The sequence below is a fragment of the Centroberyx gerrardi genome, chromosome 4 (assembly GCF_048128805.1).
Source record: "Centroberyx gerrardi isolate f3 chromosome 4, fCenGer3.hap1.cur.20231027, whole genome shotgun sequence".
Lineage (NCBI taxonomy): Eukaryota > Metazoa > Chordata > Actinopteri > Beryciformes > Berycidae > Centroberyx > Centroberyx gerrardi.
In genome coordinates this window covers 11,286,260-11,352,275 of record NC_136000.1, presented here as the reverse complement: position 1 = coordinate 11,352,275, position 66,016 = coordinate 11,286,260, and the positions used below count along the sequence as shown (strand labels likewise).

Below are 66,016 nucleotides of genomic sequence, written 5' to 3'. Positions count from 1 at the left end.
CCGGAGGCTTATTTTAGGAAATTAAACGGAGATCTGATATCTGAATTTGAGTGAGATCAGATGTGTTGTTTGAAATTGAAAAGACAATTGTTTTGAGAATCAGTTCAAATCAACCCCCTCAGCATGTTTAGGCCCTGGGATAAACCTATCCTTATCCACTTATAGGCCCTCAAAATCGACGGCAGGAAGAAAAAAAACATTATCATTATTTTTTTTTATAAAACGTATAACAACCTAGGTGTGTTCAAGTATTTGTCGTTGGAATTTAAACCATTGTGATTTGCTATGAGGCGAGTCAATCACTCGCGCTGTCCGTGGTGCTGAAACCAATCGTCGGTCCTCTGCAGGGTCGAGCTGAGGGCGTCAGTCCGCTAAAACCTGAGCTCTGACAAAGTCCCGCATCTCTCTTATATCTGCTACATTTCTGTGGACAAACGGAGCAATGACTGGAGATTGAGACGGTATTATTATTTAGTCAATGTGATAAACTACTAGATCTTGGTCATCAAACGCGCACAGCCTAGAGGGAACAATGATCCTGAATCCACCCATGATGTGATTTTTTCCTCTCCATTATAACGATAAAAACGACAAGATCAAATTTGGTCTCACTTAGGCTAAGATATGGCGAGTGTCACACCTTGCCATATCCAATTGACGCCCATGTAATCCTTTATATAAATCCCGAGTCCTCAGAGAGACAGAATTATAAGATTCAGCATTTAATTTCTCACCAATTGATGATATATCTCTATGGTTAATTAGCAGCTAGTATTACTCAGTGTTGATTTTATGGAACTAGGTTTTGTAACCAACTGTCCCTCTTTGCAAGTCAGATATTGCGCCAGTGTTGGCACACAAGTGCTCTTGTTTTTGTGGTGTATGGAGAACTTCTGGCGGCGTGCTTTAGTAGAGCCGGTCTGCATTGCGTCGAAACCCTCCTCCTCCTCCTCCACCTCCTCCTCCTCCTCGTGCCCTCCCCTCCCCTCTCCTCTCCTCTCTCCTCCTTCACCTCCTCTGTACTTGCATGTAAAATACATAACATCATGCTTGACATTGTTGAGAAATCATGCGGTCCTCCATGCTATAATTGGTTCTCTCTTACTTATCCACCTCCATTCTCTGTTCTCTTGTCCGCAGCCGAGCCGAGCTGAAGCACATTCTGCCCGTCATCTTGTCTACTCGCAAAAAGCAGCAAATTTCTGCTGATGCAGTAATGTCTGGAAATGTCAAGGGCTCGCTTATTGCCCCTTAATGTATCTCCCCCCTGAATTGCAGCACAAGAATTTCTCCTGCGGTATACTGTAAGCCATTCACACCGCCGTGCCGCCGCGCAAGCAACTACCGACGCTGCAGCTTTGCTATTCCCTTTTTTCCGCTCCTTTTCATCAAGCTCTCCTCATCATTATCAGCATCTGATTTTCATCTTGTCTCATTCCAGACTGCTTCACGGTGTAGAGAAGTTACAGCCTATTTGGGGGGATAATTTCATTCTGACGGACACTGTCAGGATGTTAGGATGGTGATCAGCACAGAAAAGCTCTAGTCTCTTTTTTTTGTGGGTGCAATGTAAAGTGTTAATGCCACATGACAACCAAGGGTGCCCCATCGTTGGATGACTTTACTCGGGGATAAGACGCATTCAAGACCTTTCAAGATCAACCCACGGTAAGCCTCGAAACTGCTGACTTAACAGCAGATATCGCCTATAGGCTATTGTTATCGACAGCTATTGTTAATATAAGGATATTCTGCTGTATTCTTTTGATATTTCGCACCTTTTGTCGGGCAATTAGGCCTATAGGCTACATGCATGTAGAGACATCAGTTGGTATAATATCTGTATCAAATCTTATGCGTCACACCACAGTTTACTCTGGTGAAATTGGCAAAATTATTGTCAAGCCCCTTTATGACAAAGAATTATAGTTATTCTATGACAAATCTTAAGGATATTATACAGATATCACAGCAAAACTACAAATCCCTATAGGAATATCATAGGAATGTAACGGGGGTATTACGGTGACACATAGGAGATAAAAAAAAAAAATAAGTTCGTGATAAGATCATCTCATCACTGAGCGCCACATACACATAAGTCTCTATAGGAATATTATAGGAATATTATAGGCTACCATAAATGATACCATTGGGTACGATAAGGTCGCTATAAACGCACTACTGAGTACCACAGTTCTTGTATTATAGAAATATCAAGTGATTTTTCCTAAGCTGCTAGAGGTAGTCTTGTTTTTTTCCCTTTGGAATTGGATAATTGCACTGATAGTAAGCTGAGGACAGTGAGTAAATAAATAAATAAACTGCAGAAATCGCTGAGCCAGCATATATCTGGGCTGTTCGATCCCATTATTTCTTTTTTTTTTTCCCTCTCTCTCTCTCTCTCTCTCTCTCTCTCTCTCTCTCTCTCTGACTGGGTGACAGAGGCAGCAGCAGCAGCAGATGCATTGGAGAGCAGCAATGGTCGAGTCAGCGAGAACCGCAGTGGAGCCGCACTGAGGCAAAGCAACCAACCAGCCCCTCGCATCTGGGGACTTCTTCAACATTTTAGGGGGTGTGGGAAGCTGAGGAGTGGAAATTTTACCCCAAAACGCTGAATGCCTGCTCAGTCAGACTAGCCGGAATCCCAACACAACTCCTCCTCCTCCTCCTCCTCCTCTTCCTCACCTCCTCCTCCTCTTCCCAAAATGACTGTTGTAGCAGGAGATAACATGGACGAGACCTCGGCCGTCCCGGGCCACCCACAGGACACCTACCCCCCGGATCACGACGACCATGAATGCTGCGAGAGGGTGGTCATCAACATAGCCGGCCTCCGGTTCGAGACGCAGCTAAAAACCCTCTCCCAGTTTCCAGAGACTTTGCTGGGCAACCCCAAAAAGAGGATGCGCTACTTTGACCCTCTGAGAAACGAGTACTTCTTCGACAGAAACCGCCCCAGCTTCGACGCCATCCTGTACTACTACCAGTCTGGGGGCAGGCTGAGAAGGCCGGTGAACGTCCCTTTGGATATGTTCTCGGAAGAAATTAAGTTTTACGAGCTGGGAGTGGAGGCGATGGAGAAGTTCCGCGAGGATGAGGGCTTCATCAGGGAGGAAGAGCGCCCTTTGCCCGAGAGGGAGTTCCAGCGTCAGATCTGGCTCCTCTTTGAGCATCCAGAAAGCTCAGGCCCGGCGAGAGGGATTGCCATAGTGTCTGTGATGGTGATTCTGATTTCAATAGTCATATTTTGTTTAGAGACTTTGCCGGAGCTGAAGGAGGACCCGGGGGGCCGGATAGAGACCGTGGGGAATATTACTTTTTATTACAAGCCAAATATCCTCACAGACCCCTTCTTCATCATCGAGACCCTCTGTATAATCTGGTTCTCCTTTGAGTTGATAGTGCGCTTTCTGGCGTGCCCAAGCAAACCGGCCTTCTTCAAGAACATGATGAACACTATCGACATAGTGGCCATCATCCCTTACTTCATTACATTAGGCACCGAGCTGGCTGAAGACCCAGACAATGAGGGGGTGGGGGAGCAGGCAACATCTCTGGCCATACTCAGGGTGATCCGTCTGGTCAGGGTGTTCAGGATCTTCAAGCTGTCACGACACTCCAAAGGACTGCAGATTTTGGGGCAGACCCTCAAGGCCAGTATGCGAGAGCTTGGATTGCTGATCTTCTTTCTGTTCATCGGAGTCATCTTGTTCTCCAGCGCCGTGTACTTTGCCGAAGCCGAGGAGCAAGGATCCTACTTTGGCAGCATCCCGGACGCCTTTTGGTGGGCTGTTGTGTCTATGACAACTGTGGGCTATGGGGACATGGTCCCGGTCACTATAGGAGGCAAGATTGTGGGTTCTCTGTGCGCCATCGCCGGAGTGTTGACAATTGCGCTCCCAGTGCCTGTCATTGTGTCCAACTTCAACTACTTCTACCACAGGGAGACCGAGGGAGAAGAGCAGGCCCAGCTGCTCAATGTCAGCAATCCCAACATCCCCTCTGAAACCAACTCCAGCCGCCGTAGCTCATCGACCGTCAGCAAGTCAGAGTACATGGAGATTGATGGAGACATAAACAATAGCATCGACAACTTTAGGGAGGCAAACCTCAGAACTGGCAATTGCACTATAGCCAACCAAAACTGTGTAAATAAAAGCAAGCTGCTCACAGATGTGTAAAGTCCAGTTAGGAACCATGGGATCTCTATGAGACTGTCATATGAGGAGTAGACCATCAGTTAGGAATGCTTCATTTACCTCCCCAAAGCGCTCTATGGCATTAGGCCTACAACCATGCTCAGCTATATAGAAAGGAAACAGAAAAAACAAAGCTGATAGAGTATATGACAGGTAGATAGAATAATTAATTCTTGTGATCCTACAAATATATAGATATATCGAAAACGAAAACATCAATTATTACGCATATATGCGGCGCCCTGGAAGACACAGAGCACCACGATGACTGTCTTGTCAGACGACGGCGTGATAATTAAAATGTTATGCATGGAGTACAGATAACATTTCAGCAAGTTGCACAATGCATCAGAAAAGTCTGCGGAGACACGCAAGCATCTGCAGACCAGTGGTCGGCGCCGAGAGGTTAGGCGACCCCCCCTCCTTCCCCCCTTCTCTCCTCCCCCCCCCCCCTACAAAGGATCTACTATTCAGCAAAGCACCTTATAGGAAAAAGACTGATCTCTCTCGTTTGGATGTAAAGAGATGGTGATCTACTCGCTTCACGGACATCCGCAATGCTGCTATTTTCCAGCAGATGCTGTAATTATGATATCACCAAGTGATTCAATGCCATGCCCTTTAGATGCAACACAGCACAATGATAAAACGAGCTTCACATGAGCATGTTTAGAGACTTTCCATTTTGATATTGGCATGCATGAGACATATCTCATATAATGGAAAAGATGTTCTTTTGGATACCCGCCTCCATCCCCCCTTCTCATCTGTTTTCACACTGAGTGCACTGGATAGTTTTTAATTTGAAATGCTAATCATTTAGAAGTATAGGAATTGAATGTTAAATCTTAAGGGAACAGTACATAAATGAGATCATAGCATGAAAAAGTAATCTGCATTATGGTCTATTGACTAAGGTACTTTTGTATCCTGGTATATTTAATGCATGACATCAGTATACAGCTTGTTGCAATTCAGGCACTTTGCAGTGCCCTATTGTCAGGGAAACTAAGGAACTCAAATTCTGGATGTTTCTGAAATGTGACAAAATATATCCAAACCCACCTCGGGGATGCAGAGTTTCTAATTTAAAAAGTAGTCAAAGAAGCTGAAGAAATATTATCAAAAATGCATATAATCATAATAAGCACCAATTACAGTATTACGTCAATAGCGCAGTGCATGGACCTTCTTTGAACAAGAAAAGTTAACATATTATTAGTCATGCTTCCATTTCAACTCAAAATTTTAGTACGTGTTGGTTCTGAAACCACCGAAAATAATCTATACCAAAATTCTCTTCATATTGCAAAGAATTGTTTTGACATTAGTTGCTAGTGCCTTTACCCCTCTCACCAACAGGACCAGTGAAAGTGCCTCTGTGTACAATGGATTTCATGGAGTTGAGCAGAGCTGGTATAGTTCCTGTTTTCTTACTGTTATGCTGTCGATGATGATGTTAATGATGATGATGGCGAGCCTGATGATCAAGGTTGAAACAGCGAGAGAATGTGATAGAAAAAGTGGTGATCCATGGCTGTCACGCATAACCCAACTTTCATGCTGTCACGCACTTACTTATGCCCTTAAGCAACAACGTATTGTACTTTGCATTTCCACCAGTCCAAATCAGAAGGGAATATGCATTGTTTTAAGTCTATTTCGCTTCTGTTTTAGTTTTGTTTTGTTGTGCACCATGCATCCTTTCAGGGTCTCTACCTCAGTGAGGTCATTGCAAACTTGCTGCAGAGCTGCAAGCTTCAATGCAGGGCTTCCTTTACCATAATGCAAAATGGAACCTTAGGTGTAAACTGCAGTCGTGCAATACTGAACATGAGAGTAGTCCCAAAGCATAGCCTTTACACAAGCACTTAGGACAAATAGTGTACCGCAACCCCACTCCTAAACCTTTCCCCCTCGAAGCTACGCACAATCAAAACATGCATTTGTAGAGCATAGTTTGTAGAGATTGCCTGACTCTCCTAACAGGATGGGATTGACTGTTTCGTGTGTTAGTTTCTTTGAAGCAATGGCCTCTAAAAGTTACCGCTGTGTCATAGAAACAGGCCTGAATGTGTTGTTAATATACATCTTTCTAGAAAAGAAGGTGGAAAAGTTTGATATAGTTTATAAATCTGTCATATTGCAATCCTTGGGCATTATGATGCACACCAAGTGCAGTCACTCTTTTTGCACAGTTATTTTGTTCAGTTGCTTAAACCATTTTGCTAGTTAGATATTTCGTTTATCACTATGCTTGCTTATACATTCTGAGTAGTGGATGGTTACTCAGCATGTTGGTCCAGATAGACCAACTGCAGATAGGAGAGAAAGCATAATGACACTACTTGAAAATCTCCAGCTACTGTACATCACTTTACACTCAGTATTGAGATGAATTCATCCAAATGATAGTAAGATGTTAGATAGAAAAGTACTGTACGCTCTTTTTTTTCTTATTTAGAGCTCTGCTTACAAAGCCCTGTAAAAAAGCTCCAATGCAGCGCTACTTGAATGTCATATTTGTTTCTGTTGGTGCAGTGGCTATACCCTTTGTGGTGCTAGTACAGGACCACCATTGTTGTCCTGTTACCATCACACATTATCTAGTGAAGCAAGCCTGCGTAAATAGTTTGGACAAGATCTTTTTGATTCTATGAATCTAGTTCCTAATTGTTTTGTTATTGCTAGCTGGTTGGTTGGTGTAGGGTACCATGTGTCCTTTTTATTTGGTACTGATCTTTGTACTGTATTGCTGAAGACTTAGAGTGTCTGCCTCAGGCTAGGTGAATATTCAAGAGCCTTCCTAGATGTCAGTGACTTATTATGAGTGCAAAAAAGATACACTTCTGTGTCAGGGATCCTCAACTTCTATAGGGTTTCTCATAAAGAGGGGCATCAAATCTACAGACACCAAGAACACCCCAATACCACATATTATAATAGTATATGTATAAAGATCAAAGGAAAGTATAGCAAACGGTCGCATACATGCAGCTAACTATCAGGTAATTGATATGTTTGCAATCACGAGTTTCTCTTTTGACCGATGCTTATAAGACGAGTGGTGATGTGTGTCCTGCATGAAACAGTTCAAAGTGAGGCTTAGAGAATACATACGATACCCCTCACATTACCAGTGCTGTTGCTACTCTTGCTGTGAGGGCATCTATGTACGGTGCTATGCATTCAAATACCCAACAGAACATGCATTCTTACAGCAATAGAATAACAGATACCTGTTTCTTAGACGCTTTTTGTAAAATAGGAAAAACAAATCTATTTTGAATGACACAGAAACTGCGATCACTTGACAGATATTCACAACAGAGGGCTGTTTATGTACCAACCTCTTACCTTCTATTCTGTGATTTTGTAAGGTCAGTGGGGTCAAAGGTAGAGAGGTCAACATCTGCCCTCACAGTGTGCTGAGAGAAACCCATGAAAAAGCCAAATATAGGCACAGTAATAGTGGCAGCCCCCATTAACTTCCCGGGTCTAACTAGAGTTGTTTTCCAGTCAGGAACCAAGGTTGATGAAGGGGCTAGGCGAACCTATAGCACAGTCCCAAAGGAATAGCCCATAATGCACTTAGAGGATGCTATCATCAACCCACTGGACTGAACGGTTGTGTGCTGCTAGAATAGCGAGGGAGAGTCAGAGAAGGTGCCTATATTGTTTTTACATATTTTTGCATTTGTTTAGCCTAATGTTTCAGACGTTGCGCTTCTCTAAACGAAAACATGAGTGAGAAGGTCTAAAAAATGAAGACATTAACCTAATTAAACTATAAGAAAAACTATTCTATAAATGTATTAAGAACACAATGCCATTTTAGCTACAGTAAAATAGAAAAAAAGCAACTACTATATATTGCAATTATGAAAACCAATGAATCAATTTTAATGTGCTCCTTGTGTGTCCTATTTTTTTTTCTGTGGCACTGTAATATGACTGATTGTTTTAGGAAGAACATGCCATATACTGAAGTATCAAAGACTCAATGTGTTCCTTTGGCAAGCCATGATAATGAAACTATTATGATCAATTACTATACACTAAATGATATGGACAACAAGTGTATTATCATAAAGATGTATGGTTTGTCTTTTTTGTTTCAAGAAAAAAGATGATTCATTCAAACACCATGTTAACATTTTCCAAAACTCCACTGCTGAACCTACTGCTAATGTATAGATACATATCTCTACAGCAACCTACTGATCGCAAAAACTGCATGGTCAATGGAAGACTGCATGAGCTTTGCCTTTCAAACTGTGGATCAACTATAATATGGTTGCATCATTTAAAAACCCTTGCTTTCATCTGCACCAAGGCTTTTACAAGGCCCTGTTCAGAACTTGTTGTAAAATGTGTCCTCTGCTGGATTCCCAAAAGCACCGTAGCGCCGATCTCAGCGCTAGGATGGCGTTGGGAATCCGAGCCATATTCAACGTCTGTATGTGATGTACAGGTTCTGCTTGCTAGGCTCTGAATGTGAACAAGGACATTAAGGGCTAGTTTCTCATAAGTTATCCCTATCCTAGGACTGAAATGCTCTTTCGGAGGAGATTGTCCATTCGTAGGAGTCTCTTGTCTCAGTCTAGACTGTGGTGATACTGTATTGTGGGAAACATGCTTATGATGTCTAAACAGGGCCTGTGCCACACACCCTCCTCTATACTATATTGGTTTTAAGGCATTCTTGTTTGCTAAAGGTCTTGACAAGAGTTTGCAACTCAGACGGACTGATTTCTGCCTGCTGTGGCGGCACTGAACAGAATCAGATATTGGGATATTGTGTACCTCACTCACCACAAGCCTCCCTACAGTCAGCCTAATGATGAAAGGCGACCATTGATGAGAAGATCTTGTTTGAGCTAGTAATATAATGACAAAAGTGTGATTGATATGAGTTTGTCTTTCTGTCAAGAATGCACATTTGACCAAGTGCACTAGTAGGGAAGCTGGCCCATTTCGGAGCAGCTCAGAAACACAAAAGGACTGTTGAACTCCTGCTCTTCTTTTCATCCACAAGCATACCAAACTCTCTGATGTGTTATCCAGTCATCATCCTCATGTTGTGTTTACCAAGGATTATGCTACAATGTGTTCAGTTTGTCAGATGATGACAAAGGCATGGTCTGTGATCTATGCAAGGGTATTTATTTTTTCTTATATCACTTATGATTTCATCTTACATTAACTTCAATAAATTTTTAAGGATCTGCTGGTGTATGTTCATTTGGGTTTGGGTTGGGGGTGTCAGAACATGGTGTCTGCATGCCCAACGGTATTATGGGGTTCAAGTTTCAGACTGGGCTGCCATCCAACCGTGACCTTTCAATGTCGCAGTCATTTGGTAATCTGAAGACCCCTATTCCAGACTTGTCGGTGTTATTGCTTTAGTTTCTCAGGCTGTTGCAAACATTTTGTTACACCCCCTAACAATTTGCACATCCCTAACACCTTGCACTGTTCTGCTCCTATGTCGACATAACATGCAGCATTGCAGAATTCCCTCTTAAAAGCCATTTACGAACGAAAAGTGGATGTACATAAAAAACTGAAAGCTACATAAATCAAAGCATTTTGCACAGTAACAGGTCAGGTAAAGTCAAACTGTCTGCTTATCAGGTGGCTCTGTCGCAGCCCGCTGTACTGTACTAACACTAGTAATGTGCTGCAATGCACGGCGTTACAGAACTCAAGGTCTCAATCTAAATGTGTCTTATACTCTCTCTGAAGCCATTAGCAGTGATTCACAGAGCTAAGGTAATGGTTCCACACTAATCCCCTGTCCCAGGAGAGTCGCTCTTATCTCTGTCATTCCCTGGGAGTTGTTACACACCTCTGAGGCCTGAATAGCTACTCATCACTCCCCGCTTCCTCCAGCAGTCACACGTGCAAATGCATAAAACCGGACTACCTCTCATTCTGCGGTGTAATGCGATCGCCGAGCTTCGAATTATAAAAGTTGTGTTCGGAGTGGTTTCGAGATACCGAGCAAGTTTTCACATTCCAAATAACAAAACTATCATGTCCTTTTTACATTTTACCCACTTAAAATGACATGTTCAAAAACCAATCTATTTAGCTTCATACTTTAATTAACGCATTTTGACCGACATGTCAGATGGAACCTCGCTATCCCAAGGTCAAGTAATGCTAACTCCAGTTCTCGCCACCCCTAACATGTAACATAACCCGTGAAACTCCCCGGTCATCAACAAAGACACCTAATCTTAGAAATGTCCAAGGGAAATCCAGTGATGATGGAATCCAAATAAGTGGCGGGCAAGTTTTTTGGGGGGATCTGAAAACGTCTCGTCCCTGCTCCCGTCCTCTGATGCTGTGGAGCTGTAATAGCCGAGGGCTGTGGAGGACATTGGGCAGCAGAGGCTTCACGGTGAATGCTGCAGCTGATCTGTCTCTCTCTCTCTCTGCCTGTCTGTCTGTCTGTCTGTCTGCCTGTCTCTCTCTCTCCCTCCCACTCTCTCTCTCTCTGTCCGCCCTGGGCTCTCTGGGTCTGTATCCCTGCCCTGTGTTTGGGATATGGCGACCTTAACAGAAGTGAGCCTCCTCTTCCTTGTCCTCTGCATTGCCCTCAGGAAATGCAGCACTCCTCACTCTGCAGGCAGCGGCAAGGGTGGGGTGAGCTGGCGCCGGTCCCACTGCTCTTGCTCTCTCTCTCCTCTCTCTCTCTCTCTCTCTCCTCTCGCCTTCCCTCTTTCCTACCCACCTCTTTTTCTCCCTCTTTCTCTCTCCCTGTCTCTTTCCTGGACTCTCACTTTCTCCCCTTCTCTCTCTCTCTCTCTCCCTCTTTCTCGCCTCCTCTCTCCATCTCTCTCGCCTCTCTCCCTCTCTCTCTGACTGACTACAAAGCTCCACTGTACTGTAATAGCACACAGCACCATACAGAATAGCACCTCGCTCATATCACTGCCTTAGTAGAGGCTGTCACGCCTGCTTTCGTCAGCTCTCTCTCTCTCTTTGTCATCTCTCTGTCTCTCTCTCTCACTCATCTAAGTGCAGACCCACCCACACACACACACAGAGTAGATCAACAATGACTTGAGGAAGATCTGTCTCTCTCTCTCTCGGATACTTGCTTGTGTTTGCTTTTTCCACGTACTCCAACACCATTTGTGAAGGTTAAGCTAGGGGGCAGTCTAAATACTGGCCTTTGGATTTTTACATCTTGTTACACTCAGTGGTTGATGTGTACTGGAAGGCCCCTGTCAACACATGCCAACACCCAGCTGTCTGCCTTCCCATGCACAAGGGGGAACATTTAATTGAAACTGTGGTTGAAGCCACTGCCTTGGTAATCCCCGATCCGTCTGTTGGACTAATTGAGGGACTGTCGGTCAGTGGTGCAGCGGGCCTCCTGTGAGTTCATCACCTCTCCCTCCTCTTCCCTCTCTCCTCTCTATCCCTCCACTGCCTGAACACGTCTCCTTGGATGAGGAGGCGTCCGACAGCTGTTAGGCAAAGGTGTTTTTATCAAGGAGTGACTGCTGACAGCCATGCTCGACTGCAAGCGTGCTGTGGCTGCATGTGCTCGCTCCCTCTCTCTTTCTCTCCGTCTTTCTCTCTCTTTCTCATACACAAACACTCTTTCTCATACACGCACGCGCCCGCACACGCACGCACGCACGCACACACACACACAGGATGGCTGTTTTGCCTGAGTCAGGCCTCTGGCTCACTTGATATTCCAGATCGATTTCTTTGAAGACAGACACTCACCCCATATCCCTTTTGTACAAAAATGCCATGCCATTCCTGTTGACGTCATCCAAAAACTTTCTCAAGGGCCTTTTCATTGTGGCCCAATCAGCTGCGCATGCACAGTATCATATAATTACTCTATATCAAATCACAAGTGTCCTCTGGAGTATGCTCTTCTCAAAACAGCAACTGGGTGGTTCTTTACAGCCTTATTGCTGTGCACCAAATCATTGAGACCCCTGCATGTCTGTGCACAGTCCACCTCTAACAGCATCATATAGGGTCTGAATGTTAACAGTGTACAAAATAGCTTTGACAGCAATATTGGATCTCCCATGCTTGAGCCATAGCCCTTGGGTGTAACGGCACCCCGCCCCCAGGCCCAGGCCCACCAACCTCCCTTATCCCCCCATCCCAGAGGCCCTCTCTCTGGCCCACTTCCTCTTTGCATTACCTCCATCAGGCCGGGCTGCTGACACACTTGTTTAATAATTAAGGGCACGTCCATAATTTCCTCGTCCTTGTGGAAGTCCACAAATGGTCTTTGTGAAACTCAGGCCAGTTAAATGTACCTCTTTACCTCAGGCCACTGACAGCCCTACATCACTGTAGTGATACAGCAAAGAAAATATGAGCCAAGGATGGAAAGCGGGGGGGTGAGGGGGTCTGGAGGAGTAAGATGTGGGCAGGATCGCGACGGAACGGAGTTCATTATGAGCGACCGATTCATCTTTCTGTGTCAGTTTGTCCGCTGTCCATCGGAATTGACACGTGCCGTTGCGGTGCACACGTCAGTTATGTAACACAGTGTCAGTCATCACTCTGTGTTTGTGGAGTAATGCATTAATGAGATGGCAGAGTACATTGACAGAACAGGCATCCATGTGTCTGTTAATCCACCATCCATCCATCTGCCCATAGATTGATCCATCCATCCATCCACCCATAAATCGAGTGATCCATTCATCCATCCATCCACCCAATGCCAACAGACTTGTTTCAAGAATTTCTTTGAATCGAGTGTCATTTTCTTGATGCTAGTGGAGGGATCTGCCTGACACTGGTTTCTAGAAAAGTGAAGTGAAATTGCACTTGTGGTGTTATATCACCCCACTGGAATTTTCACTTATTTTAAGATTTTAAGACTGAATGTGAGACTAAATGACTTCTTAGTATAGACATTTTTCCCATCCATCCCTCCCTCCATCCCTCCCTCCAGGTTGTGAGATCTGCATCGGTGTTCCAGTCTGGATGCGTCCTTGTGGCATCAAGCAATGAGAATCTCAGCTTACACACTCCTCCTGTCCAGCATGCAGTGTCAGCGTGCTTGTCTGGGGAGAAAATTCAAAACTTTACATCAACGGACCCAGCGATGTGACCTTCCCGCTTCAATTACATCACCGCGCAGTACTCAAGGAGTCTGGCTAAATACAAAACCACAAAGGATAACGCCACGTGCATGGGGGGGTTTGCTGAGATATACATCCTTTGTACTTGCTGGCCGATACAGTGAGGAGTCTAAACCACCAGCAAAGGTCACTATAATGCTGTAAAGGGTGTGTGAGGACTGTAAAGGGTGTGTAGCACTTGGTATCAGGGCTTTAAATAACAGATAACTCACTGGTGGGAAAGGCAATAATCCTTTAAATGTTATAGATCCAGTCAGTGGACCAAGCACCCTCTGCTACCATCTCCACCTTCATAGCTCAGTCTCATCAGCTCAGCTCGCTGTCTCACCCACAGTGTGAAAGTCATTCATCTAAGGTCTCTCCTCCACCCCGCCGCTCTATTGATTTGGTATCGGCTCTCATACTTCTGTTGGAAAACCTCTGCATTGGGCCGCTTTCGGAGAGAGATATTGGTCTAAACCTTACTAAGAATACCTCTTGTTGCGGCACGGAGGATGTAGCTGTACGCATCAATCTCACTTCCATTTTGATGTTCAGGTTAAATATTGATGACTCAGAAGGATAGTATGACTCATGAACAGCAGTCGTCATGAGTATCAGGGAAACAGCTGAAAGAGTAAAACAAAACAATATTCAGCTCAAGCTGTCTCTCTCCCAGAGGTTACAGGAGAGGACAGAGGCCATAAACAAGCGTCCATGCTGCGCTACATACAGACCCTATAGAGCCATTACATACTGTATGATGATGGAGCAGCATGCCAGTTTTCCTGGCCAGGGCACATTAACTGGACTGCTGGTGGGATTTACAGTAAAGGCTTGTGTGGGTCAGTTGAGAGTTGTGCACACTGCAAAAAATATCCATCTTAACAAGTCATTTAATCTAGTATTTAGCCTCATCTAAATATTGTTTTTTGTAAAAACAAGAGGGAAAATGTGCCAGTGAGATGAAATGATTTCACATGTTTCCGATGACAATTCAATTTTCTTGAATCAAGAAAAGTCTTTTTTTTTTATATTACTGGAGGGATCTGCTATTTGCATTAAGTGGCATCAAGGAGGACAAAACTGAAATGAAACTGCACTGGAGACAAGTTGTATTATCTCGCCCCTCTGGCAGAAATTTTAACTTATTTTAAGATTTTAAGGCTGAATATGAGACTACATGATTTGTTAATATGGACATTTTTTGCAGTGCAGGCAGCTAGGCAGACAGGACCAATGCCTCCACTGGTGATAGAGGCTGTCAAAGGCTGACAAATGGAGAGAGTGCTTTTTGCTGAGAGCAATCCCAACAGGTTTCCCATGCAGGCAGCCAGACCAGGACCAGGTAATTATATATATGTCATGGACCATCATATGGTAAAACATGTTCAAGTAAAAAGTAAAATGTAATTGTTTTTGGAATGAAGAAAAGAATGCCTATTTTCTCACTGACATCCATGTAGGTTTGAAATCATACAATGGGAATTTTATCAGATTTCAAGACCCCAGGAGCCGTGAAACGTACTCGACACACAAATAACCAGGTAAACATTCAGTTCAAGTGAGATAAAGCAAAACACCAAAATAGATTATGGAGCTCCCCACAGTGAAGGACAGCCGGCTCAGGCAGCCACTGCAGCTTGTGTGCCCTCTCCACATGCCTCTCTGTAGCTGCAGTCCTTGAGGAAAGCAAGATTTCAGCAGTTTAAGAGCCTGCTCCTCAACTCCCGAGAAGACAGCTGTGTGATGCAGCAAAAAATCTGAGCTTTTCTGCTTGTCCTGATGTTACATCAGACCTGGGTCAAATAGTATTTGCAAATACTTTTTATGTTTTGTTTCAGCTTGTCTAAATGCCAAATAGTTGGGTTTTCAAAGCATTTCAAAGCCAATTTGGTTTGCTCTTCTGTGATTGACAACTCACTTGACACTATCTAAATTCTGATGCAGTAAACCCCAAAATCTTGTACTCCAATTAGGTTATAAAAGAATCATTTATAATTACAGTTTGACCCAGGTCTGTGTAACATACAGCACCTACTACCACTAAAGGTGATTAATCACTATAAACATTATCCTCTCTTGCTCCATCATTCATTCTCATTCCCCTGTCTTCCCTCCCTCTTCACACAGCATGAGCCCATATGGTAATGAGCATGAATATGAAGTTTCAGCAAAGCAAGCAAATCAATAAACTAATCGTTCGTTTTAGGCAACACTGTCTGTCACAGAGCACTTAACAATTAAGTCCAGCATGCTTTTAGGCAAATTCTTTGCCAGTGTTTTCCATAAAATCATCCACTAAAGCAAAAAAACCCCCCAAAAAACCCATCTCCAGCTCAAACATTGGAGCTGTTGATATTTCTCATTACAGGGGCTCTATGCTTGTTTCTATACAGCTGTGTAAAAACAGCTTATCCTTAAATATGTCAGGCATATACTGTCAGAAAGAGCTCTCCAGCATCTGTTTAAGTGTTACACTGCACAGTGTGTGTGCGTGCATGTATGCAGTGTGGGAGTGTGTGTTGGTCCGGGAACACTCTCAGCAGAGCTTTCCCCCCTCTATGTTGCTGCTGACTCATTGTCACTGCCCCAGAATCTGCTGCCTGTCTGCATTATTCACACACTCACCTTCCTCTGCTACTGCCTCCTCAGCACCTGAGCATGGCACTGGGAGCTGGAAGCAGAGAGCAGCTCCAGCCCAACTCCAGTCACCCGGGCTGGGTTCCTCCCTAATGGCACCCTGGGGGGTAGGGGGTCGGGGGGGTGTTACTCCCAGACGACCAGTGACAGCAGTGGTAATACTGGATTGCTTTCCGATCATAGTTTATGTATTGCATGTACAAAAAATGACATTCCAAATTCTATATGTATCAGTGCAAAGTTGTCAGTCCTGCACAAACCAAACCGATGTGGAAAAATATGGAAAAGATGATGCCTGACTCAGATGTGACCAGTTTATTTCGAGCCCTAAAGTAGTGATGCCACTGTATGAGCATCGACTCTGCTCCTCCCTGTGTCTGTCAGAAGTCCTACAGGACAAAAAGCGTCTCTCCCGCTGCAGGTACCGACTGCTGCATTGGCCTGGAACAGAGTGCAGCGCTGCAAGCTGGAGGGTTACGTTATGCACGCATGCTGCACTCACATAATCCAGTACCAATACACGCTCTACTGATACTGATAAGACTAATCTACTATAGACATGTGGCATTAAAAAATTTGATATATCAATCTTATCTGAATCAGCATTTGATATTTGAGCCTACCGGACAAATACTTACAACTAAGGCAATTGCTGTTGAAGGGCAAAAACAAGCAAGATACTGTATAGCTGAAACACTGTAGCAGCAGGGTATCATTCTCTGTAACCTTGTGTGTACTATACAGGAGTTTGACTGCAGAGCTTCATCACTGACAGGGAGGTTATCTGCCCCCTAGTGGAAGAAATTCAAATGACAACCTGAGCATTAGAGAACTTGGAGTGACCTACTGAAATAGTGATTTGTACAATAAGCTTACTTTGGTGTTATATATGGTGGCAAGTAGCTAGTTAAAAGTACAAATATTTATTATGGCACAAGTTATAATAAGGGTGATGGAAACACAAGAGGAGACAAAAGAGCCTAACACAAGCACTGAGTTTTCAGTTTTATTTAAGGTTCATTTTTCCAGACCTGCAGAGGACAGTTAATTTCCTTTAAGCGCCTCAATTTGTTTTTCTCAACATCACGTTAAAACCCATTTGTATGACTTTGTGTTGGTTTCTCCTGGATGAGTTCGTTCATCTTGTGAATACTGTTTAATAGGGGACAGCGGGGGGTAAGAGAGAAAGAGAGACAGAGAGAACACGGATCAGAATTAAGACTTCAAAAAGAAAAGGCTGTGGTCGGAGAGGTCGTTTCTCAAATCCCAAAGGCTGAGAGCTCCTTGAATCACTACTACAGTACTTTGTATTGTCTTGCAGCACCTTCCTTTGTGACACACACTCACATACAGTTGCCGAAGTCACATACATCATTTGTTTTTCTCAATAGGTGCATATTTTTCAGCAATCATGACGCTAGATTCCCCTTCCAATCACTCAAGCTCCTTTCTCTCATCTGTTCATTTTAAGGCCTCGTTTAAGCCCTCGTGGGTTGAGCAAAGGGAAACTTATTAACCCTGTTGCTACCCTCATTAGTATTGTCTCCAGTATATTCGTCACATCCTCATCCATCTAGTCATTTTTCTATCTACTGGTGGCTGTCCATGTTAGGGCTAGCTACTGTAGGTGCCACACAGTGGCACTGTGAGTATGAGTCTAACCCTAGTGCTCAGGATGTGTGCCACAATCTCCCAAAGCCCTGGCTCCCCTCAGTTAGGCAGTGCTCTATCCTCTGATACAGAGGTTCAGCAAAATTTCCCCTCCAGCAGGACGGGCCACTGGGAGCCCTCCACTTAAGGGAACGTGGGCCAAGTGGCCTCTCAGGCAGGCCATTTGTGTCCCTGCCTAACAGGGAGCCCATGCATAGCCTGTGCCCTCAACTCCCCTATGTCATCTGCATTCACTCTCTAACCAATTCTCAGCTTTTTGTTTTCTTTTTTAAAACCCGAAAAGCTAAGTGCCAACTCTTTCTCTCTCTCACCTCGTCTGCTTCACAACCGTCGGGGTCTTAGCTGCGAGGGTTAACCATTTCACAGTCTCCTGTTAAAGTGGGGAGGATGAGGGTCTTTGGGGCAAAGCTTCAAGAGCGGATTCACAGCTTGCTTCATTCCTCAAAAGTAATCGTGACTTCAACTTTCAAACATACATTTTGTTCATGCTTAATCATTAGTTATTTAAAAAGACCTCACTTTAGCTAATTTGTTTCTTCGCAGTTTGTGGAGTTAACTCGTGTCACCACTGGGCACTCCTGCCGCTATACTGTTTTTGTGCTCTTCATAACAGTAAGCTATACGATCCCAAACATTTCAACCTTACGCCCAGAACTAGGTCTAAGGAGTGGTGATGGTAGCAGACAAAGGGTACCGATAACTCATGTGCCACAAACAAAAACAAAAACAAATAGGCCTTTTGGAGTAGACAAAAAGGAAGGAGGAAGAGAAAAAAGAAGAAAGCATGTTTGTTATTTTGTTAATAATTCTCATATTCTGCAGATTGGTGTGTATTGCGTCGGGGAGGGGGGGGGTGGGTATAGGATGAGTGGGTATAAGATGGTAGTGGGAATGGATGGGTGTCTGCTGTAGTCTGTGTTCAGTGGCGGTCCACAGCGGCACTCTGTAGCAGCTCTGTGGCGGGCTGGCCCGGGGGTCTGAAGGCTGTCTGGAAGCCTGGGGGAGGGGAGTGGAACTGGCTGGCGGGGTTGGTTGTGGGGGGGGGCAGGTAGGGAGCCCAGCCGCCGGCGGCTCTGTGGTGGAGGGGGAGGTGGCCGTCGAGGAGGCCACTGTGGAGGGGCTGGGGAGTGGGCACCGCGGAGCTGGCTGGACCGTCCATCTCTGTGAGCGCCTGCAGGGACTTGAGCCAGTGTGGCGGGTTGTCATCCTGGAGACAGTCTAAACTGCTGCCCGCCGAGGCAGGGATGCCTGAGGGGAGGGGAGGGGTGAGGAGAGATCAGGAATGGGTGAATGGTCAACAAAATACTGCATCATCTACAACACTTTATACACTACCAGTCATAAGTTTGGACACAACACATTTTTCTTTATTTTTACTATTTTCCACATTTTAGAATAATAATAGTGACATCAAAACTATGAAATAACACAAATGGAATTATGCAGTGACCAAAAAGTGTTAATCAAATCAAAACTATCTTATATTTTAGATTCTTTGCCTTGATGGAAAGGCAAAGGCTTTCGAAAGAAATTCATATGTAGGCATCAACTTCACTATTTATTAGGGCTGACCCGAATGCTTCGAAGCTTCTACCGTTGCCATGGTAATCGACGTCCAAATCAGTATTCGAATGCTGCGGGGTTTGTTTTGTTTTTGTTTTGTTTTTTTTATTCATTGCACGAAAAGTTACGTTTCCATCCTGTACATCTCTGTACACGCGTACAGAAACGCACTGTATCCGGACATGTCTGGCGACGTGCCAGGAGACAGTCGGGCCGCCACACGTCCGTAATTCCCCGAGAACGCACAACTTTTGTGTACGGGAGATTTCTGTCACTGTACACGCCTCGTTAAATGTCAGCTCACTCCCGTATACTGTTGCAAATTACCAGATATCACTGTACACTCACCGGAAATCTCCGTGCACCTGCACACATGGTCCAAATACGTCCGGAAAAGTCAGTTTTCCACCTTAACACCCGTCCAAACACGTCCGGAAAAGGCCGATTATCTCCGCCCACATCACAGCTTCGAATATTCGCGGGTAATTCTCACTGAAGCTTTGAGGACAGCCCTACTATTTATATTTGTCTGAGAAACAAATTTCAAGCATTTAAGCATAAGCCTTGAGATCAAAATGGCTTTAAGATAATGAAAAAGATAATATATTCAATCGGGTGTGTCCAAACTTTTGATTGTATAATGCCCATGTTCTTGTCACCATTTTCCCGGCACCTAGTGCACGCTCAGTTGTCACGGTGGGGGATGCCTCTGTGACTCACCCCTTCCATTTTTTTCCCCTAACAAGGTTTTTTTCATGGGAGTTTTCCCTTGTATGCACTGAGGGTCTAAGGCTGGTGGTGCCGGCTGTTATGTCTTGCTAAAATCTGTTTTTGTGTGTCTTGTGCTTTTCCTGATGTATGTCCTATATCATTCTGTTCTATGGTTGATTGTTGATCAGTTATATCTAGTTAGGCTCATTCTGTGTAAAGTCCTTTGAGACATGCTTGTGAAAAAGAGCTATATAAATAAACAAACTTGAACCTGAACTTGAAACTTGCACTTTCCCTATGTCCTATGATGAAAGCATCACCTCAATTGTTCATGACCAAGTCGTTTTGTAGGGTATAGATAAGCTCCATGGCGGCGGTCTACCTGTGATGATAGCAGGGTCCATCCAACTGGCCGTGCCATCCCAGCTGAGGCTGTGTGAGATGCCCGCTGGCCCTGCCGGCCCACCGATGTGGTTAACACTGTTGGAGGATGAGGAGGATGAAGAGGAAGAGGAGTTTGGGAGGCCCCCGAAGTTGATATTAATATTGGGCAGGAGAGCTCTCAGGCCATCCTGCCACTCTTTCACATTTAAGCCGTCTATAGAGCCACTGTTTTCTGCAGGGAAAGAAAGGACAACAGAGATATGTCAGTTTCTCAGGGGTTTTGTTCGCCCACTTGTGGCCAGGCGCAGAATTGCATCTCCTAGTCATTTGTTTTTCCCTGCAAGGTCAATAAAAGCTAATCAAAACAAGTATCACTATGCTAACTGGCAAGGCACATGTATGTTTTGACATTCAATACTTTGTCATGTCATTACGGAATACATCTGATCTCTGCTTTAACATGTATTGCTGCCACAGGACACAGGATGTTGACAGAGTGGCCCAGGAGGCTGGTACCTGAGATGGGGATCCCTCCCAGTCCTGTGTTGTGCTGAGGGGGCAGATTCAGGTCCAGAAAATTACTGTGTGAGGCAGCACTGGCTGAGTGGTTCAAGTGTGTGAGGTTATTGCGTGTGGGGACGCCCATCCAGGGGTGTCTGGCGGCTGGCTGCTGCTGACTGGCCTGGCTGTTGTGACTGCCGGGGAAGCTGAAGGAGCTGTAGATGGCTCTGTGGTGGAGCTGGGAGAGGCGAGGAGGGCCGCTGGGGAAATGGTGAGAGGCGCCGGGGTTTGGGTTGGGGGGCAGCAGGCTGGGGCCGTGGTGGGACCCGTGGGAGAAGGGCCCTGGGGACAAGGGGCTCTGATCCTGCACCGACAGCTCCTTCTCTATCAGGTCGGCCAAGGCCTTACGGGTGACGTCGAACGGGTCGAAGCCCAGGTCGTCGTCCTGCTGTTTGGTGGATGAGCCGAAACCAAAGGCTGCCTGCCAGTCTGTGGAGGAAGACACTGGTATTGTGTCTGGGAGGAGAGAGGAGGAAGGACAAGTTACATTTATGTTTTAAGCATTTTGCTGTGATTGTCTTATCAAGAATAATTTACAATGAGTACAACAGTAGAATAAGCTTAAATCCACAGATCATTACCATTACAAAACAATCAATAGTGTAATAGAGTGCTAGGCTAATGGCCACAGTACCCAGAAAATACATGTAACAAATATCCCTGTGTAGCCAGAATAAAGGAGCTACAATCTAGCCTGTTGTTTGAGAACTAGAGAAAGAAAGCCTCTGTTGCAGTGCTGTGATTTGTTGACTGCACAGTTTCCCAAGCACAAACAATTGGGCAATTAGGACATAAACCAGGCTTAAAAACAAATCCCCAGTGTGAATGGGCACCGGCGTGGACGCACCTGATGTGAAGAGGCTCTGTGGTTCAGGGGTCATGGGCCAGTCAGAGCCGCCGCGGGGGGAGCTGGGGAAGGGGGGCAGGCCAGCGGGGAGAGGGTTAGGATGTCGGAAGTTACTGTTGTCTGAAAAGAGGGACTGGGACTCTGCTGCCGCGCCCTCAAAGGGCGAACGGGCTGTGAGGTCTGACACACTGATGGGCACCACCAGGCTGGGCTTGGTTAAGCCCGGGGGAGGGGAGGGGGAGTCACTGTTGGGTATCTACAGTGAGAGAGCAGAGGAAGAGACAGTTTTGAGAATGTCCAGCTCAGAACCAATCCATGCATGCTTTAATTTAGATTTGATCAAAAGAACAAGTGAGTTAGGTTTTTTTTACCTGTTGTAAAGTCTCTCCGTTTACCATACTGATCGATTCTGGAGGCTTGTCACTGGGACTACAGAGAGACAAAACAGAATTTAGAAACGTAGATCTTACCCTTCAAGAGAGAAGACAGGAAAGGCCAATATGGCTTGAATGTTTCTTGGAGGAACACCTTATGCATATAAACATAAAAAATGCTCATTGCAGAAGTAAGGACAAGAAAAACAAATACTGTCAGATATTACATCTTCAAAAATATTTCTTTGATGATGCTTTGGCACTATTGCCGAGGTGCGGTCCACATTACCTGTTACTGTCACAGTTAGAGGAGAAGGGGGACAGGGCAGTACCCTGGCCAGGACCCAGCTCTGTATCTAGCCCATCTGAAGTAATAACTTCTTGGTCTAGATAGCAGTCTAGCAGCGGAGGGGACTTGCGGTCCTCTGAGAGCCCATTGGCCAGTTTGCTATGCCCCGACAGCGTAGGCCACCCGTCTTTACCATTGCCGTTGTTGGTTCTGTTACACAACAGGGAAAAAAATAAAACATCATCTAATAGCACTGTAATTAAATTAATAATACATTGCATTGTGGAAGTAATGTGGAACAACATAAGAAAAATCCTACCTCTGTGTCGAGTTGGATTTACTCTTTGACTTTTCTGTTCCACATGCTGGAGGTTGTAGAAAGCTAGGGTTCATTTTATAGAGGTCTTGGAGAAGTTTCTGCTCATACTCTTGGTGTTTCCCCGCCTAAATACAAATGGCACAACATGAGACAACATCAAGTCATTTGAATAGTGATTAATACACACAGCATAGAGCAAATATTCATTCAGATTTTAAGAAGAGGGCCCAAATATAATATTACCTGCATCTCCTCTTTAGTAAAGCTAGCCGCTTCGTCCCCCAACTCATGTAGATACATACAATCTGGTTTGGGACACTGCATACTTTTGAGGAAGTAACTGCAGTATTTTGTTGTGCCTAAAGAAGCCTGCATAGCAAAGACAGAGATAAAACCTACGTGAAAAAGCTCTAATAGAATTTGCAAATAAACTTCAACGTTAATTTCCAAGGATTTGTTGTTCTCCAGTTAAGTCCGACTCTTTTACATTGCAGTTTGTTCAGTTAAGGATGTGATATTGTTTATCTTACAAACAGCAGGAAACAGAAAAGGGGATGTGATACAGAAGCGAGTTATCAGTTGGTTTTTACACAGATAAAAAGTTAAATCATAGCAATAACAGGCACTGATAGCAAAATACAAATGGGAATTATGAACCTGTGTCACTGTGGGTTAATGCTCACCTTGAGTGTTCTACCATCAACAACCACATTGTTCACACACTGTATTGCTCTTAGAGCATCTTCAGAGCGGATGTAAGTGACATATGCGCTGGCACTTGGCCCCTGTAGAACCAGAGAACCACAGTAAATATACAAGTCACTTGGAACCAGCAGCTAAATGTTAAAAAAGATCTAATGTAGCTCTTTAATTCTTGTCACAGTGTCTTCCTACAGATCCACGACGAGAGCATACCGTCATCTCCTCTCACCTGTGAACCTGCATAAGATGTGCTGTTGTTGATGACCACTTTATGGATTTTCCCAAACTTCCCAAAGTACTCTGGCCTTTTGAGGACCTGTGGGCACAGTGCAGAAAAAAAACTTAAGATATGGATTCTGATCACAAAGTTTGGATATACTGTGTGCCCTTTCACATACAATACTCAACACAAGCTTTACACTAGAGGCTCCAGTGGCACTGTGAGACTTTTACATATGCATTCAAATAATTTCCTATCAAAGGATCAATACTGTATCGGTGGATGTCAGTCAAGTCCAACATAAATCTAACAGCTAGCACATTTAGCTTGCCACAGCCCCACTCACATAAATAAACAAACAAAATGACAGATGTAATAAGCATCCCATTTCAAAACAGCAACGGGTTCTCACAGCCTAATGTCAAAGGAGCATAAATGATTGTTAGTGATGACAGCATGCTCACCTCGGGGTCGGCGAGCCGTTGTGACAGCCCCACCACAAACACCAGGTTTCTCTGGACCACTCTGACACTAGCCAGATGCTTTCGGTTTTCCGTCACCTTCTGCTTCTTCTCGTTCTGCTTCTGCTTCTTCTCATTTTTTATCCTTTGGATCTCCTCCTGTGACAGGGGCTTGTACACAGCAGGGTCCTCCGGGTACGGCTGCACACAGAACAAACACAAGAAGAACTTAGTTTCAAAATGGGATATCCACCATTTGACAAAAGACACACCTACTCATATAAAATGACTGACAGTGTATTATCAATAAGGATAGTGGGTAACTTAGGTCCTTTGTTGACAAAACACTAACACTATTACAGACAGAATCCTCTATTTAAGAGATATTGAAATATGAAATTCTGGTAGTAATTTCCCCCCCAAAATTGACACTGTTTTGGAGTATAACTCTTCATTTATGAGCATCATGTCAAGAAATTCATCACAGGCATCACTAGCCAAATGGCTGAGGCTGTGAAGTTGGCCTATTCCATCAGGCAGTTTAGCAGATTAATAACCATTGCATGTGTGAATCAACCAGCCACTGTGGAACAGGGAGGAAATAGTTAATTTCTCAACATGATCATCGTTGCTTTCCTTACCATGTCCCTTCTGCTGTCATGACAGAATTTCCCTCCAGAACCTACAGTTCTGACGGGCTTCTCTGGTGTCATGTTCAACTATCCCATCCTCACCTTTCTGCAGGCGGGGCAGAGGCCGTTCTCGTCTGTGCGGATGCGGTGCCAGCAGAAGCGGCATATCTGGTAGCCGCAGGTGCAGGGGAAGAAGTTGACGTCATCAATCTCCAGCGGCTCCATGCACAGGGGGCACTCCATGGGGTCGTCCTTCATCTCAGGGCTGTGGGACATCCTATGGCACGGCAAGGGTGGGTGTTGTAGCTGGTCACAGAGCACAGAGCTGAGTAGACATAACAGTTACATATGTTGAGCGTGAGAGCTCCATCATAGGACAATTACAAATGATTCAGCTTGTTAAAAATATTTTCTTCTGGCAGGATGGTACAGCCTCTGAAACTGAATTTAGACCATCAAGGTCACCATACGAAACCATATGACACTGACCATCCATTGAAACCAATATAAACAAACGTCTTTAATGTAGAGTTTTACCTATTCAGTGGTAAGGGAAACACTTCAGCCAAAAAAAACAAATCACTGGTGCAAACCTCAGTCTAACCAGTAATGAGCATGTTGTGGTTAATCACTCAAAGGTTACATTACTTTAAGTAAAGCCATCATTGAGGTTAAAGGATGAGCTGGCAAACAACAAACAAGCTGTGTTGACTCACAGGGGAAACATTTGCTGTTGGCAGCTAGGTGCCAGCCTGATTTCTATATGATAACCGTCCAGTCAGTCATCATCCAGAAAGCAAACTACACGACAGTTCGAGTTTGTCACAAGCTAACACTATAACATTGAAATAAACAAAAACGACGAGTTGTCAATATTTCAAATACCTGCCATAATTTGCTAATAAATTAACGCGAACAGGACGAGAGCTTCGCACCTCCACCAATGCTTTCCTGCCAAATGTCAGCTGACTGGTAAAGTCGTGTACGAAGCCAAATACCTAGTTAGCCAGGCTGGTAACTTTAGCTGCTCTGTCTTTTGGATCGTACATTATGACAGATGTTAGTTGACTAAGCTAAGTTAACATTAGCTGCGAGCTGATGAAAGAAGCCGGTCAAGTATCCAGGACCAACTGTAACGTTACATCCATCACAAAAATAATATATTGAGCGGAACATTCATGTTAGATAGCCAATACCACTGGAAGTTCGTATGTCAGACGCTTTCTCCTAAATACTAAGTGACAGGTTGCCTGTGCTAAGCGCTAGCATTAGCACAGCTAACAAGCTACATTATTATCAAAATGTACGAGGTTTTTGGAGCCAAGCTTACGATGCGGCCTGCACAAGCTAACGCTAACCTGAAAGCAAGTTGTTAGCATGCTAGCTATTGGACATCACAGTAAACCACTGACATTGGTCTCACGACATAAGGTTAACTGGACAGTAATGTAAAAAGCTTGATGACACTATTGTGTCAGTCTGTAACATCGTCATAGACAGCGCTCTGTTTTATTTATTGCGATAGATTAAAAGCTAGCTAGCCCAGCTAGCAATCTGGCTAACGTTACTTACCCTGTCCGTATTTAGCTAAGGATTCCACTCCAAGGGAGTCACACCAAATTGGGCGGGGACTGCGAGCCAATGTATCTGAAATGTCAAAATTTCTATAAATAGATACTTAAGGTAACCGTAGGTGTATTGTTCTGCTATAATTAAAAAGGCTATAGTGATGTTTTGCCCCTTTCTTGTCTTGGTATTGTGGAGACAGTTTACGCTCAAACCACCATCTTAGCTAGCATTAAAATAGGGAGGAGGGAATGGGGCAAGTATTCACTACAACTGAGGCTGCGCAAATGCACCGATGCTTTGTGGGAGTTGAAGTTTTCAGTGATTCTAAGATAAGGGAAATATTTTTGGTAATATAGCATTCAAAAATGAAAAATATCGAAAATACTGTAAAGTAGATACATTTCCTTACTGTAACATATTAAAACACCAGATCAGCTTACTATTCCGTTTCACAATTTATTTACAGGGATTTACAATAATGAGTTCAAATGATGTTTTGGAAAAAGTGATTAATTCTCTTCTAGCCTTATTTGGCATAGTCATTATTTCACTTCATGAAGGAGTTGGTTTGTCTGATATCTATGTCACATCTATGTGAACAATGGCATTTTTTCCCTTTCATGACACATTCATTCACTCACTGTATTACACACTGGTTTCACAAGAAACAAATTACAGACATGAGAGCTGATATTCATAACATTTGAAATGCTGAAAATACATTCCAAGGACCAATGCATAATAAACCAAATCTCGGCCTGTTTCTTGAAGAATGTTTCACAAAGGAAAATATTTTTAATCCATCCACATGAAGCTAGGCTTAGGCCAGGATTGAGTCTGGACCTTATTGGGGTCCACAGAGTCCGAGGTAAGAACGGGGGCAATGGGGTGCGGTGATGCCAGGGACAGCCGTGCAGCCAGGAGCCCCATCCGGACACAGCTGTCCGTATCTCGACCCTGGACTATCCCAGCCATCATCCCACCTGCAAGACTGAGGACAGAGTGTAGGGATGAGTGCCTTGTGTTTGACTGTTTAGGAATATGCTTGTGTGTGAGAGAGAGGGAGAGAGAAAGAATCAGAGAGAGAGAGAGAGAGATATATATATATATATATAGAGAGAGAGAGAGAGAATGGAGGGCATAGGCAATGAAAAGGAGGAGATTGAAGAAGAGTAAATATAGAAAAGGAAGTTCAAATAATAGGAATAGGAAGGAAAGGGCGGGGCAATTAGGAAAAAAATAGTACCTATCTCCTGCTCCTGAGACATTCACTGTCTCTTCTGAGGTCACAGCCAGCGCCGGGTAGTGGAGAGCACACAGCTGACCTCTCTGCAAATACAGGTGCAGTGAACATCATCATCATCATCATCATCACTGTCATCCTCATCATTATCATCGTGAGCAGAGGACAATGGACAATCCTTCCTTACCCTCTTTTGTTTCCTTGGCTGCAGGTTGACCGAGCCGGCGTCATGCTCCCCGCACACCAGCACTCCCTCAGCACCCAGGGTCACCACCAGGCAGTGAAGGTGCTCCAGCAGGGGGCGCGAGAGAGCCAGAACGCAGCGCAGCACCTCGTCCACAGAGCCTGGCAGCACTGACACCCCACAGCACAAAACCACATCCTCGTTAATGCAGACATGCTCAACTGCAGTCGCACTAATCTACGCTACGTTTCTCACAGGGATCATAAGTCTGCATCGGTCTGACTGTGAGGGAGTGTGAGTGTGTGTGAGGGAGCAAGTGAGTGAGGGAACAGAATCTACCTTAGAACAGTGGTTCTCAACCTGGGGGCCGGGACCCCCTAGGGGGTCACAGGATAATTTTGGGGGGTCGCGAGTTTACTCATGAAATAGGAAAAAACATATTTCTACTATGAAAATGTATTACCATGTCTATTTTTAAGGACCCCATGAAATTACATCTTTACTTCCTGGATTTGATGCATTTCCTGTTAGAACAGGATGTTGGGGCGGGACATAATGCAGTGAGGGATCATGCAAAAGTCTAAACCAGTGGAATAGGAGTCAGGGAGGGAAAGGCAATTTTATTTGATGGGAGGGGTGTGGAGGGGCGGGATTGTTAAAAAAATCTGATGGTTTTATTGGTTAGAAATTTATATTTATGCCTACTAGTGCAGCATGAGGTCACCATTAAAGAGTGAAAGTAAGTGAAAGTAATGGGAGTTCATTTCATTTTTCTCGAATTTTTGCCTTTTTCTTGTGAAATACCGAATAGTTTTCAGCCTCTTGGCCTCTGATAATTAATCAAATGAAACAGCCTGAAAAGGGAAAATCATTCTTTGGTTGAACTGTTCACCACTCCATAGGTACACCTGTATCGGGGGGATGGGAGTAGGCATCGCTTTGTTTCAAGGCGTCACAAGTCAAAAAAGTTGAGAACCACTGCCTCAGAAAGCTGAACCATAAACATTCTGTCTGATACTGGACTACTGTTTACCTTCAGGTGTTGGGATACCCAGGGTTTTGTTCATGGTGCGCAGCTCTGCCAGGTTCGGGGATGAATAGGACAGGGACTTCCAGGCCTCCGACAAGAAAGGCTTACAGGCCTTGTCAGAGTCAGTCGGCTCGTACCAAACTGTGACACACATTGATGACACTGCATCAGGGGAATCAGTGGACGCTGCTGTTCAATGGTCTTTCAGTGACCAGCTCTTCATGCTTACCATTGATTGCGTGCTTCTTGGCAATGGAACAAACATAGTCGATGGTGGAGACTGGGATGTTTCCATCAAGACACACAAGAGAGGCGGACGAAAGCTGCTGCTCAAACTGGGACACCTGCAGGAAGATATGTGAAGATATAGAATAGTGAAGTAGTGAATATAGTTCTGAGAGAGAGAACTATTGAAACACAACCAAGTTCAAGCTTGTTTATTTAGCCCTTTATCACATGCATGTCTCAAGGACTTTACAGAGGATGAGCCTATCTAACTGATCAACAATCAACCATAGAACAGAATGATATAGGACAAACATAAAGAAGCAGAACTAGCCTGGCTTAAAAGTGGATGCCTTGGCAGTAATATTACGTACATAGTGCTCTGTGATTTGCTGATGGATGTCCATGTCGCCCAATCCCAGACTCAGTTCCCCACTCTCAGTGATAACAGCACAGTAAGTAGCTGTCCTTTGCTCCTCAAGCCTGGCCACACCTCTAGTGTTCTTACAGAAATAAGAAAAATAGGCAACAGTTTAACATCTAAATATGCAAGTAAAAGGGATGTTAATTATGCTTAGTGATAGTGAACATTTGTTGCTACTCACATACCATGTGTTTACAGTAGTGCAACACTGCATCACTGTGAGAGTCAGTTCCAATGGCAGAGATGAACAGAAGTCTGTGGCCTAATCGACTCAGAGAGTCTTGGAGGAAAACATAACCGAGGACATTGACGTAAAAATAATCAGATTCAGATTATTGATAGGAAACTTTTCACATGTATAATCAGATGAAAACCAACCAGCAATGTTCCGTCCTACGCCCCCAAATGACTGACAGACACTTCCTGGGCTAGTCTGTCCAAACTGAGAAAAGATGAAAAGTGTTCTCAGAATTCGTAATAACTTGGCTTACATGACCTACAGGATTGTGGATAAATGCTTGTTGCAGATGAAAACTTACTAGAAGCTTGTCCGTTTTTCCTTTAGCAATAAAATCCACATTTATTCCTCCTATGACAACCTGTGACAGAACAGCATCATAGGTACTGTGTTGTGCCATATGTGCAGTAAACATTCAACATAAATTTCTTCGCTCTTGGAAACAAGTCCATCATACTGTAAGTCTTATTAATACTCACAATATTTGACTGTGAGTCTGAAGAGTGCTTTCCAAGATGGTGAGTGGTGCGTCTCAACTTTCTCCCATTCATTTGTTTTGACAGTGCGCAGGCTATCTGACTGCCCACCTTAGCGTTGTTATGAATCAGTGCAATGTCTTTGAACATAGCAGGTTAAGGATAATCAGTTTAGCTGTAACACAGGTCAAAGGTCATCAATAGTGGGTCTAATGGGCCATCCGGTTTCAACATTCTTCTCATAATATGTCAACGCTTTGTAGACTTTTTTCTGATTCTGAGAAGTTGATATGATCACTTTCTCTGCCACGGCTTCTCATTAATTCCGATTTTAGAAGGATACTAGCCTGAAGGGACTTTCCTTCAGTCAGCTCATTGACCTTTTGAAGAATGAAGGGTGTCACATCTCTGCCTTTGATACCTTTAGCACTGAGTGAATCAGAAAGAGAAGAGGAAGTGATATTTTTTTCTCTGGGAGACGTAAACACAGAAAGTCTGATAGGAATCATCTGAGCTGTGCTATCAAAGACAGAAAAAGGCTGTAGAAGAGAACATGACAGCAGATTACAGGGCCTCAAAGCCAATGCCACATGTTAACACTTTGCTTACCTGGCCTCTGCCACAGCAGTCTGTATTGCTTCCTCTATCTGCTGGCCTGCTGCTGCATGCTGCTCTGGGACGGGCACAGCTAACAGGACGCCACTCTGGAGACCCAGCGACAGAGTGCCCGCTGAAAGACACAAAACACAGACATAAACATACTGCGTTATTTGTAAAGATCTGAGCTCTGCAAAATTAAGTTGTATTACGCGCTGCATCTTGACATGGGTGTGTTAAGTCTGAAGGAAACTAACAGTGTCTGAAGGTGTTGATATACCAATGAGTTCTGCTGCCTCCTCGGGGTTGCAGACATGGTACGGGGAAGTGAATCCGCTTTGTGGAGAGAAGAATGCTGGGAAATTCTTTGACGTCCCATAGGTGGCTACACACACACCCTGCGTCTCCTGAGAAAGGATAAAAGGCAGAAAAAAATACTGTTGCTACTGGAATTGTAATGAAAGTCACACATAAAGATTGATTACAAATATTTGGCTGGCTAAAGTGCCCAGTCAAACCAAATAAAGGAGAAATCTCTGCCATTGTAGCTACACTATTCTTAAAAATAATCTCATTATTCTTACGAGGAACTCCAGGGTGCGGCCGATGTCCAGAATAGACTTGACCCCAGCGGAGACGACAGCAATGGGAGTCCTGCCCAGCTCTGTCAGATCTGCACTGACATCCAGACCTGGAGGAATAATCATTTACTTGATAGGAATGCCATGCCCTCATATAATCATTATGGTACTCAAAGTAAGATGTTGTGCCGGTCAACTTACTGTTCTCCCCATCCCTGTGCACTCCTCCAACGCCACCTGTGACAAAGACGGGGATGCCGGCTCTGTGCGCCGCTATCATGGTACCGGACACAGTGGTTCCCCCAGAGAGACCCTGAGAAAACAAAATTGATGCCAAATTGATGCTAAATGGGTAACAGACTCAATCGAAGAGGATGAGACTACTCTTAGTACCAAGCCAGTTTTCATGTATTTTAGGTAGAGATTAATTTGAGATTTGGATTTTAGATTGAAGTATTGACGTCTCACTTTGCTAATGGCATAGGGCAGATCACGGCGGGACACTTTGAGAGATGTCTTGCTGCGGGCGAGGTGGTCCAGCTCCTCTGTTGACAGACCCACATGGACTTTGCCCTGAATCACTCCGACCGTGGCTGGAGTGGCTCCCTCTGCCCGAACTATGGCCTCCACCTCCTTTGCTGTGCTGGATGAAACAGTGGTAGGTAAACATCTCACTATAAATGATTGAAACAAACATCAGCTCAGCTGTTGTTATCAGAGATTGCAGACACTTGAGGGCCGGTTACAGTGAAGTAAGGTGACTCAGGCTACCTCAGGTTGTGTGGATAGGGCATGCCATGTGTGATGATAGTGCTCTCCAGTGCAACCACTGGTCTGTTTTCTGCCAGCGCCTGTGATACTGATGGATGAACTCTGAAGAGTCTGTCTAAGAAAAGACGCCATGGTGAATTTTGAGAGCCATTGGTATATATTCATAAAGCATGAACAATGTTTATGACATTATGATTGTATGTATGATGTATATTTCATATAAGTTAGCTTGAATGGATGCATTTACCATTTTTGCTTTCAAATGTTGAAATCCCACGTCTCAAAAGATGTGCAGAGACTCTCTTCAGCATTCTCAGTTCAGATTTTCCCAGGGAAACCCTGAAAACAACATAAACACATTTCAAAATGTACCCTGAAAAACAGGGTCAGCTGCTCCTTATTTTCCCATCAACTTTGCAAATCAATTGTGTTTCACTGAAGCAGTCTGACACTGCTATGCCAGATAAAGGCCTACCAAAGCCTATACTGTTTCCTCTCCAGTAGCCTCCTCGTCAGGCGCCATAGCTTCCTTTCTTCACTTCTATCCCTAACCGTTTCCACCTATATTTCTAACTTTAACTCTGTGTAGACCAAGCTGGATGTGCATGTCAAAATTAAAACAAGGTAAGAATGTTACCTCAGTTTCATGTTGGAAAAATCAAATTAGTCAGCCCTGGCTCCCCGGTTGCATCAAACCCTGCAGTGTGTTTTCCGTCACTGCAAGGCAGCAATCCAATTCAGCCATTGTGAGGATTTTCTCTGCTCCAGTTAGTTGGGACAAATCCCCACCACCCCCCTTTTGGGGCCACTCTCAGAATCTGACACCCACATTCCAGAGCTGTTAGCACCATGATGAAACACTGCTAAGAGAGGTGAGGGGGTCTACGCTCTTATCTTTTCCCTTCTTCACTGCATTTATGCACCAAATACACCAATGCATTACGAGGTCAGTGACTTATTTGCAGAGACAAACAGAGAAAAGCCAAAGAATTCACTTAAGATAACTTATTCAGTGCCAAAAATGCAACTTTAACACAGTCTTTAATCTTAAGTCACATCACAGAGGAACAGAAACTCATAACCAAACTTTTCATAAATAAAAGCGCCTATAAAATTTCACATAAAATCCTATCTGAAAATCTATATCAATCTAAAGACAAATATAAATCGTGTTAAAAGTTTGTTAAGTGTTTAAAATATATAAACACTAACAAATTTCTAAAAAAAAACAACACACACACACACATGCTATTCAATAAGGAGATCATTCACCTGTTGACAGATAACTTCCATTACACCAAAATACCCAAAGTGCACAAAGTGAATGTCACACTGAATTTGATCTGCTCATTTAAAAAGAAAAGTGTATTTCCACAACACAGTTTAGTGCTTACCTTCTGCGGTGCAACACAAATGCTATAGAAACTTTGCCCAGAAGGCTGAACTTTGACCTGAACATTGTGTTTACACAGCTTTCAAGCATCAACCACAGATCTCCATGGTCTCTAAACCTATTGGGGGATTCTCTTCTGAGTGAAAGCAAGTGATATTCAACATTATGGCAATTTACAAAAATACTGCAAAGCAGCTATGAGGAAAAGCAAACGTATGGCACAACACAAACAAACAGAACCATTAAAGAATCACATCATAAAGAATTACATCACATGGGTACAAAATGTCCACATATATATTCCTTTTTAAGCTGTACATTGAAGTCTGTATTTCATGGTTACCATTCAATATCTTTCTGTATCCAGTGGGAAGCTGAATACATAAATTACCAGCTGTGTCTTTGATAGGTAAATCTGTGGTTTCACATGGATTTCTCTCAGCAGATTTCTGTTGTTGTGATGATATTGTGCCACTCATCAAACTGCATGAGTCAAGGACAGCACTTGACATTTTCCTCAAGCAATGGAGAGCTTCCACTTCTCAAGACGCTAAGGCCATTGCACCAAACTGGATGATGGACATTTTCTTGAGTCTCCTCAACATTAAGGGGGTTGAACTCATTTCACATGCGCATTCTGAGTTATTCGTCCATGTGAAGGGTTGTGTTGTTTACACTGTAATCACTCTGCTGTGTTTTCACATGATTGATGACTCGGGTGTGGTCAAGCACACGATGAGTAATGAGGTTCTTGGTTGCTTTTGCATTGTCATTGTGGATCTCGGCTGAGGTCTCGCCGATCTCCGACTCTGAGTGCTTCACTAGTTCATCTTCAAACCAGCTTGGATGCTCCAGCTGATACTCATGGAAAGCCTTGATGGCATCCCGCAAGGCTCTGCCTGAGGGACACTGATAATACTCGTCATCTGCTAGCCCTTCGATGTAATTCACTCTGCCTGGTTCATGCTTTTCAATGTCCAGGATTCGAAAAAAGAGCTCCTCGAACTGTTTCATCAGCTTGTATCGCACTGTGATGTTGAATGGCATAGGGACATCCTCCTCTGAACAAACATCGTCAAAGTAAGCCACTATGTACTTCTGAAAGGATGCAGATCGGACAAAACGGGGTACCATGAGGCTGAGGGCTGGGGTGAGCATGTCACCCACTGGTGACTGGTCATCCTCTCTCAAAAAAACTGGTTTGTCGCCACACATGGCTTTCCATTTGGCTTGTACTCCCTTTGAGCACAGGATTAATATCTTGTCTGAAGAGCTTTCTATTTGCTCTCTGTGCCAGTCTAACCACTGGACACTGCCCAACACTCCCAGCCTGGCAGAGTCCAGCAGATCCAGGACCACCTCAGTGCCACATTTAGTCGCTAGGAAGGCACAAAGCTTGAGAACAATGTTTTTGTACAAAGCGTGGTCGAGGGAGTAGATGATGAGGACTCTTTTTCTCCCTTGCACTTGGATTCCCTTGGGTTCGTCTTTGGCAGCAGCTGAGGATTTGTTGGCAGGATCTAAGAGAAAGATGCTTTGCTTAATTTTCTATTCAAGTTGTGTTTTCAGTTCAATATGGTGCATTTATAAGAAGGCAAACCTTTATGAGATGCTCTCCACAGCAAATAAGCAAGACAACTGCCAATTACGACCAGTCCCAAAGTTGCCTTTATGATCAAAGTGCGTGGTGGTGGCTTGGAATAATCTAAAATAAAACATGACATAAAATCAGCTGAATACCTGTGCAAGTGAATATAAATATTAAATGAAAGATTATTTACATTTGTGCACAATATGTTCATTAAATGTGACAAATATCTTACTTACAGAGGCAGTAATTAAACATTTTCTTGGGACGCAAACAGTCATTCTTGCACCGTATAAAAAATGGCTGAATCTTTGGGGTAAGCAAAATATTACCATGGTAAGTTTTATGGTACAGGTTTCTATTTGGACTTTTGATAACATGCATCAACTCTTAAGATCGACATTATAAAGTGTAATGATGGAACATTAAGTCAAAATGAAACTCACCACAAACAGCATTTCACATTGTGAGAGCTGCCATATGGCCAACTCAAAGGTCACATTCAGTGACGTCCTGTTCTCCTAGTTGTTGAATCGTATAAAAAAGGTAAGAAAATAAATTCTGACAGCCTACCTGCACTCTGTCTACAGTGAGCTATACAGGCAGCAAACCATATGGTGGCAGTGTACACCACCTCTCACAACATGATTACTTTTGTGATCAACAAGTAGCCAACTGACAGATAGAGGACGATACCTTTGAGACATTCTTTGAGTAGAGGAAACCATGGCTCTGAATGAAGACTTGGTATCTCTCTGAATACTTTGCTGCATCAAAAACCACAGCGATGGACATCATTTTATGTCTCTTATCGACTGACACAGCTCCAGTCATGTGAGGCTCCCAGAGGCTGCCTGAAATAACAAAACATACAGAGCACAATGCCCAGATGGTTCTAGATCCCTTACAGCGCCCCATTAAAATTCATGTCAGATGCAAGTCAAACTTTACCGTTCTCCAAACACATCTGGGCCTCTCGGATCCTCCAGTCATCACATCCTGGCCGTGATAGTAGATACAACATGCGGATTAGAATGATTCAGATGGATTTTACAAGAAGCATCAAGCATCAACATAAATCGCTGATAAACTATGGCATATGGTTTTCCAATCAGTGAAACTGTAGATCAAAGTAGCGCAAGCATCAATGCATTATGGTGACGATACCTCATCAATTACATTTCTAATATAAGCACACAATATATTATTACCTGAACACAATAAGAAGATAGAATCAATAAAATTAGCGTCTTGCATCATCTGGCACACATCTCTCTGTTGTTTCCAGTACCATGCTCCATCCATGGCTCCAGAAAAATAGTTTGATGACACCAGAAAAACAGTTGAACACCAGTTTCTATCTCACCTGGGATCGTAATTGGTTTGCTAATCCTGTAATGTCCATTGTCAGGTTCTGGCAAATTAAAGACTGACACCAAATATGTATTCCCAGGGTCCACCACAAGTCCATCCAATGAGAATGTCCACTAAAACAGAAAAAGTCTCAGGTGTCTAACATAGATAATATAAATATACTGTGTACTGATATAAGGTTTTTTGCAGTCTTACCCTGGTATTGGCGAGATTCAGCTGGCGGTTCATCTTGAAATGATATTGCACACACATACTTTGATTTGTAGTTTCATCCAGAATATTTATCTCTGATCCCTTTAGCTTGAATATCCCTCCTGTGGATAGAAGAGAGTTTGCATTTTCTGCTAATTCAAAATGCAACGTCTGTCTGCTATCTACCTCTAATGAAAGACCCAGACCAGTTCTTCCCACCTTTCATTTGATGCATTTTAAAGTGTAAACTAGAATAAACAATAATAACAAAGTATTATGTTTTAACACGGTAGATAACAAAATGAACTGTACACCATTTGTTCACAGAATTGCAGATTATAGTACTTGTTACCATTTGACAGTATTCTCCATGTCACATTCAAAACAGGAAGAGGCCCGTGTTCGTCCGTCCCGACTCCCACGCGCTCTGCACCCCACTCTGGGCCGGTAGGAGCGAGGTGTCTGGGCACAACCATGCCTTTGTCTGAGCAGTTATCTGGCATTTGGTGAAATATTATGTTGTGAATACTTTTGACTGATGTGTAAGTCTGTGTGGCCAGATGAATCACATAAACTTAAAATTAGAATTACATTTTCACGTGAAAAGAAAAATAATAAGTACATATGTGCACATGGGTTAGACCAATATATCGGTTTGCTGAAATATCGGTCGGTCATGTTGTCCACCACTGGTACGATGGAGGTTCCTCCCTGACAACAGCTACATAAAAACAGCCTGTAAAACCTTTTGGACATTTTATTTATTCATTTAATTGCCCAGTCATGTTTTTTGTAAGTTAATTCTTCATTTATGGAGAATTTTAGTGTCACATGATGGTCTAAATGCTGTTTCAGAGACTTTTCCACCTTGTAAAGAATAAAGTTCTGGGGGAAACATTGAATCCTTGTAATGTTTTGGCATGAAAACAGCTTAGAAGCAGCTTCAGTACAAAAATATTGTCTTGTATCAGCGTTCAGAAACCCATATTGGTTAAACCCTAGTGTGTGTATGTGAATATGTGAATTTTATGTGCCTGCTTTTTCAATGTAAAGAGAAATAACCAGCAGATAGCGTAATAAAAAAAAAAACTATAGGACACTTACTAATTTGAGCACTGCATTGAATACCCTGGAAAAAATGTCACAGTTAAGCCTTTGGAGTACAGAGACATAGTGAAGCCAATACTGTAAATATTCTTCAATTTACTTTAATAACTAATTTAGCCTTAGTTTATCTTTTGTGTTGACATACAACAGCATCTAATCACCACCTGTTGATTGCAGTCCAGACGCTTGTCCAGAATCCTGAGAGGAGATGACACAGTCAGTCCAGCAGTCAAACAAAAATAGAAAAAAGGAACACAGATCATTCTGTACTAGTTCCCCAAAACAGGTGGAAAATATTCACAGTGCTGTAACTACAGAGGGATCAAGATAAAATGGTATAATTCAACTCCACTTGAAAATTTTGTGCATCAAGAGAGAGAGAGAGAGAGAGAGAGAGAAGCCTCAGTGAAACCTAATTTCAAGCCAATGTGAATTCATTAGAATTTATCAAGCATTGGCATCTGAATTCACAGGAAGGAAGCTCTTACCAGCTGTGAGTTTCAGTTTCCATTCTCATGAGGAGCATCACCTAAAACTAATACATTGCTCTGTAAGCTGCAGCTATTTTGCACATAATTCTTTGATAAATATGTAGCATTTATTTTTCCCTCTTGTAGCATTTTGTTGAAAATCAAATTGGTGCAAATTGCAAACCAATGTGTCGTAACATCTAACAATCACTGGAGGGCAGCAGTGACCAAATTTACTGGTAGTAAATTTCCTGTTCATGTAAATTGCACTTCTGTGTTTGGAAATTAGCTTATATTGAGATGCTGCCCAAGACAAAATGTTATTTTATAAGTACCTAACCCTTTCTGATGTTTATACAAAGTTCTGTCTTTGGTCAAACTCAGACATTTTAGAATTGTGCATGAAGCCTTATTCAAAATGCTTAATTATCATTTTGCACAACTTGCTTGAAGTACATATTAACCTCCAGCCTAACCTGTTAGAGTCACAGATAATATTTACAAAGATAACCGAAGTACTGCCTCAATATCCCCAAAGAATAAGAGAACAGTTAAGACTTTGTTCAGAGGATCAACACATAAAGGCAACAGAGAGACCAGGAGCATCAAACCTTCAGCTATTCACTGTTTGATTATCACGGCTTAGCTTGTAAGGAGAAAACTGCAGCCGTGGCTACGCGTTAATTCCTGTCACGTTGCTCCGGTGTTACTGTCTCCTATGGCCGTGTCAGTTTACATAACACCGAGACAGACTGACATCTGCCACTGAAATCTGACCAGAACAGAGGAGGTTGTGTTTGATCCCTCCTCTGTGTGAGCATTGTGTCACAGCACATTCCAGTCCAGGAGTCTGTGCTTTACCTTGATCCAAATCGTTAATGTAAAAATACACTTTCATTTAGTTAGTTACACTCTGTTGTAATGTGACGTGCAGTGCTCGGGTTTTTGCCAAGAGGATTATCTGTGCTGAAGGTCACTGACGCACTAGATGTACACTGGTCAATTTGTATATTCTTGCACCAATTTGCCCTGTGGAGAACACAGAATTTCCCCAAAACACGTATAAGCCTTTTGTCTCAGCAACTTATTAAATTTACATGAACATACAAACTTGAAACAGGTGGTCTCTGATGTTAGCTTTTGCCATATAGTGCTCCATAACATCCATTCATAACACTCTAAGACACAAAAATTACTGACAAACATGTTCTGAGTCATGGATATCTGCAGTGTTATTAGAAGAACTCAGCTGTCATGGAGTATAATGGTACACAATGTGATATGTAAAGCCCGTCTCAGGTGGTTTGGCTATGTATTGCATGTGTGTGTGTTGGCGATGTGTGAGGTGAGCCCTCGTGCATCACAACCACATGAAATAGATGTGTCACGGGATGGGGACAAATCAAAAAGTGTTGCAATGTGGTGTAGCAAATGTCAGGAGGAGAGGCGTAGCAGGCAGTCTATTTTAGTGAGCCATTCACATGAGGCTTTAATACATAAATCTTTCACTAAAAATTATAAAGTGCATTTTCCTTTCCTCCCTTACCACTGCCGTTACCCTCTCTGGTTGCCCTCTCCTTTAAGGTAAGTTTGATACAATAATCAAGCTATGCCAGTCAGCGCACGGCTATACTGAGAAGTTATTTATCACAAGAAAATAAAAGTCAATCAGATTTATAATAGACATTAACCTGGACAACTTTAGGGTGTGATTTTACAAGACTAAGAGACTAACGGATCCCTCAGTCCAGTTACCTAAGTGTGTCTACAGCTATATGTTAGTCTGCGGCAGGTGGAGCCTGGCTTTAATACAGGGATTAGTGAAGATTCATATATATATACATATCAATGTGGCCCTGACACAGATAGTGGCTGGTATTTCTGTGAGGGAATCCCTGCTATGCAACTGCTTTTGTCGTGGTCTTAAAGCAACTCCTCGAGCACGGCTCTGCGGCTTCGACTCGTACGCCACCTCTGTTCCCCCGCTGATCTCTTGATCCCTAAGTGAGGAAATGTAACTTGAGGCTTACACCCCTCCTGGTAACAACACACTTGACCCATCAGGGTGGCCAAAAAGCCGGGGTGATAGGTGATGATGGCTTGCTCGTATGAACTGGCAACCTTCTAGATGAGGAGCAAGGCTGCAAGCTTCCTAAAATCATCTGCTGCTTTGCTAGTTTACCTTGACTTTCGCACCTTGTCACACTGGCTTAGTTTAACTTGGATATATTACCGTGTTGTGTCAGCAGCATGGGCCTGCTTTTATTCTGCTCTAACCGCTCCATCTGTTATGTCATTATATTGTCCAGGTTAAAATGTATAAGATACATTAAGTAATGTAATGTGTGAGAGAGAGACAGAGAGGAGAATGAAAGACGTGATAGAGAAAGAAAGAGAGACAGGGAAGTAGGGATAGGACGATATATCGAAATTCAATATTGCAATACAAAAATGTGACAATAGGTATCATGGGGCAGAAAAACAAATCGTGATACATTGTATTCTGCCGTATTAATCACAATTGAGATAGCTTTTCCATCGAAATTTCACAAGCTCTCCACCCAAATTATATTATTTGCACATTGTAATGGCATTTTAAATTGCTGTTTACATTCTAGCGAGCCAATGCCATTGCTAGAAAGATTTGTGGCTTAGAAATAAACATAATAGTCATACTTTGTTGTCACTGAACTTTTATTTATTACATCGTATTGTGGTTGTATCGAATTGTGAACCCCATATCGCGTATCTAATCTTATTGTGAGATAAAGCCCCATCCCTACAGGGAAGGAGACATGAACAAACAGATACTCTAGATCGGTGCTTCTCAATCCTGGTCCGCGGACCCACAGTCCTGCTGGTTTTCATTCTAGCCATCTAATCAGGGACTGACTTAGGCCTGGCATTCAAGGTGAATGTAATTCACTTCCTGGTAAGATAGTACAGCAGTGCTGTGGGACTGAGATCCGCTGCTTTAGATCATTCTCACAGTCTGCACAGGTTCTTTGTTGTTCCTCTCATGGCTGCCAAACCTTTCTGCTACTAGGCTTTCTCTGGCATCATCAAGGCCACAGCTGCTGGGACATAGGAAAGCATGGGGGCAATGTGGACAAATATAGCTGCACAACAATCTCCACTTAGGCCTTTGATAACAATAGGGAGCATTATCCAGTGCTGGAGGCATACTGAAATGTGTCTGAGAGCCCTTGGGGATAATTAAACCTAAATAAATCTATTAAAGTTGTTGATTACATTGATTACCCAACAGCATAAACTGCCAAGAGAGATTATTGAGTTTGATAAGTACTCATAATTATTTAAGCTGGTCAAAACTCAGTGGGATTTGTGTTAAAAATCACTGTAATGTGTTGTAACAATTTCTCAAAATTAAGAATGATTCAAAAAGTTGTGATGTTTCCGCTCCGCAGGCACTGTAAGCTGCAGGCATGTCTGAGGGGTGAGTATTGATTGACTTAAGCCGAGCCAAAGTTCAGTCATTATGTATGGGATTTTTATATTAAATCAACTAATGTTTTATCCTTTTTATCTCCTTGTTCTGTCATGTGTTGTTGATAAAGACCGGTGAGTGAAAATAATTATTCTTTCAAAGCATAAGTTATTCTCATAATACATTTCATTATTAATTAAAACATTTAATAATTTTTTGTAATTTCATGGTTAAAAAGATGTGAATAGCCCAGTGAATGATGTATAAGGTGTTATTATCTTTTTCCACACAGAAAAAGTCAAAATATTCAGCCACACGGCGACTGCATTTGAAGGTAGGCCTTATACCTACAGGCCTTATCAAGATCTAACATATTCCACATGATCCAAGACTTGGGTTTGTCCACCAAGGGCTTCAATGAGGCTTTTCTACCTTTCAGACCAAACTGCTGAAGAAGGCGGCGTCTATGCTGGTGGCTGAAAATGAGCAGAAGAAACACGAGAAAGAAAACGCTCTGTCTGAGAGTTTCCCTCCGCTCAAGCTTTCCGGTCTGTCTGTCCAGGAGCTGCAGGTGCCGACTCAACAGGTCGTAACGATTTGATTATTATTATTTTACATTATTTTTATTCCTATTTGTTTTTGCTTTGCAGGAACTTTGCAAAGACCTACATCGGAAGATTGATGTTGTAGATGAAGCACGTTATGATCTGGAAGTTAAGATAGACAAAAATGACAAAGAGGTACAGCAAACTGAAACAAGGAAGGAGATTATGAATTAAAGTTCATATGTTTATTGTCCTTTGTGGGTGTTGCAAAATTCTCTTTCATTGGTTGCTCTGGATCTGTGATGTCTGATGCACAGATCCAGTCGCTGACTCAGAAGATCAATGATATGAAGGGTGCAAAGAGGCCCAACTTGAAGCGGGTGAAGAAGTCTGCAGACTCCGTGATCGGCGCGTTCACCGACAACACCAAACTCATGAAGTCCGACTTCAAGGCTAACCTGAAGACAGTGAAGAAGGAGGAGGAGAAGGTAAAACTCTTGGCCGAGACAAAAAACCACAATGTATCAGAAACTAGATCAAAACATAGACCTTTCCTTTAAATATTTGTTCTTGGCCCCTTGTTGTCAGTATGGAGTCAATCAATCAAATCACTCAAAACTTTATTTATAGAGCACTTTTCGTACAAATGAATGCAATTCAAAGTGTTTTCCAGCGCAGTAGGACATGGACAGGTTACAGCAAAAGAGACCAATGCACAGGACAGTTAGAGGTAAAACTAAACTAAACTAAAATAAGACACAAAATAAAATAATCCAAATAAGAAAAATAAGATGAGCTAAAACACTACAAACACCTAGTAAAAAGCCAGAGTAAAAATTCCAACTCCAACAAATATTAACTTTGAGGACCTTCTAGTTGGACCATTTGAGCGACTGTTCTTCTTTACTAACAACCAAGACATAACAGATTCAATCTATGACGATGCTTAGAGATCATAAACACTGACACAATCTATCTCTCCTCTCCACAGAAGGAGGAGGTGACTGACTGGCGTAAGAACGTGGAGGCCATGTCTGGTATGGAGGGCAGGAAGAAGCTGTTCAATGCTGGTCAATAGGAAGGTACTGATGTTAAACAAGGCTGCTTATAAATCAGCAAAAGAATATCGTCACGCTGAATCTGTCTCCCAGCAGGCCTTATGTTTGCCATGTTTAAATTCAGGCTGGGTCTTTCTCAGGTAGTGACTTTAGTTTTAAGTCTGCACCTGAGATTAAGTTGTATTTGGGATGTCCTTTAACTGTTTTCTGTGTCTCCATATCTATTGGTGCCATATAGTGTTTTAATGTTGTTTTGTTAATCACATCCTCTTGTTTGTCTTTATTTCAGATTCATGGTCCAAATTCAAGGACAGAGGTCTCCATAATAAGATCGAATAAAACTGGTTTTGTAAAGAATCATGTCAACCATACGTACTTGTCGGTGTTTATTGAAGGATGAATTAATGTACTATTTGGACTACAGTGTACCAAAATTATTTCAATCTTGATTTGTATGTAAGAACTACACTGTAGGCCAGACATGTAATAACAAACTGTACAGTATATTTGCATGTTGAAGTTGATTTTGCAAATAAATATGCATGCTCTAAAGAAAATGTTGATTTGTTTTATGAACTTTAGTTTTAAGTGTGGTGTCTTTCAAAGTGCATTATCTGTATTATACAGACGATGGCGCTCCACTATCAACTGCAATACATGTGATGCTGCTTCTAGTCCATCTTTAGTAGTACACTAGTACTACATTAGCCATCAAAAACAGGTTTTCTGCAGGCTCATTATTATGATAATGAAATGGGTTCTACTGTGATTTTACCATGTATTTGATATTTAAAACCAGATTAAACAACCACAAACCTTTTTCTTCTTGGTTTTCTTTTATTTTTGTCCAGTTTTAATGATTGTTTAAAGATGGTCTCATTTCAACAATGTGTTTTCTAGCTTCTACAATAATATTGTTATGTACAATGATGCTATTGTGTACTATAATCGCATTGCTGGACTCCTCTGTGGAGCAGCTGATGGTCAGGGCTTAATTCAGTGGAAAAAAGGCTTCACCAGGCTTTTGGCTCACCTGCTCTAACATCCTATACCCCCATCTAGGGCTGAGCAATGGGAGTATAGTGGTAAAGCTGGTGTTGGAGGACACTATGCAAATGTTTTGATGCTATATACTGGCTGTCAGGACGGAGGGATCTATTTTAGTGAGCCACTCACAGAAGGCCATAGGAGCCATAAAATTTGACGTGAGTTTCCCTGTTCTCCAGTGAAGCCGGGCACTGCTCACCTCACCAGCTTTCTGCAGAGAAAACACAGGTATGTTTGTTTTTTCTGTCATAGGTTCATGGCTTGGGATACTCAAGAAGTTTTATGCTGTTGCATTTAGGTGGAATAACTGTTCATTTCTATCAGATGCTCCTTTGCTTTATGCCAGAGCCAGCAGCAGAAAACAAAAACTCCAGTTTATAGTTTGCAAAATGTAAGATTTCATTACATTTGGACGATTTGGACATTACATGGACAAAATAAGACAATTATGTCTACTTACTTTGTAATGAAGTCTATGCTTTTATATTAAGAACAAATTCATGTTTTCATGTCAAAATTACCTTCAACAATGTCCATGTTTAGTCATTTTCCTTAGTATTTTCAATTATTTCATTAAATGGTGTTGGAAATATGACAAAAAATATTTTTGGATTAAGGCAATCGACAGTAACACTTTTCAATAAGTTAAGGGTTAGTTAATGCTTAATAAGCATTAACTAACCCTTAATTAACAGTTAACTAATGTGTCTGGTAATCATTTACTAATGGTGTTCATGTTAACTAAGGTATTAATTTATACATTATTTAATAGTCATCTTTATAAACTATTAAATAATGTATAAATTAATACCTTAGTTAACATGAACATCATTAGTAAATTACACATTAGTTAACTATTAATTAAGGGTTAGTTAATGCTTATTAAGCATTAACTAACCCTTATTAAGCATTAACTAACCCATAACTTAGTGACCCTTATTGTAAAGTGTTACCCAATCGACAAATTCTTCTACATTTATTGTACTTGGCAATTAAAGTGATTCTGATTTTGATTCTGAAACGGATGAGTTGAAAGTGGATTGCCTCCCATCCTGGTTAAACTTTTATTTCATTCAAACTATCTGTAGCACTCAAGCACGCGCTGTTGCTAATTTAAAGGCTTAATGCTGGCATGCTACCATGCCAAGGTTTGGATAACTTGAATCCTTTGCTTGGCTCAGTCAACAAGAGGCATTCAGACGAACTGTATGTACCTGCAGGAAAATGTCAATGCAATATTAGTTTATTTATCAAACTTATGATGAATTGTACATTGATTTTAAACAAGAAAAATATTGAATGACATGTATGTATCTGGAAGATGTATTTTTTTCTGACTGAAGCGATTCATTTTTTCAGACAAAGGACTTTCAAACATGTCTGAGGCGTAAGTTATGGGTTTCAGAAATTACTGTAAATCAACATTTGTAAAATTCATAAACTTTAATTCTTCAGCTGTATCATGTCACTACTAACTCTTTTCTTACTGCTTCCATTTCTGAACTTCCACCACAGACCGGTAAGTTATTCGTGGTTAGTCCAACTTATCGAGGGAATCTTGATTTAGAAACCAAAAGTGTTATTTTGTGAAACTGTTGCTTCATAAAATCTTTGTCTGCTAATTATTTGTGTAGAAAAAGTCGAAGATCTCTGCATCTCGCAGACTGGCTCTGAAGGTATTGTCTTTTTCATCTTTGCTGCAATGCCCTAATCACAGCTGACAGTTTATACTCACAAAATCAGTTTCATTACACCATCTTAATTGTACAAAACAGCAGCGGACAGTGCTAGAAAGTCAACCATTCTGCTTTTACCTCTCACTTTAGACCAAACTGTTGAAAAGGGCAGCGGTGCTCTTAGAGACGGAGAAGGAGGAGAAGAAGCTGGAGAGAGAGGCCACTTTGAGTGAGAGAGTCCCTCCGCTCCAGCTGTCTGGTTTGTCTATGCAGGACCTCCAGGTATGTGCAGGTCACCTGGACTAATGAGCCACCCATCATGCTGCACAGATATATAAGTGTCCCTACTGTGTGTGGATGGCATGGTATCTATCAAAAGAATCTGTGCCGGGCTCCTGGTCTTAGGGATTTTTCTGACACTATTATTTAGAACAGCTTACAAGTGAGCAATTCATGTATTACAAACATTACAATCAACCAATAATAGTGAGTGTAAGGGCCAAATCAACAGCACCTAAACAGTAGTACAAATAAAAAACATTCCAGTGCCCCTAGAATATTAATGTATGTAATATTCATGTATAATAAGTAAGAAGTGCTGCAATAAATATGTAAATAAGAGCCAAACTTCCATCTTTGCTCGATGTATTTCAATCCACCATGCAGGAAAATCTCACCTTTGAAATGAGTAACCTTCGAACTAAAGCAAATCTGCCAGTGAACAAAGTCGGGCCGCGGGTTTGAAGGCTTCTTGGTAGAAAGCCTTGCAGCTCTACTCTACTCTAGCCTCTACTGAAAAGGCTGCTCTGCTGTGTGAATATGATGCGGCTCTCTCTCTGTCCTCCCATCTCACCCTGTCCCAGGCTCTGTGCAGAGATCTACACCATAAAATCGATGTGGTGGATGAGGAGCGCTACGACATCGAGGTCAAGGTGGTCAAGAACGACAAGGAGGTACATGTTCATTCATCTGATCATCAGTATATCATGTCTTCACAGTGATCGTGTTGAATAGGTTCATGGTAAAAAATCTATGGTTTTAATTATATTTTTATTTTTTGGATAAAGTTTCAACTGTTATGTTAATTGAGCCTTGTTTAAATGATCACACTCAAAAATCAATCTTCATGTATTTAATGCAAAAAGCAGCAGAGGGGGAACATTTGCCCTGTCTTCTTTTAAATCCCTAAAAACCTTTTTTATTTTATTTCATTCACTTTGTGGTTTTTACTGCCCTTTTCTTTTCTGCTGTTATTTGGCTTTGTTCTAATTATTTTTGGCTTTTATTTTTACTCTGTTTATTCTGAGTTTTTGCCTGATTTTATTTCCTGTTTTACTTCATTCTCAAGCCCATTGTACCTTTGTTTTTAAAAGTGCTTAGTATTAGTATTAGTATTAGTATTATCATTAAATATTACACAATTAAATAACACAAACATTTAGGACTAAAGCCTTCTTTAGTGTGATTTTTTTTAGAATTAATATTTGATTACAATCCCCTTATTTTTTCATTGCTGGATTCAGAACCAAGTTAAACTGGTTGTGCTCCAGGACTTTGACACTTGTTCACACCTTGTTTCCCGCAGATTGAGAATCTGTCTCAGAAGATCTTTGAGCTGAAGGGCAAGATGAAGCGACCCGCTCTCAAGAGGGTGAAGATCTCAGCTGACGCCATGCTGGGCGCTCTGCTGGGAGCCAGGGTCAAGGAGTCTGTGGACTTCAAGGCAAACCTGAAGACTGTGAAGAAGGAGGAGGAGAAGGTAAGAGTTGTAGACCTTCAACTTAAACTTACCACAACAGATTGATTTCATTTACATTTTTCTACGGTGGCTTTAAGAGTTCAGTTTGTCTGTGGTGGATTTTAAAATTAGAGGCTTGGTTGATTTCTCTGTATGAACCTCAAGTTACGTTGAATGATGGCATTTGTGAAACCAGAATATTACTAAGAATTACTTTCTTCTCATGAACAGAAAGAGGAGGTGACCGACTGGCGTAAGAACGTGGAGGCCATGTCTGGTATGGAGGGCAGGAAGAAGCTGTTTGATGCCGGACAGTAGATTTGTGTTCATGGACATGTTGAAATACGAATATTGTTGTTATGGATAGTTCCCTTCTCAGTGAGCAGAGCCTTAATCGTGATAGTGGAGGAGAGAGGAGAAGGAGCGAGTGTTATTGCACACAGCTAACAAGCCCACATAGTGTGTAGTGCAGGCTTTACTTTTGCTGTACACAGTATCTCATATTTAAAGGGTTGGTATTGCATATATTTTGCATATAGATGAGTTGTGTTGTGCTTTTGTGGTAGATTGAGGTTTTGGCACTTGGAATACTTTATAAATATATAACTTATAAAGGAATCCTTGTCTACATTTTCACCACAAATAAGATGTATGTGTAATATTGTGAGATTTGCTTTGTTCTTTTGTTCTTGAAATGCCTGGAAAAGAAGGCTTTAAGTCCTGAAAATAAATACCTCTGATCAACATAGAAACTGATGCTGTGCATTATTTTAAATCTCTGCTTTATCACTGTAGTTATTGGTTTTTTTTTTAATTAGACTGGGATGCATCATCAGCCAGGTGATAATGATTGTTCCATGACTTGTCAGTTGTCAACAGTAGCAGCTGAGAACAAACTTGTTAAACGATGATTGTAAATCAAGGAAGACATAACATTTACATTACGAACTGTGAACTTTCCAAAAATAATGCAGGTTGCAGGGTCAGGGCTGCAGCAGCCTGGGAGCAGCCAGAACACACAGCCTGCCATACCATCACTGGCATTACTGAGGGGATCGGAGGAGTAAATAATCTACTTTAGTTTCACAGTTATCATGGCTAAAAAACGATAATCGTCTAATGGCAGAAATCCCAGATCTGTATCACCACCAAGATCTGATCAAATTGTTTCTAATCAACCTCCCCTTCGTTTTCTATTACCTATCCTTACATGAAGGCACGAGTCTCTCAGTCTTGTGAGTGTCTGACCTCACAACAACGACCCAGAATGAACTCCGGGCGGCTCGGTTTACAACGCGTCAGGCTTGACGAGCACCTGTCCTTGTTCTTGTTCCCTAAATAAAGCCTGACTAACATTTATGTGGCTTTGTTCTCACCTCCAAAGTGGAGCTATGATGTGTTATCGGATTAGGACATTTTGTCGTCACACTCAAACGTAGTGGAATGGGATTTTTCTGTAGTGGTTCATATAAGGTGGCAGTCCTTGGACCTGTGATGGATCATACAATACCACTTTTAACATTTTATGATGATCCAGACAGTATGAAAATGGTTCCATTCAAATGAGGCAAGTAGACAATAAAGCAAATCTCATTAAAAGCCCCAATCCTGAATCCTGAAGAAGACCTCCACAGGTATTGCAACAGTCAGTTATTTTGTTGTATGGAAGACATGTTTACACTCTCAAAACAAGTCACATGGTTTCAAATTCAAACACTGGAGAAAAGATGGACCTGCAATTCACAATGAACAAGGCAAACACAATAGTTTCCATTACAAGACCCAGTAGAAACCCAGACTGGAATCGAGTCTTTAAACCCCCCCAGATTGTTTCATCGGTGCTACTTTTAGATGCCTTTAGCTGGATCTCTTGTGATAGACCATATTCAGACATGGACTGTGTTGTTTATTCTATAAATAAAGGGACACAAAGAGTGAATACAGAAATACAGGTACTGCAGTTTTCTCCAAGAATTTGCAATCTCTTGAATGAGTGATAACAGTTTTTGTTTTTGGCCACCCAAGTCTAGTTTATTCATATAAACTCAAAGACACAAAGGTTGAATACAGAAATGCAGGCAGTTCAACAGTTTTCTCTTGAGTGAGCGTCAGTAGTTTTTTTTTGGCCACCCTCCATCTGACTTCTTAAGAACTTAAACTAAACTTGTTTTCCTAAAGGAGCCTACAAGCCCTGGTCCAATGTGAATGTGTGCCACTGACCTATAGGCTAAGTGTGGTCAACTCTTTAAACGCTCTCTGTCACTTCCACTAACAGCTGTTGTCAAAACCACGCAAGATGCCCAAATGTCTGAGTCCATAAATGTTGTTTTATTGCCTCCTTTCCTGCCTGAATATTGCGGCGATGCTATGTGCAACAGTAAATGTCACTGTTGGTGGATGGAGAGTGGCACAGACAGGAGTCTATTTTAGTTGGCCATTCACATGAGGCACAGAAACTATAAATCTGATTGATTTTTCCCTATCCTCTCTCAGCAAGTCGATGCTCCCTCACACACACACACTTTTCTTCACTTTAAGGTACGTCTCATTCAGCTGTTTGGCTTCATTAAGGTACAGAGTTGTTGATATTCTTACACTCTTGTGGGTTAGAGTAAATTTGGTATGGTGGGAATGTAGGTGTTGATCCTGTAAATAAGGAGCAACTTCTCTGTAGTTTATGAGTTCAAAATAACTAACAACTGCCGGCTTACAGTCTGTAAAAACTGCATTTCAAAGAGTAGTGTTTTGTCTTTGCTTAATTGTGTTTTATTGCAATACTGTTCTGCCTATGATTAACAGCAAGTTGAACCTCGTCAACTTACATACCTGCGGATTATTCGGCCATTATTCACCCTTTCTGTCACCTATGCAGAGACTCAGCCAGTTATGTTGAGAAATTTATTGACTCAGCACCGGGAAACTTTATATATAACACAATACAAGTCTATTACATTTGCTTTAACTTTTTAGTATTTCAGATAGATGTGTCCTGTGTAACTACTTGTTTATAATTTATGTAAAATAGCAGAGCACAGACTGGTACTTGACCTATTTTTTAATTTGGTAATAACAAAAAATGCTTTGGAATTTGCAATTCAGTTTTATCTATTTTATCTTATTTACATGAATTGTCATTGTCATTTGAATTCCTAGACGATTAAAAAGACAGATACAAAAGAATAAAAAAAAAAATCACATATCTTTAGATGATGATGATATATAATTGATTGAAGGATAATCACAACAAAGTTTAAATTTGTATTTGAAGTTAAAGCTATTCATTTGGCCCATATCACATGCTTCTTAGAGGAAATAACTTTATTCTTCATTTATGAGCAGCGGACTCTTTTGAACCTGCTGGACGTGGGGAACAGCAGGAGGGAACAATAAATCACTTTGTGTAGCGAGCTTTAATGGGCCAATGAATGTTCTGAGTGGGTGAAATACTTTGGCCAGTGAGGCTGAAACGAGCCATCAATCTTCAGCACACAGCTCAATTGAACAGGTGTTAAGGGTGAAGGAAATGCACTATATCTGCAGTGAGGTGCATGATGGTCACGTTTACTAATGATTCTACTGCACAGACGTTTGGTTTCTGCATGAAAAATGGCTGACAGTTTAGCTTCATGTTTTTTTTCCACATTTCAGAGCGTGAATTGCAAAGACAATCATGGCAGATGCGTGAGTAGTATAATCACTTTTGGTTTAACTTCATGTGTTCATTGAAAAATAAGTTTCAAAGTATTGCAGAACTATGATAAACATTAAAATGTTAAATATTTTCTAATCTACTTTCTCCCTCTTGTTAATGCTCCAACAGACCGGTGAGTATCTACTATGTGATTTATTCGATAAGCCTTCTTTTTAGGTTTCCATTTGTCATTTAACACCATAAAAAATTATGTATGCAAATCTGTATTCATTTTTTTCCTATTTGTGAATTCTAGAAAAAATCAAAGATCTCCTCCTCTCGAAAGCTGGGGTTAAAGGTAGGTAGAGCAACTTATATATTGTCAGTGTAGTTTTGGACTTTCATGTGACATGTTAGAGTGCATGTTGTATACTGTAAGACAAAGATGAGTAGACAAAGAACATTAGCCAGCAGCATGAACAGGTGTTTACTTAATATTAGTTTAGTATCCTGGTATGTTATGTATGTGAGAAATGGATGATATGTGTGTGTATTATTTTATATATTGTTTTATGTATTACACCATATTATGCATAATGTAAATATAGAATTGTATGCACATTTTTTTAATGAATGTGTCATGCTGATGGACTAATTTTAACTGAAATAGACTGAAATGATCTGACATTACTGTGGACTGTTGGCAGAATTATCTCGGTCTAACTGGTCTGAAGGAGATTCCAATAAAATAAGAAAGAAGGTCATGCACTTTTCAACAAAACCCCATCCCTACAATGAGTTTGACCGTTTCCTCAGATCAGACTGCTGACAGTCGCTGCTGAGATGCTGCTGGTGGAGAAGGAGGAGAAGGAGAAGGAGAGAGAAGCCACTCTGGCCGAGAGAGTTCCTCCTCTCAGTCTGTCTGGTCTGTCTGTGCAGGAGCTGCAGGTGCTTCATTCACATCCCTAAACACCTTCTCTCACACTGATCACAGTTTGTTTCATTTGAGTTTACACCATATTCTGTCACCACTAGAGGGCATCTTTTACTCTTTCTACAGGATCTGTGCAAAGACTTGCACCACAAGATTGATGTTGTAGATGAGGAGCGGTATGATATCGGCCTCAAGGTGTCCAAAAATGAAAAGGAGGTAAGCTGCTGCAGAATGAATCAAGACAACATGAGTATACATGTTTCCAAAATATTGTACTCATTAATGATGAATAATTATACAGTCAAGACAGGATCACGATTCAAACCCCAGAGCTAAAAGTGAACAAACACTGCCTCCAAGTGGCTGCAGGGGCAAAACACAGAATCACTCATATCTACAGTAGAGTATACACAGATCTGGAAAAAATTAAGAGACAACCCCATATTTTTGGAATATCTGTATTTTTCTATGGCAGTGGATCCCAAACCTCTCTTCGAGGCACAACTGCCATTCCATGTATTTGTTAAATCTACCACCAGCACACCTGATTCAACTCAATGAGGTATTGATTAGGTATTGATTGAGCAAAGACATTGTTATTTATTGTTGTTTATTTATGGCTAAAAACTTGTTTAGTTTGCATTATTCAATGTATAATGAGATTGGGTATTTTTGGTATTTTGACCAATTGTCCTTTTCTGCAAATGTTCTGAATGAGAAAAAAAATTACAATCAGATGTGGTCAATAGTTCATAAAAGAATATCAAAAGTTATTTTTTATACAGACACATACCCATAAACCGTGAAACTGGAATTTTGATGTGGTCTCTTAATGTTTTCCAGAGCTGTCGATGCAGCCTGTTCGTTTTCCATAAATTCAGCCTGAAGCCACTTTTTATCACTTCCTCCATGTTCTCACAGCCATTCTGCTGCAGCCCGTTCCTGCCAAACCCACATGGCATTTTGGATATGAGAGTTAAGAGCCAGTCTTCAGCTCCATATCAGAAGTAACACCAGAGTCAGTCCCAGTTCATCTGGTTTGGGCCAACATGGCAGTGTGGCAGTGAATTATGGGTTGCTACTTGATTATATTAACCACTGAATTATTAAAGAGACACATTGAAAAGTAGAAGTAGAATCAAATTTACATATTAGGGTTAGACCAATATATCAGTTTGCAGAAATATTAAGCCAATAAATACTGGATATCAGCCAGTCCTGAGGTTCCTTCCTGATCACAGCTACAAACAGATTGTAAAACCTGCAATTAATTTTTATTTTCTTTGTTCATTTTATTTATCCATTTAATTGTTCAATAATGTTTTTTCTTTATTTAGGGTAGTAATCTATCCCAAAATTTCCCTGCCATTAAACAGGTGAGGTGGGTCACTCTGCCTTAAAGAGCTGCCAACTCTAAAAGAAATTATATTATTCTGGGTTTCAGTGGAGAGTTTTAGTGTCACATGACGGTCTAAATGCTGTTTCACAGGCTTTTCCACCCTGATAAGAATAAAAATCTGGATACTTGTAATTTTCTGGCGTGAAAATGAAAACAAAATTTAGACATAAATCAGCACAAAATATCGGCTATTGGAAGCTTCAAAACAAAAATATTGGTATCAGTATTGGCCTTTAGAAACCCGGTAGAACCCTACTTCATATTATAGCTGAATTTTAAAAATGACAACCATTAACTCACCAATTCCCAGTTTTACCAGCAGTGGATTTGCAATAATGTCTGTTATATCTGGCTGCTACTGCAACACTCCCCTGCTTCCTCAAAACCTGCCTTAAAAGACACGCTTCCTTTTCGAGCTCCTTGAAAACAGTGGGATGCATCATGTACTGTGTTTAAATACTCTGTGCTTTCTCCTGAATCACTGTATCTTTGCTGTTCAAGTATTCATTTCCCCACTGCATGGACCTAAACATTTTAGAATAGATATACACTTGTTCACAGAACGGATCTAAACATTTTAGAATAGAAGTGCAGTTTACAGTTGTCCACTGTGGAAATCTAAACAATTTAGGATAGGATTGGTGTAAGAACACATAGATACACTGAAAAATCCCATAGTTTATAAATACATAGAAGTGGACAAGTGGACACTTCAGGAAAAAGAGAAATTGAAATATTGTGAATGCTCAATTCCTTTATGTAATAAACTGTCTCCTCTGATTCTTACCGCAGCCATTTTTAACCATGTTTCTCACAGTTGCAACACTTCTATTCATGTAATTTCCTGCAAAAAAATAATGGCAATAGCACGGTCCTTTCCGTCAAATCCCCTGTCCAGATTAACGACATGATGCTGAAGATCACGGAGCTGCAGAGTAAGTTCAAGAAGCCGACCCTGAAGAGAGTGAAGATCTCTGCCGAAGCGATGCTGAGCGTGCTGCTGGGCTCCAGGCACAAGGAGTCCATTGACTTCAAGGCCAACCTGAAGACGGTGAAGAAGGAGGAGGAGAAGGTAAGCCCGGCTGTGCTTCTGCTTACCATGTCAAAATGGCTCCTTAGGGGAATCCGCAACCTTAGAGAAAACCCTGAATCCTGAATTGTTTTTTTGTCTTGGCTGCATGTGAGTGATATTTTCTGCTGTTTCCAATAGAAAGAGGAGGTGACCGACTGGCGAAAGAATGTCGAGGCCATGTCTGGTATGGAGGGCAGGAAGAAGCTGTTTGACGCCTGAAACAGTAACAGTCATTTTAGTTTAAGCTGCTTCTATACTGTGTCTATAATATTTAACATCACTACATCCTACCTATTATATAATGACTCATGAATTGAAGATATGGCAAAAAATCTTTCATACAAGCACAGTCAGTAGCCTATTTTATGTGAAGAGGGACTGAAGGCATCAAGTGTTTTTTTTATTTTATTTATATAAAATAAACATTTTTAATAATTTTATTACAGTTTTTGCATAGTATGTTGATAGAACATTGACTTGAACATTTGTTTTTTTTAGAAACTGCTCCATTTTGCTGTGTATTAGTGAAGTGTTGTCAGGAACAAAGCAATGATTAAAGACATTGTCCCAGTGTTTCCAGTGAAGCCTCTTGTCTCACTCACACTTCTCTTTACTAGCCTTGTGATGGCAGCATAAGCTTTCAAACAAAGTCTACTCAGACAGTCTTGGACCTACAAGTTGATTGTGTAGAAACTGTGTTTGTCCATCATAAACAACTACTAACTACTACGTGTTATTTGATGTAAGAATCTGTCTCATAATTTGTCAGGCATATATATTGGATATTCAAAAGATATTCAATCAGCTAAAATTTAAAGAGAATGATATAACGTATTGCAGTGTTTGTTGAAGTTACTGCAATGGGACTGTGCTATCTATATCCATAATTAGTTTGTGTAATATTCAAACGTTGGAACTCAGCAAATTGTGATATCTCAATAAAACGAAAATTCTGGCATTGTTTTCCTCCACTGTGTAATCTAAAAAATCTACACTGACTGTGTGTGTGATCAACTCTTTAATTTCACACACACACACACACACACACACACACACACACTATATTGGACACTTACAGACTTAGCCCTGTCCTCCTTGGTGAGGAGGCCGAGGCGTTAAGAAAGCATCACAGGTGGACGGTCACACGGCAAGAACTTTCACACATCAGACAGAGCAAGAATGGTGCGGACAGAGGATCTATTTTAGTGAGCCACTCACATGAGCGCTGGAATCTATATATCCACCCTGTTTCTGCCCTTCTGCTCTCAGAAAGACTGCCTGTCACTATTTGTCACCTATAAGGTAAGGATTTTTATTTTGAAATAATGCAGGGGGGATGCAGAAGGGGATGAAACAACAAATGAAGGGTTTCACTCCAAATTTCTTGATATCTATTTTGCAAAAATGTTGCTGCCTCAGATTCATCAGTCAATATTTTAAAAAACACAAGATGATTCTGTCCTCAAAAGCAAAGCTATTGTGTAAGCATTAGCAGAAAGTAGATAAGAAGATTACTCATAACTCTAAGGGTAACCCATAATGCGCTTTACTTTTGTAAAAGCAATGATTTCATGAGCTTAATGTCTTTTTTCTTTTTTTTTGGTCCAAATGGTGGATATCTCATTTTGGAATGAACCTCTTCAAATGTGATTCAGGGAGGGGATTTATTTTTTTTTTGGTTTGGAGAGCAGCTGGCTGCCTCTGATCTTGTACAGAAGTCCAAGTTGAAGTTATAAATAACATGGCACATTGTGTGTTTGATTTATATGTTTTACTTTGCAAACTATCCTCATAGGAATCAGTTGGATGGCATTTTCATTGCTTATCATTTCACAGTGCCATATACTATATGTAATGATCTGGCGTAATATTAGAGCATTCCCTGCTGGTTATTTTTGAAACCCATAAAAAGGCATTATAAACTATATGAATCCTGTTCTCTTGGCTTTATAGTTCTTAATTACTTGTTAGATAAGTTCTTAAGTAATTGTAACTATTTGTGGCTTTGTTTTAGAGTTTGTTTTTTTCAGTCCTATGTTTGACCTTAAGATAATGTCATCCATATTGTCCCCTGCTATGGATCTACAAGCAATGTTGTGTGGGGTTTCTAAATCCAAAAAAATGATAAAAAACAAACTGATGAGTAATTTTATGAGTGCTTAAATATAGTTAAACATTTTCTTCTTCATAGTAAACGGACAGGGAAAAGTATTCTCCAATCAAATAATCAATATTTTTTACATTGTTAGACTTGACAGGAGACACACAGAACTGCAACCATGTCTGAAGCGTAAGTATCCATGTCTCATTCCTTTCATCACAACATAACTCTTGTATTGCCACATGCTAACCTACCAAAATGTCAAATTCATGTGTAGAACAAAAACATAACAAAATGCACTTTTTCTCTCTTTACTCTCTTGACTTGTGGATGCGTCTTTCCTGATTGGACAGAGCTTCGGTAAGTTGATTCTCCTATCAAAGCTAGAATAAATCCCTTAAATCTAATATTGATTTAATAATTTATGACATCTGTTGTGAGACTTAAAACTCTAATTATGTTGAATTATGAGTATTATATATTCTATACTATAGGTCCAAAGAACTTGCAGAAGTGTCTTGGCTATTTGTGGAATTGATTTACATTATAATTAATATAGACCAAAGAATAGAATAATATAGGTCATGTCTACATCTCTTACTGGTTGAATTGGAAGTGAACTTTGGTGGTTGAGTTGGTTGGAGTTGAATCAATGTGAGAGATGACCTGGCTTGACTTGGCTCAATATCTTATTAGTATGGACAATGACAACAGAAACAACTGTTGTCAGTTAATTAAACTGTGAGGGTGTAAAAATCAACACTATGCCACTGTGCATGCTCACATCCATCAGATGTTAAGCAGTTAACCAGAGCCAAATCAGCTCTGAGTGGACAAACAACTCTCCACTCAACACTTGTCAACTCCACACTGAAAAGTCAATACTTGTTAACTCTGGAAAATTTGCTGTGTATTGTTCTATGTTTGAAATTCCTCACCAGAAAAATGAATGTATATGCCATCTTCCTTTCCAGAAACCAAAGCCAAAAATCTCTGCATCTCGCAGACTGTACTTGAAGGTATTTTGTGTGTGTCTGTGTGTGTGTGTGTGTGTGTGTGTGTGTGTGTGTGTTGGGGAGGGGATGCAAAGAAAGTACAGGGAACTAAATACTAGTGCTGTAAATTTTTGTATAAGAATGATTACTAAATCAGTCATCTGGAGTTAATTTTACACTTTATAAGCATCAATCACCATACAATGTCCACCCGGCTGTCCAAGTCTGACTTTGCATAATGTGCTGTGTGCCAGACCAAACTGCTGAAGAAGGCCATGACTATGCTGGAGAACGACAAGGAGGAGAAAAAAGCAGAACGAGAGAGAACCCTTTCTGAGAGAGTCCCGCCACTCCAGCTGTCCGGCCTGTCTGTGCAGGATCTACAGGTACAGCTTTCACACTGACGACCCGCAAATACACCAAGCATCTAAGCCCATCTGAGAAGACTTTTGTTGTTTTGTTGTCAACTCACTGTATCTAGACAGGAATGCAGTTCTACACTAAATCACAACTGTCTACATATAGGTGAGCTGATAACAACAATGGGGACAGTAAAACCTAAATAGTCAACCTTATACATCCTGTAATAGTGCAAACCTCTAGTGAGTGAAATAATAGTGAAATTAACGCATTTCTTATTCTTTTGGGGACCACCGGGAAGCCCCTAAAGGACCCCTGGTGGTCCCCAGACCCCAGTTTGGGAACCATTGCCCTAAATTAGCTGATAACCTCAATACATTATACAGTATCTATACAGTAGGCCTATCTGAATCCAAACCTGGGCCCTTCAAGAAATTACATTTTTAAATGTAAAACATACGTTTTACCCCTATGCCTGATCACTTGATCGCTTGATCACACAACAGTTAGGCCTTTATCTAGACTATCTTACTTATTCTGGGTTAAAGAGAGAAGAGTAAACTGATCCTAGTTTGGCATGTCATGATGTAGACTGTAAATCTAACCCCTGGTCTCAAGTTTACAGTAAATCAACGTTAAGACTAGAGTTTTACTGAGCAGGTCCCAGGTGTGAATATGTGCAACTGTATGAATGTGAACCAGGTGTTAATGAAAAATGCTGGATCCCTGGATAAATGAAGGTTTAAAAAAGTAGTTGACAGAAAACATGGAAACACAAATAAATGCCACATTCACTGAACATTCAGCACCTAGGTAGGTTTAAGCTACAGAAATTCACCACCACAGAGCAAAAACTGTTATTCTAGTTATTCGGACAATGTTGCATGTATTTACATAGAGTGATGCTTTATATTCTACAAAGAAATCCATCTGTCCATATGTCTTGCACTGTCTCTTTGCACTGTATCTAAAGTGCTGTTGTCCTTGCCTCATGTGTGTCAGTCTGTCCTGTGAAACACTATAAGTTACCAATATGTTTCTAGACCAGTAAAACAAATTCCTGCACTTGGAAATTAAAATGTTTCTTTTCCCACAGAATCTTTGCAAAGAGCTACACCAGAAAATTGATGTCGTTGATGAAGTGCGGTATGATATTGCTTCAAAAGTATCCAAATGCGACAGGGAGGTAACTAATATCTGTTAATCATTTAAGATATGTCACTTTTTACATAAAACTGAGCATCTTAAACATCCGGGATGCGTATATTGTGTCGGAAAATAGATTCAGGACCTGTCCCAGAAGATCTTTGAGCTGAAGGGCAAGATGAAGCGGCCAAACCTGAGGAGGGTGAGGGTGTCTGCTGACGCCATGCTGGGTGCTCTGCTGGGATGCAAGGTCAAAGAGTCTGTGGACTTCAAGGCAAACCTCAAGACTGTGAAGAAAGAGGAGGAGAAGGTAAGGGCCGTAGACTTCAACCTAAATTTATCACTGTCTATCCACTGTAACTTCATTTCAACTTTGGTAAGGTGGTTTTGAAAGTGTTTAATACATCTGAAACTACTTCCTCATCGTTACACCTTTGTTGCAGTGTACAAAATGATTTGCATTTTCGCCCCACAGAAAGAGGAAGTGACTGACTGGCGTAAGAACGTGGACGCCATGTCCGGTATGGAGGGCAGGAAGAAGCTGTTTGATGCCGGACAGTAGATTTGTGGTGAATATACAGTATCTGCGAAGATGTTTTCTGCTCAATACTGGGTGTAACCACTGGATCATGAGACTGTTCACTTTACATAATTACAGTCAGAACAAAGACCAGTTTAACAAGTCACTTGAATTGTTTCATGTTACATAATAACTTGAAACTTGACATATTATCTTAATGAAACTTCTCTGGGAATACATAATGTGTTATGAAAAACTTATGCATTTGATGTATTAGAGAGAGCGATATTTTGCTTTGATGAAACATTTGTAGTTTGTAGCACCCACATGGGTTCATGAACACAGCAGCATTGTTGGCTGTGCAGCTCATCTGTAGTGATGTTACTCACTTGCTTTCATTTTACTTTGGTTAAATAGAAAAATAAATGACATTTGGAGGAAATGCAGATGGGCAACTTTGACAACAATTATGAATTTGAATTTGTTCCATTTGTGGTAAAGAAAATTTTACCTTTCCTCATTGCATTCAAATTCTGCCTCTACATCATGGCCTTTGACAACAAGATAACATTCTGTGTGTTTTCAATAAGTAATTTTACCTGTTTGCTGTTACTGATAAAGAGAGTGAATACACATTCCAGTTGCAGCTATTGTTGGAGGTTGACTGTTCATGGAGTCATGTCAAGGTGAGCATGCTGGAAAATGAATGTTGTACAAAAGGGAAACATCACATTGAGAAGACGCAATGTTGAATAAGAAATGTTATCTGTTGTATCTGATAATAAAATCTAATTGACAATGATCAGATGAAATGGTTTGACGTGGCTTGCACTGAAATGTTGTCACCTGGACCTGAGGGTAGGTGTGTGTGTGTGTGTGTGTGTGAGAGAGAAATGATTCAACAATCACATGTACTGAATCAGGATTTAATGCAGCCCTCTGGTTCATTATGCAAACCCCACCTGCCTGTGACATCATTATCACATTATTTATACAGTACCAATATTTAAACATGGATAATTTTGAATATTTTTGACTGGAGTGGCCCTAGGCTACCCCCAGGCTACATCATATGATTATTTAATTGACTGGAAGTTAGAACATTTTAACTACAGATTTTCATTTTGCTTTCCACCCACACCTGCATTTTAGGCATGTGTATCCAACTTAAACAAAATCTTACAAAAACTATCTTCTCAGCTGACGTCCCTGGGGCAAAGTCTGCTCAAACTGGAATCCGTGGTTTAACGCTCTCTTTCTGAAAAAAATGGTAATCCAAATAAACTAAAAGCTACACTTAAACCTAATACAAAACATCACCAGATACTTCTCTGCGCTATGCCACGCCCCCTTCATCTTCCACAGTGAGATTGCGAGGCGGTCACCGCTCCTAATAAGGGCATAACATTTGACAAGGGTACCGCCCTTGTGTGATTATCGCCGTTTTGATTGGACGAGCAGAACGTCAATCGTCAACGATTATGGGAACACTGTCGATGGCCATCCAAGTAACTGTCAACAGACACGATTGAACTAGCTACATTTAGGCCGGGATTTCAAACGGTAAGAGAATATTTTCACATTATTCTGATTTTTTTGGTTGCAAGTATGCTTGTAGTTCTGTGCCTTATATGTTTGTGTTGGTGTTTGTCTCGCAATGAGCGGCCGTAACTGCCAATACTGTCAATACGACGACTTGTAACGTTGATTTACTGTACATTGCAATACATCCATTCATCCTCTCAGTCAGTTCGCTGGCTAGCTAACAAGCTATTCATTAGTATCCATGAATTGTTTATACACCATAACGTTAGGTATCATTATTTAGTGCTAAGCCTTATTCATAATGATAGTGAAAGGCCGACAGCTGTGGTTATCTGCTTCTAGCCTGTCACTTAAACTGCTTAACATTTACAGAGAACCCCTAACCTTTTGCTCCTGAACTTAGATCAGATAGACAGACTTGCTACTGAGGCTAACACATTGACGACTAATAATTATATCCCATATGATGTTAAGATTAGTGATTTTGTTTCAATTTGTGTTAAATATATGTTACTGATATATCACTAACTGCACAGCACTCAGTGTTTATCAAGCTTATTTCTGTCACTGAATGTGTGCAGGCTTCTGCTGCTGGTGCTTCGGATGTCCAAATACAAACTCTTTCTGCTGAGGCATGGGGAGGGAGCCTGGAACAAGGAGAACCGCTTCTGCAGCTGGGTGGACCAGAAGCTCAGTGAGGCTGGGGTGAACGAGGCCCAGGAGTGCGGCAGGCTCCTGAAGGAGCAGGGCTACAAGTTCGACATGGTGTTCACCTCCATCCTCAGCCGCTCCATCCAGACAGCGTGGCTGGTCCTGGAGGCTATGGGCCAGGAGTGGGTCCCAGTGGTCAAGTCCTGGAGACTGAACGAGCGCCACTACGGCGCCCTCATCGGCCTCAACCGGGCAGAGATGGCTCTCAACCACGGAGAGGAGCAGGTGAAAATCTGGAGAAGGAGCTATGACGTCACCCCACCGCCAATTGACGAATCCCACCCTTACTTCCTGGAGATCTACAACGACCGCAGATACACCACCTGCGACGTGCCAAAGGAAAACCTTCCCCGAGCGGAAAGCCTGAAGGAGGTGTTGGACAGACTGCTGCCATACTGGGACAGCACTGTGGTTCCAGAGATAAAAAGTGGTAGGACTGTGCTCATTTCTGCCCACGGAAACAGCTGCAGAGCCCTGCTGAAGCACCTGGAAGGTATGCTCCTGAATTGCCCCAGACCTTTCTTCAACACTCTCTATGGGATTGTTCTCTCAGCTTTTGTCTGTGGGTGTCATACTGTATGGCTTGCATGCATTCAGTTTCACAAGCATTTGAATTAACAACAGCTTCTGGACCCTGTTCACGGATTTAGAGGCTGCTGTTTCAAGTCATCGGTTTCATTTAGTGTGGAAGGACATATTTCAGCTCCAGAAATGGAACATTGAATCTGTGCAAAAAGGCCAATGAGTTTATGTTACATTTGGCTGTGGCTATGAAATCCACATTGACCTTTCAGCACACTCAGAGGCTTTGGGGACTCCATGCGTCACTGGTCACTCAATGACTTTATATATATATAGGCCGTTACATAATATTATGCAGCACAGGATACAGGCTGGGAATGTATTGGACATTGTCATACATTTATTAATAGGCTTATAGGCTATCATTACATGTTTCATGCATGTGAAAGCATACTATTTTAACACCTTGCAGTACTGCAAAGCAAAACTTTGACTTCTTTCTTCTGCCAACTGTCATCAAAAATAGTTGCTGTGAGTTTGTCCAGTGTAATTTAAATACTACTATGCTTATTTCAACAGGAATATCAGATGCAGACATAGCTGGTGTGACTTTGCCCACGGGGATTCCTGTTTTGCTTGAGCTGGATGAAAACCTTCGGCCTGTGAAACCTCGGCAGCTGTTGGGAGACCAGGTGAAGATTCAGGCAGCCATTAAAAAGGTGGAGGACCAGGGAAAGGCCCAGCCATCGACCTGAATGCAGTCAGCTGGCTGTAAGACTTAGGCTACATAGCTCTTTTCTGGTTGCCTGCGCACAGTTTTTATTAGGTACAGCGAAACCAGACTCTTCAAGAGACTTACAAAAACATTAATTAATAACAACGGCAAGTTGTTTTAGTGAGATTCAAAGGAAAGGTCCGAGTCTTACAGTGAAGTTACTGTATGTGTTATAAATAGTGGAGTGACCTGGATTCAGGATGTGGGTGGCACAGGCCCAACTGGTCCAACAGGTGAAAGAAGAAGTCAAGAGTCTCGTACTGTAAGTGTCTCAGCACTGTGTGGAATTGTGTTATGTGTAAGCACTGAGGGAGTGTTTGGTTTTAATCAGATATTGAAGCTGATCTTCCTAAATTATGCCTGTACGGATAACCTACAGAAGTTATCTATGTAGATGACTCATCTATGTAGATAACATGTAGATAAAATGGTAACGTGATGAAGCTGATACATATGCTGTTTTTCCTTACAGAAGGAAAAACTTAAAATATTTAAAAATATTTAAAGTTCAGCTCACTGTTACATTGATGCACTTTGGGAATATTCATGCATTAAAACATGTGCCTTCAGTATTAATTGGGTCAGTGCTCAAATTCAGCTTCTCAGTTTTTAAAAGCTTCTTACAAGTAGAGTACCAAACAGGTTTTATGGCTATTTTATTTAAGAGTAAAAAGCACTAAACAGGTCTTACCTCATGGAAATTGGTTGCCAGGTCATTCATTCCAGGAACAGGAGCTAATTGTGAGCCACAGAAATGCTGTAAATATACTCTACCACTGAAATCCTGTCCTTTGTGAGTTTCCCATACTCCTAAATGCCCTATTGGGTGAGAGAATGTTTCATTATGAGATAAACAACAATCTATAAGACAACTTAAGTTGTGCTACAAAATCAGCTTAGTTTAAACAGACTTGGTTTACAACCATGACTACAAACATTGATATGATAATTGGCTCAGGCTTTGCACTTTTTGGGGATGCAATGTGGATTTTTGTGGCATTTTGAATCATCCCGTTGCTAATTAAATGCAACAACTATGAATGGTAAATAAAACTATTTGGGATAAACAAAATTAGAGTTTTAACTGTTGAAAAACCAAGAACTATGTTGATTTTCATCTTATATTATAGACCATAACCATCCATGTGTAGTTATTATTTGATGTCGCTTTACTGTTGCTTATGCACTCTTAATAACATGAGTGAAAATGTTACTAAACACTCCTCACTTGTGTCTTTCTTGTAATTTCGTGTTACCATTTGTCGCAGGCTACTTTACTGTATGTTGTATTGTGTCTCTTGTTTGTAGACAAGCACTGTGCACCATTTGTGTCTACCTGTGTTTACATATTTGTTGATTGTCTCTGGTCTGTGTTTTTTTGTACACTGGTCTTTTAGGTCAAAATGGGAATAAAAATAAGTTAAGAACATTAATTTATAGAGAAATGGTAGAGAACACTGTTACATTGTGTAAGATGATTGAGTGTCATTTCACTGTCTTCACCTCACCACAAGATAGTTTGCATGATGAAATAAAAGGGAATTCAAATCTCAAATTCTTTCCTTTGTCTTGTGGTCATTGTTGAACTTAGATCAGATGGCTCATCATTACTCACCGGTATGTTATGCTAGATTGATAGAGAGTTGGCTGTAAAATCCTTGACCGAGCAATAGCAACAAAAAGGAAAGTAAACATAAGATGCCGTTTAGGAAGTTCAGACATGACTCCAATTTGGAAACTGGTTGACTTGAGCCCACTGGAAGCAATACACAATTGAGTCTGCTTGGTTACCACAGATGGATCCAGGGGAGTGGCTCCTTCATTTCTCAGCTATTTCTGTAATTTGCCCAAACCAATGGGACTCCAGGCTGCCAGAAACAAACCCTCGGGCCGGATGGAAAGGCTCTTAAATAAAGTATCATGGTGATCAACATGATGCATTTTTTATACCTTTTATATGTATACAGTGTGCCAGCATTTGTTTGGATAAGAGTCATAATGTAAAATGCCACACTCTTCTATTGTGAGAGCATGATCATGGATAGTTTACTGTATCAAAGGTTTGTAAAAACACTATGGAGCACAATTACCACCTGAGCTAGTCGATTTTTACTAGAGAACTAACTAGAGCTCTTGTTTTGCATAATCCAGGCATGTGTTTTCACCCAGCCACATTTGTGAACATCACTTCTGAGCATCAGTTTTTAGTGCAACTGACATTTTACATCTGTTATCAAACCTGCATTAGTACCAGCAAGAGGATGACTGCCAAGGGACTTCAGCTTGCTCTTGAGTGTTTGCTGAGAAAAGGACCGAAACAGTCTTTTTGTCACTGTTTTGATTCAATAGCCAGAAACCGCTCGTGCAATATATACAGTGATGTAGTGGTGAGTAAACTATGACCTCAAGCTGGTGATCATCATGAGACAAAAAAAGCAAAGCAAAACAAAACACCAGTATAAACAACAATGAATCATAGTCTACTTTTGGAAAAGCATTAATTTATGCTTTTTGTCCCCTTCAAAGACGCAGCCTTATATAACCTGCACCAGTTTGGTACTTCTTGCTTAATGAATGTCAGAGAGGACAATCAGCATCAGTCCAATGTAAACACCAGCGAGTTGCAGGCT

At 41.6% G+C, this 66,016-nt stretch overlaps 9 protein-coding genes across 10 annotated transcripts; 6 read left to right on the top strand and 3 right to left on the bottom strand.

Moving 5' to 3' along the window:
• Positions 1-2,708: 2,708 nt before the first annotated feature.
• Positions 2,709-4,184, top strand: kcna1a (potassium voltage-gated channel, shaker-related subfamily, member 1a). Its single transcript, XM_071897470.2, has one exon. The coding sequence runs from the start codon at positions 2,709-2,711 to the stop codon at positions 4,182-4,184; it is 1,476 nt and encodes a 491-aa protein (XP_071753571.1).
• Positions 4,185-16,969: 12,785 nt separating this feature from the next.
• cnot4a (CCR4-NOT transcription complex, subunit 4a) lies at positions 16,970-26,448 on the bottom strand. 2 transcript variants are annotated; one of them, XM_071897473.2, is made up of 13 exons: positions 26,274-26,448; positions 24,804-25,026; positions 24,073-24,270; positions 23,618-23,704; positions 23,370-23,471; positions 22,930-23,055; positions 22,687-22,811; positions 22,368-22,577; positions 22,076-22,133; positions 21,705-21,960; positions 20,813-21,313; positions 20,295-20,528; positions 16,970-18,886 (listed from the first exon to the last, which is right to left on the bottom strand). In XM_071897473.2, exons 2-13 carry the CDS (start codon positions 24,975-24,977, stop codon positions 18,558-18,560), a joined length of 2,400 nt encoding a protein of 799 aa, XP_071753574.2. In that variant the 5' UTR covers positions 24,978-25,026; positions 26,274-26,448; the 3' UTR covers positions 16,970-18,557. The 2 variants fall into 2 exon arrangements, with proteins under 2 accessions (XP_071753574.2, XP_071753575.2); XM_071897474.2 differs by having other exon boundaries at positions 24,804-24,978.
• A 293-nt stretch (positions 26,449-26,741) lies between these two features.
• Positions 26,742-32,124, bottom strand: LOC139910311 (uncharacterized). Its single transcript, XM_071897577.2, has 17 exons — positions 32,040-32,124; positions 31,737-31,911; positions 31,470-31,581; positions 31,272-31,378; positions 30,968-31,094; positions 30,700-30,820; positions 30,434-30,519; positions 30,094-30,230; positions 29,916-29,975; positions 29,755-29,818; positions 29,562-29,656; positions 29,327-29,455; positions 28,957-29,071; positions 28,731-28,868; positions 27,701-27,867; positions 27,517-27,599; positions 26,742-27,261 (listed from the first exon to the last, which is right to left on the bottom strand). Exons 1-17 carry the CDS (start codon positions 32,060-32,062, stop codon positions 27,066-27,068), a joined length of 1,935 nt encoding a protein of 644 aa, XP_071753678.2. The 5' UTR covers positions 32,063-32,124; the 3' UTR covers positions 26,742-27,065.
• Positions 32,125-33,063: 939 nt separating this feature from the next.
• Positions 33,064-38,057, bottom strand: LOC139910263 (interleukin-17 receptor A). The gene is made up of 11 exons (XM_071897516.2): positions 37,858-38,057; positions 37,691-37,715; positions 36,939-37,082; positions 36,590-36,708; positions 36,387-36,507; positions 35,972-36,019; positions 35,717-35,874; positions 35,467-35,541; positions 35,260-35,329; positions 35,033-35,137; positions 33,064-34,952 (listed from the first exon to the last, which is right to left on the bottom strand). Exons 1-11 carry the CDS (start codon positions 37,954-37,956, stop codon positions 34,075-34,077), a joined length of 1,842 nt encoding a protein of 613 aa, XP_071753617.2. The 5' UTR covers positions 37,957-38,057; the 3' UTR covers positions 33,064-34,074.
• A 1,588-nt stretch (positions 38,058-39,645) lies between these two features.
• LOC139910266 (troponin I, fast skeletal muscle-like) lies at positions 39,646-43,596 on the top strand. Its single transcript, XM_071897519.2, has 8 exons — positions 39,646-39,747; positions 41,592-41,624; positions 41,904-41,945; positions 42,051-42,182; positions 42,262-42,351; positions 42,474-42,644; positions 43,148-43,238; positions 43,504-43,596. The coding sequence occupies exons 4-7, from the start codon at positions 42,078-42,080 to the stop codon at positions 43,232-43,234; spliced, it is 453 nt and encodes a 150-aa protein (XP_071753620.1). The 5' UTR covers positions 39,646-39,747; positions 41,592-41,624; positions 41,904-41,945; positions 42,051-42,077; the 3' UTR covers positions 43,235-43,238; positions 43,504-43,596.
• Positions 43,597-44,384: 788 nt separating this feature from the next.
• LOC139910265 (troponin I, fast skeletal muscle-like) lies at positions 44,385-48,355 on the top strand. Its single transcript, XM_071897518.2, has 7 exons — positions 44,385-44,489; positions 45,621-45,652; positions 45,896-45,937; positions 46,088-46,219; positions 46,801-46,890; positions 47,523-47,696; positions 47,907-48,355. The coding sequence occupies exons 4-7, from the start codon at positions 46,205-46,207 to the stop codon at positions 47,991-47,993; spliced, it is 366 nt and encodes a 121-aa protein (XP_071753619.1). The 5' UTR covers positions 44,385-44,489; positions 45,621-45,652; positions 45,896-45,937; positions 46,088-46,204; the 3' UTR covers positions 47,994-48,355.
• A 3,779-nt stretch (positions 48,356-52,134) lies between these two features.
• LOC139910267 (troponin I, slow skeletal muscle-like) lies at positions 52,135-54,938 on the top strand. Its single transcript, XM_071897520.2, has 4 exons — positions 52,135-52,254; positions 52,367-52,456; positions 54,538-54,711; positions 54,850-54,938. Exons 1-4 carry the CDS (start codon positions 52,150-52,152, stop codon positions 54,928-54,930), a joined length of 450 nt encoding a protein of 149 aa, XP_071753621.1. The 5' UTR covers positions 52,135-52,149; the 3' UTR covers positions 54,931-54,938.
• Positions 54,939-58,067: 3,129 nt separating this feature from the next.
• Positions 58,068-59,875, top strand: LOC139910227 (troponin I, slow skeletal muscle-like). The gene is made up of 4 exons (XM_071897449.2): positions 58,068-58,193; positions 59,264-59,353; positions 59,450-59,623; positions 59,789-59,875. The coding sequence occupies exons 1-4, from the start codon at positions 58,083-58,085 to the stop codon at positions 59,873-59,875; spliced, it is 462 nt and encodes a 153-aa protein (XP_071753550.1). The 5' UTR covers positions 58,068-58,082.
• Positions 59,876-61,315: 1,440 nt separating this feature from the next.
• On the top strand, positions 61,316-64,922 carry bpgm (2,3-bisphosphoglycerate mutase). The gene is made up of 3 exons (XM_071897530.2): positions 61,316-61,396; positions 61,960-62,582; positions 63,191-64,922. The coding sequence occupies exons 2-3, from the start codon at positions 61,982-61,984 to the stop codon at positions 63,364-63,366; spliced, it is 777 nt and encodes a 258-aa protein (XP_071753631.2). The 5' UTR covers positions 61,316-61,396; positions 61,960-61,981; the 3' UTR covers positions 63,367-64,922.
• The last annotated feature ends 1,094 nt before the right edge of the window (positions 64,923-66,016 follow it).

Coding starts and splice junctions, on each gene's coding strand:
- kcna1a (XM_071897470.2), top strand. CDS start 2,709: ATGACTGTTGTAGCAGGAGATAACATGGACGAGACCTCGGCCGTCCCG.
- cnot4a (XM_071897473.2), bottom strand. CDS start 24,977: ATGTCCCACAGCCCTGAGATGAAGGACGACCCCATGGAGTGCCCCCTG. Junction 24,271..24,803: donor TCTGCCCCGCCTGCAGAAAG/GTGAGGATGGGA, acceptor TTCTGTGTGCAG/CCGTACCCGGAGGACCCTGC. Junction 22,578..22,686: donor AAATCCAACTCGACACAGAG/GTAGGATTTTTC, acceptor GTTGTGTAACAG/AACCAACAACGGCAATGGTA.
- LOC139910311 (XM_071897577.2), bottom strand. CDS start 32,062: ATGCCCTATCCACACAACCTGAG. Junction 30,520..30,699: donor ACTGCTGTGGCAGAGGCCAG/GTAAGCAAAGTG, acceptor TGATTCACTCAG/TGCTAAAGGTATCAAAGGCA. Junction 28,869..28,956: donor CAAGAAGCACGCAATCAATG/GTAAGCATGAAG, acceptor TGTGTGTCACAG/TTTGGTACGAGCCGACTGAC.
- LOC139910263 (XM_071897516.2), bottom strand. CDS start 37,956: ATGATCTGTGTTCCTTTTTTCTATTTTTGTTTGACTGCTGGACTGACT. Junction 37,083..37,690: donor TCAATGCAGTGCTCAAATTA/GTAAGTGTCCTA, acceptor ACCAAATGCCAG/ATAACTGCTCAGACAAAGGC. Junction 36,508..36,589: donor TGAATCTCGCCAATACCAGG/GTAAGACTGCAA, acceptor TTTCTGTTTTAG/TGGACATTCTCATTGGATGG.
- LOC139910266 (XM_071897519.2), top strand. CDS start 42,078: ATGCTGGTGGCTGAAAATGAGCAGAAGAAACACGAGAAAGAAAACGCT. Junction 42,183..42,261: donor TGTCTGTCCAGGAGCTGCAG/GTGCCGACTCAA, acceptor TTTGCTTTGCAG/GAACTTTGCAAAGACCTACA. Junction 42,352..42,473: donor TAGACAAAAATGACAAAGAG/GTACAGCAAACT, acceptor TCTGATGCACAG/ATCCAGTCGCTGACTCAGAA.
- LOC139910265 (XM_071897518.2), top strand. Junction 46,891..47,522: donor TGGTCAAGAACGACAAGGAG/GTACATGTTCAT, acceptor TGTTTCCCGCAG/ATTGAGAATCTGTCTCAGAA. Junction 47,697..47,906: donor TGAAGAAGGAGGAGGAGAAG/GTAAGAGTTGTA, acceptor TCTCATGAACAG/AAAGAGGAGGTGACCGACTG.
- LOC139910267 (XM_071897520.2), top strand. CDS start 52,150: ATGCTGCTGGTGGAGAAGGAGGAGAAGGAGAAGGAGAGAGAAGCCACT. Junction 52,255..52,366: donor TGTCTGTGCAGGAGCTGCAG/GTGCTTCATTCA, acceptor CTCTTTCTACAG/GATCTGTGCAAAGACTTGCA. Junction 54,712..54,849: donor TGAAGAAGGAGGAGGAGAAG/GTAAGCCCGGCT, acceptor TGTTTCCAATAG/AAAGAGGAGGTGACCGACTG.
- LOC139910227 (XM_071897449.2), top strand. CDS start 58,083: ATGACTATGCTGGAGAACGACAAGGAGGAGAAAAAAGCAGAACGAGAG. Junction 58,194..59,263: donor TGTCTGTGCAGGATCTACAG/GTACAGCTTTCA, acceptor CTTTTCCCACAG/AATCTTTGCAAAGAGCTACA. Junction 59,624..59,788: donor TGAAGAAAGAGGAGGAGAAG/GTAAGGGCCGTA, acceptor TTCGCCCCACAG/AAAGAGGAAGTGACTGACTG.
- bpgm (XM_071897530.2), top strand. CDS start 61,982: ATGTCCAAATACAAACTCTTTCTGCTGAGGCATGGGGAGGGAGCCTGG. Junction 62,583..63,190: donor CCTGCTGAAGCACCTGGAAG/GTATGCTCCTGA, acceptor TTATTTCAACAG/GAATATCAGATGCAGACATA.